This window comes from Moschus berezovskii, chromosome 19, assembly GCF_049115385.1.
Source record: "Moschus berezovskii isolate FMDL1 chromosome 19, NW_MosBer_1.0, whole genome shotgun sequence".
NCBI classification, from domain to species: Eukaryota; Metazoa; Chordata; class Mammalia; order Artiodactyla; family Moschidae; genus Moschus; species Moschus berezovskii.
This window is the reverse complement of record NC_142478.1, coordinates 35,176,700-35,248,788: the sequence shown is the minus strand read 5'-3', so window position 1 is coordinate 35,248,788 and position 72,089 is coordinate 35,176,700.

Here is a 72,089-nt window from a genome sequence, read left to right as displayed (position 1 = left end):
TTTCACAGTTTACTTCTCCCAAATATTCTGTCAAATAATAAAGTTTCCAAATTATTACAAATAGAGTAATATTTCATATACATCACTTTAGAAATTAATATGTGTTCAAACTTTTTATATGAAATTTAGAAATATTATCATTTGATTTCATTAAAAATGTCCATAAAGCTTCATTTATTCTATGATTTATAGTAAAGACAACTTGATATAACTTGCAATATAGGAGCAAGTGGAGACTTTGATTTAAAATAAGTGATCTTTTCTGTACCATCAACTTTAAATCCTTCAGTGAAATAAGGTAGAAAAAAGTATTTAAAATTAACGTATTTTCAAGCTACATACATCTATGCTGCCGCTAAGCTGCTAAGTCACTTCAGTCGTGTCCAACTCTGTGCGACCCCATAGACGTCAGCCCACCAGGCTCCCCCGTCCCTGGGATTCTCCAGGCAAGAACACTGGAGTGGGTTGCCATCTATAATGACAATTATATTTATGTAGTGAAGTGAAAGTCTCTCAGTCGTATCTGATTCTCCAGGGCAGAATACTGGATCCCTTCTCCAGGGGATTTTCCCAACCCAGGAACTTACCGACAGATTCTTTACCAGCTGAGCCACGAGGGGAGCCCAAGAATACTGGAGTTGGTAGCCTATCCCATCTCCAGCGAATCTTCTTGTCCCAGGAATCGAACTGGGGTCTCCTGCACTGCAGGTGGTTTTTTTACCAACTGAACTATCAGGGAAGCCCCATACATATATATAAATGTAAATTTACATATAGACTATATACATATATGTTATTGAAGAATGAATGAATAAAAGTCGCTCAGTTGTGTCTGAATCTTTGTGACCCATGGGCCCTGGAGAGTCCATGGAACTCTCCAGGCCAGAATACTGGACTGGGTAGACTTTCCCTTCTCTAGGGGATCTTCCCAACCCAGGGACAGAACCCAGGTCTTCTGCATTGCAGGCAGATTCTTTACCAGCTGAGTCACAAGGGAAGCCCATTATTGAAGAGGGTTCACAGTAATTCTGACTTTCTGAAGTTGCATAGTGTTGAGATAAATGAAGTATTTGAGGAAGATAATTTTATAATAAAGATGTATACAGCTTTGCAATAGGAAAAAAGCTTAGTGATAAGCTTTATTCTAAGAGAGAGTATTTCAGTAATCCTGTTTTTAGTAGGGCTGTTGATAACAGTGACAATGGCATTCTGAAACCTAAGACACTATAATGCAAAGGGGATGCACAAACCTCCTCACACCTATTGAATATTTCAATTCATTTTACTAAATTCTGAGTCTTTCAGATTTTGAAAAAAATACATTATTATTATTATTTCTGATATATTTCTTTCTGTTCCCAAGTATTAAAATTTTCCCATTCCTTTTTTCTCTGATTCATACTTTGCCTTTTATTTCATAAGATTCTTATTGTCTATCTCCATAATACTAGATTCTGTGTAATTGTAACACACACGCACATGCTGTCTTGAACTCCAGCCCTTCTTCCTGTTGAAAAGATTTCTTTATTGGATTGAGGAACAACTACCTTCCACAAACATTTTAATCTCCTTGTAACCCCTTATATCAGAATTATCTCACATCTCGTATTGCACAACAATCGTCACATTACATGAATCTCAGATTATCTAATAAACACTTGTGCCTTTACTTTCTGGGCAGTGTGGTTAGAAGTGAATGGAGTTTGGAATGAAACAGGCTTTAGGGAAATTTATCTGAATTTCTCCTGACCTCAAATGGTGAGTACATGAAAGTGAGTTGCTCAGTCATGTCCGTCTCTTTACGACCCCACAGACTATAGCCTGCCAGGCTCCTCTGTCCATGGAATTCTCCAGGTAAGAATACTGGGGTGGGTAACCATTCCCTTCTCCAGGGGATCTTCCTAACCCAAGGATGAAACCCAGGTCCCCTGCATTGCAGACTGATTCTTTACCATTTGAGCCACTGGGAAGCATAGATAATTCAAATTTCACTGGCTGATTCCTTCATCTTTAAATCCTATAATCTCTAAGAATCCCCTGGAGTATGTACAATGTGTTTATAACACTTCCACCCACTAGCCTGTCCCGACAGCCCAAGGTATGTATTTACTGATGTCTCACACTTATTTGCAAGATACAGAGGCCTCTGTTTCGCCAGATCTCTGCTTGATCCCACATGTTACCAGGGCTGGTGACCCAAAGAGCAGATTCACTTCCTTTACTTTGTTCTTTGTTAGAAGAGTTTCAAAAAATTCTTGTGATGATTCACCAAAAGTTATTTGTAATCCTGATTACTGTTGCTCTCTGCATAGTTATAAAGAGTTATCTCTTTTTGTGCTCAAAAATAGCGCAGTTGCAGACTCACAGATACAGAGAACAAACTGGCGGTTACCAGTGGAAGGTGGTGGGGGAAGACAAAGGGGTAGAGAAGTGGGAAATCTGAATTATTGGGTAGAAAATATGCTACAAGGGAATATTGGACAGCATGGGGAATATAGCTACTATTTTGTAATAACTGTAAATGGAGTTAACCTCTCAAAATTTTATTTTAAAAAGTAGCATAGTTGGGATGAGAAATTATATAGTCACTTAGTTAATCAAGTCTTTCTGCCTCATCATCTCCCTCTTTCTTTCAAACCACAAGCCCCTTCTGCCCTCACCAAAAAACAAAAAATAGAAACAAAAAAACACCTCTCTGAACTCAGATATTAAAGACCAAAGAGAAAGAGGCTGGGAAACAAGTTCAGGTATAGCAACACTAGCCCACCTTTGGAAAAAAACTATACCTTTCTCCCTGGGTTTTTCATATATTATTTCACTTAGATTTATTCCTTCTAAGACGGTTCTTCAATGTCATATGGAAAGGGACTTCTGGCAAGTCTAGGTTCTCAGCAGTTCTCTTGGTGTGGGTAAATTATATTTGAGCTGAAACACTGTCCCCTATTTCTAAACACCAAACAGCCACCCCTCTATAAATCCAATTTTGTCGTCTAAACTCTTACCAGCACTCCAGCCCATGCAGTCTCATTCTCACACTGTGCTATTTTAACTATTTGTTTCTTTAAACTTCCACATGGAACCTCTTCCTAAGCCAAATTAATTTGCTTAATACCCTACAATCTTTATTTTATTTTTCCAATTACAGTACCCATTGCATAATACTATTCCCTTTGGGGTAAAAAATATTTCCCTCTAAATTGTGTCCGTATATGTCTATCAATTCAACTGACATCTATGGAGTGCCCAGAATGTCCCAGGTACAGGGCTGGATGGAATTTCTTATCTCCTTAACAGCTGTACCTCACATATTTTCAGAGCAATGTAATTTAGTGCTTTTCTTACACTTGACAGTGGCTCCAGCTCTAGCTTCCTGACTTACGTATCAATTTCATATAAGTTGACATAAATATTGACTAGCAGTTTTTTCAATTTTCTCATCTTCTCTCATATCATTTTAAATTAAAATGACAAATATAATATATACAAATAATTTATATTAAATCACAGTGCCTAGTTGCTTCCAGATGGGACTAGTGGTAAAAATATGCTTACTAGTGCAAGGAGATACAGGAGACAAGGGTTTGATCTGGGGGTCAGGAAGAAATGACCCCCTAGAGAAAGAAATGGCAACCCACTCCAGTCTTCTTACCTGGAAAATCTCATGAACAGAGGAGCCTGAAGGGCTACAGTCCATGGGGTCGCAAAAGAGTGTGACACAACTGAGCAACTGAGCGCACACACACACACACACACACACACAGAGTACCTCATACAGTGTTCCCCTGAAATCCTGTACACAGCTATTAAGGGCAATATTTCAAATTACATCTATTTCAGGTTAGTTTGATTATGTTCTTTGCAGTCAAAGATGGAGAAGCTCTATACAGTCAGCAAAAAAAGACTGGAGCTGACTGTGGCTAAGATCATGAACTCCTTATTGACAAATTCAGACTTAAAGAAGGTAGGAAAACCACTAGACCATTCAGGTATGACATAAATCAAATCCCTTATGATTATACAGTGAAAGTAGCAAGTAGATTCAAGATATTAGATTTGATAGAGTGCCTGATGGAGGTTCATGACATTGAATAGGAGGTAGGGATCAAGACCATCCCCAAGAAAAAGAAATGCAAAAAAGCAAAATGGTTGTCTGATGAGGCCTTAAAAATAGCTGTGAAAAAAGAGAAGCTAAAGGCAAAGGAGAAAAGGACAGATATACCCATTTGAATGAAGAGTTTCAAAGAATAACAAGGAGAGATAAGAAAGCCTTCCTCAGTGATCAGTGCAAAGAAATAGAGGAAAATAATAGAATGGGACAGACTAAAGATCCCTTCATGAAAATGAGAGATACCAAGGGAATAGTTCATGCAGAGTTGGGCACAATAAAGGACAGAAATGGTATGAACCTAACAGAAGCAGAAGATATTAAGAAGAGGTGGCAAAAACACAGAAGAACTATATAAAAAAGATCTTCATGATCCAGATAACCTTGATGGTGTGATCACACACCTACAACCAGACATCCTGGAATGCGGAGTCAAGTGGGCCTTAGGAAACATCACTACGAACAAAGCTAGTGGAGGTGATGGAATTCCAGTTGAGCTATTTCAAATTCTAAAATGTGATGCTATGAAAGTGCTGCATTCAATATGCCAGCAAGTCTGGAAAGCTCAGCAGGGGCCACAGGACTGGAAAATGTCAGTTTTCACTCCAATCCAAAAGAAAGTCATTGCCAAAGAATCTTCAAACTAGCCCAAAATTGCACTCATCTAACACACTGGGACGACAGAGAATGAGATGGCTGGATGGCATCACCGACTCGATGGACATGAGTTTGAGTGAACTCCGGGAGTTGGTGATGGACAGGGAGGCCTGGCGTGCTGTGATTCATGGGGTCGCGGAGAAATGGACACGACTGAGTGACTGAACTGAACTGAACTGAACACACTAGCAAAGTAATACTCAAAATTTTCCAAGCCTGGCTTCAACAGTACATGACCCATGAATTTCCAGATGTTCAAGCTGGATGTAGATAAGGTAGAGGAACCAGAGATCAAATTGCCAACATCCTCTGGATCATTGAAAAAGCAAAGGAGTTCCAGAAAAACAACTACTTCTGCTTTATTGACTACACCAAAGCCTTTGACTGTGTGGATCACAACAAAATGTTGAAAATTCTGAAAGAAATGTGAATACCAGACCACCTACCTGCCTCCTGAGAAATCTGTATTCAGATCAAGAAGCATCAGTTAGAACTGGACATGGAACAACAGACTGGTTCCAAATAGGAAAAGGAGTACATCAAAGCTGTGTATTTTCACCCTGTTTATTTAACTTATATGCAGAATACATCATGTGAAATGCAAGGCTGGATGAAGCACAAGCTGAAATCAAGATTGCCGGGAGAAATATCAATAACGTCAGATATGCAGATGACACCAACCTTAGGGCAGAAAGTGAAGAAGAACTAAAGAGCCTCTTGATGAAGGTGAAAAATGAGAGTGACAATGGTGGCTTAAAACTCAACATTCATAAGACTAAGATCATGGCATCTGGTCCCATCACTTCACGGCAAATAAATGGGGAAACAGTGGAAAAAGAGTCAGACTTTATTTTTGGGAGCTCCAAAATCACTGCAGATGGTGACTGAAGCCATGGAATTAAAAGATGCTTGATCCTTGGAAGAAAAGCTGTGACCAACCTAGATAGCATATTAAAAAGCAGAGACATTACTTTGCCAACGAAGGTCCATCTAGCAAAAGCTATGTTTTTTCCAGTGGTCATGTATGGATGTGAGAGTTGGACTATAACGAAAGCTGAGCACCGAAGAATTGATGGTTTTGAACTGTGGTGTTGGAGAAGACTCTTGAGAGTCCCTTGACTGCAAGGAGATCCCAACCAGTCCATCCGCAAGGAGATCAGTCCTGAATATTTATTGGAAGGACTGATGCTGAAGCTGAAACTCTAATACTTTGGCCACCTGATGTGTAGCACTGACTCATTGGAAAAGACCCTGATGCTGGGAAAGATTGAAAGCCGGAGATTAAGTGGATGACAGAGCATGAGATGGTTGGAAGGCATCAGTGATGTGATGGTCATGTGTTTGAGTAGGCTCCAGGTGTTGTTTATGGACAGCGAAGCCTGGTGTGCTGTAGTCCATGGGTTCCCAAAGAGTCAGACACAACTGAGTGACTGAACTGAATAGGATCAGTTCAGTTCAGTTCAGTCGCTCAGTCGTGTCCGACTCTCCACGACCCCATGAATCACAGCACGCCAGGTCTCCCTATCCATCACCAACTCCCGGAGTACACTCAAACTCATGTCCACAGCGTCGGTGATGCCATCTAGCCATCTCATTCTCCGTCGTCCCCTTCTCCTCCTGCCCCCAACCTTTCCCAGCATCAGAGTCTTTTCCAGTGAGTCAACTCGTCGCATGAGGTGGCCAAAGTATTGAAGTTTCAGCTTTAGCATCAGTCCTTCCAATGAACACCCAGGATTGATCTCCTCCAGAATGGACTGGTTGGATCTCCTTGCAGTCCAAGGGACTCTCAAGAGTCTTCTCTGGCACCACAGTTCAAAAGCATCGATTCTTCGGCGATCAGCTTTCTTCACAGTCCAACTCTCACATCCATACATGACCACGGGAAAAACCATTGCCTTGACTAGACGGACCTTGGTTGGCAAAGTAATGTCTCTGCTTTTTAATATACTATCAAGGTTGGTCATAACTTTCCTTTCAAGGAGCAAGCGTCTTTTAATTTCATGGCTGCAATCAGCATCTACAGTGATTTTGGAGCCCAAAAAAATAAAGTCTGACACTGTTTCCACTGTTTTTCCATCTATTTCCCATGAAGTGATGGGACCAGATGCCATGATCTTTGTTTTCTGAATGTTGAGCTTCAAGCCAACCTTTTCACTCTCCTCTTTCACTTTCATCAAGAGGCTTTTGAGTTCCTCTTCACTTTCTGCCATAAGGGTAGTGTCATCTGCATATCTGAGGTTATTGATATTTCTCCCGGCAATCTTGATTCCAGCTTGTGCTTCTTCCAGCCCAGTGTTCCTCATGATGTACTCTGAATATAAGTTAAATAAGCAAGGTGACAATATACAACCTTGATGTACACCTTTTCCTATTTGGAACCAGTCTGTTGTTCCATGTACAGTTCTGACTTGCTTCCTGACCTGCATACATGTTTCTCAAGAGGCAGGACAGGTGGTCTGGGATTCCCATCTCTTTCAGAATGTTCCACAGTTTATTGTGATCCACACAGTGAAAGGCTTTGGCATAGTCAATGAAGCAGAAATAGATGTTTTTCTGGAACTCTCTTGCTTTCTCCATGATCCAGTGGATGTTGGCAATTTGATCTCTGGTGCCTCTGCCTTTTCTAAAACCTGCTTGAACATCTGGGAGTTCACGGTTCACATATTGCTCAAGCCTGGCTTGGAGAATTTTGAGCATGACTTTACTAGCGTGTGAGATGAATGCAATTGTGCGGTAGTTTGAGCATTCTTTGGCATTGCCTTTGTTTGGGATTGGAATGAAGACTGACCTTTTCCAGTCCTGTGGCCACTGTTGAGTTTTCCAAATTTGCTGGCATATTGAGTGCAGCACTTTCACAGCATCATCTTTCAAGACTTGAAATAGCTCAACTGGAATTCCATCACCTCCACTAGCTTTGTTCGTCGTGATGCTCTCTAAGGCCCACTTGACTTCACATTCCAAGATGTCTGGCTCTAGATCAGTGATCACGTTATTGTGACTATCTTGGTCGTGAAGATCTTTTTTGTACAGTTCTTCTGTGTATTCTTGCCACCTCTTCTTAATATCTTCTGCTTCTGTTAGGTCCATACCATTTCTGTCCTTTATCGAACCCATCTTTGCATGAAATGTTCCCTTGATATCTCTAATTTTCTTGCAGAGGTCTCTTGTTTTTCCTATTCTGTTGTTTTCCTCTATTTCTTTGCATTGATCACTGAGGATGTCTTTCTTATCTCTCCTTGCTATTTTTTGGAACTCTGCATTCAGATGCTTATATCTTTCCTTTTCTCCTTTGCTTTTCACCTCTCTTCTTTTCACAGCTATTTGTAAGGCCTCCTCAGATAGCCATTTCGCTCTTCTGAATTTCTTTTTCATGGGGATGGTCTTGGTCCCTGTCTCCTGTACAATGTCACGAACCTCCGTCCAGAGTTCATTAGGCAGTCTATCAATCAGATCTAGTCCCTTAAATCTATTTCTCACTTCCACTGTATAATCATAAGGGATTTGATTGAGGTCATATCTGAATGGTCTAGTGGTTTTCCCTACTTTCTTCAATTTAAGTCTGAATTTGGCAATAAGGAGTTCATGATCTGAGCCACAGTCAGCTCCTGTTCTTGTTTTCGCTAACTGTATACAGCTTCTCCATCTAGTTAATAGATATATATGCCCCTTCCATCCAACATCAATCTAGTCAGTGTATTTTGCTAAAAGAGCACAAGGCTGAGTTTCTTGTTTTCTTCTTTCTAGTTTTTGTAGTGCTAGAAAGTAAGAAAATACTCAAATAAACAAAATGCAACACACACAGAATACATATGTGATGAGTGTATGTTAAAAGAGTCAAATAAAATAGCTCCCAGTAGCATAAGCCAAAATAGTTTGAACAACAAAGTAGTGTTAGACGAAATCCCAAGTCTTCCTGGTGGCTCAAGGGTAAAGAATCCATCTGCAATGCAGGAAACACAGGTTTAACCTCTGGGTAAAAAAATCCCCTGGAGAAGAAAATGGCAACCCACTCCAGTGTTCTTGCCTGGGAAATTCCATGGACAGAGGAGCCTGGTGGGCGAGAGTATATGGAGTTACCGAGTTGGACACGACTGAGCAACTAAGCAACAACATGAATCCAAATTGATATGAATGAATACATAAATAAATATGAATAAATAAAATGTCTGAAGAAGAATAATTTCAAATAATTTGGGTAGTGTGAAAGGAAAATCAAAATGGAATTAGTGTTGCTAAGATATTTCTCTAAAATGAACCTAGGAGGTCTTTGAGGAAACATGACTTATGCATGTCTCATCCCAGATGGACTCTGACCTTTCGACCACTTATTGTCCTAAAAAAAAAGACATTCAGAACATTTGCCAGAAAATCAAGATTTTTATCAGACCCTTACCCTAAACTAACTTATGAATCCTTAAGGACAAAATGCCCTGACTTCTGTCAGAATTAATCACAATTTTCACCTAGCAACTTCATCAGTCTTGTAGCTTTTTGTCTTTATAAGCCCCTGACTCTTTCACTTCTCTGGAACACTCTAAGTTTTACCCTCTTTGCAGCCTTGATACTAATTATTATTTGACAATATATAGTACTCCCTTTGTGTTAAGGTTCTCCACAGAAATAGTGCACTGAATTGTGTGTAAATGCATACAGATTGAGAGATTTGTTTTAAGGTATTGCCTTATGCGATTGTACAGGCTTGGTAATTCAGAAATCTGCAGGGTAGGCTAGCAGACTGGACACTAGGGGAGGAGTTACAGTTTCAGTCCAAAGACTGCTGACAGGATTCCTTTTATCTCAGGAGAGGGTTGTCTTTTCTATTAAGACCTGGTAATCTGCTTTACTCAGTCCACCAGTTTAAATGCAAACCTCATCCAAAAACTCTCTTCACCAAAACGTCCAGAACAAGGTTTGACCAAATATCTGGGTACCATGGCCCAGCAAAGTTGACACATTAAATGAACCGTGATACTCCTCTAGAGATTGAGGATAACTCCCCTCCCCTTAAATGTGGTGTGTCTATGCTGAGTTCCTCAGTGAATACAGTTTAGAGGGGCAGAAGAATAACTTTGCAGTGGAAAAACCTGAATAGCTATGTGTTAGGTGATCAAGCGGAGAAGGCAATGGCAAGCTACTCCAGTACTCTTGCCTAGAAAATCCCATGGATGGAGGAGCCTGGTAGGCTGCAGTCCACGGGGTCACTCACTTTCACTTTTCACTTTCACGCATTGGAGAAGGAAATGGCAACCCACTCCAGTGTTTTTGCCTGGAGAATCCCAGGGACAGCGGAGCCTGGTGGGCTGCCGTCTATGGGGCTGCACAGAGTCGGACATGACTGAAGCGACTTAGCAGCAGCAGCAGGTGATCAAGATCAACATCAGCAAAGATAAACCATACTGATGTGTGTACCCTCAGAATGATGGGATTTTAGCAGTTACCTCTGTGATCTTCTCCAGTACTCAAAATTCCAGTCTAATTATGAGAGACACAGCAGACAGACTCCAATTGATGAGCAATAAACAAAATACTTGATCAGTACTCTTCGAAACTACCCAGGTCATCAAAAACGGGAAAGATCTTAGAAACTATCACATTCTACAGAAACCTACAGACATGATGATTAAATGTATCATGGTATCCTGTGGGGGATTTTGGTGCAGAATAATGACCTTAGGTAAAGACTAAGAAATCTGCATAAAGTATGAATTTTTTTAGTAATAACATTACTCTATTGATTCATTAGTTGTGGCAAAGGTACCAACATATTGTAAGACACTAATAGGGGAAACTAGGTGTGGGTTTTAGAGAAACTCTAGAGCTAAAGGAATTCTCTGTACTATTTTTATAAAGTTTCTATAAATCTAAAACTCTCCTAAAATAAAATGCTTTTAATAAAGAAAATTAAACAAAACAGAAATGTATATGGATTTTTACATCAGACAGGTCTTTAAGCAAGAAGGCTTCAGTTCAGTCGCTCAGTCATGTCGGACTCTTTGCAACCCCATGGACTGCAGCACACCAGGCTTCGCTGTCCATCACCAACTCCTGGAGCTTGCTCGAACTCATGTCCATCGCATTGGTGATGTCATCCAACCATCTGATCTGTTGTCCCCTTCTCCTGCTGCCCTCAGTCTTTCCCAGCATCAGGGTCTTTTCCAGTGAGTCAGTTCTACTCATCAGGTGGCCAAAGTATTGCAGTTTCAGTCTCAGCATCAGTCCTTCCAATGAATATTCAGGACTGATTTCCTTTAGAATTGACTGGTTTGGTCTCCTTGTAGTCCAAGGGACTCTTAAGAGTCTTCTCCAACACCACAGTTCAAAAGCATCAATTCTTCAGTGCTCAGCTTTCTTTATAGTCCAACTCTCACATCCATGCATGACTACTGGAAAAACCATAGAGCTTTGACTAGACAGATCTTTGTTGGCAAAATAATATCTCTGCTTTTTAATATGCTGTCTATGTTGGTCATAGCTTTTCTTCCAAGGAGCAAGCATCTTTTAATTTCATGGCTGCAGTCACCATCTGCAGTGATTTTGGAGCCTCCAAATATAAAGTCTGTCACTGTTTCCATTGTTTCCCCATCTATTTGCCATAAAGTGATGGAATTGGATGCCATGACCCTATTTTTTTGAATGTTGAGTTATAAGCCAGTAAGAAGCCCTATACTCACACAATTTTATTATTAATACATATCACAAGATTGGAGAGAAAGTAAATTAGAAAATGAATATGTAAATTTACTAACAAATTGTGTGGCACAAAATATGAGCTCTATGACGTTAATTTCCTTACTCCGCTCATACCTCTTCATCAAAAGTTGTTAGGCTTATTATTATTATTTTAAGTTAAAATGCTAGCAAAACAATTGCTAAACTATTGTGAATGATTCATTGAGAAAATTAATTTTAAGTTCAAAACTATAACTCTACCATGCATACTTATTAAAAAAATCTCCATTAAACGTATATAATCACTCATGGGAGGGAAGCAATAAAATTCATGAAGAGAACAAACTTTCAGTGCAGGTAATCAATAGTCTTGGAATATCTCAAAAGAAAGGACTAAAAGGAAAAGAAATCAAATAACCTACCACTGGCAGCATATGATGCTATATACTTAAACTGATGTATGTTGAATCTGGCAGTCTCCATGGCATTTAGCAGATAAATCTCTTTACCAGAACCCTCAGGTCAACTAAAATGCACAGTAGACACATTTATGTCAGATTGCTTCAGTGGAGGAAACTCTGTTGGTGGTCACAGACACCAAAGATTCAGGTAAAGGAAATTCTGAATTAGGCAGTCTCCAATTTAATTATCCCCTGCACAGCCTCTCTCCCCAGCACCCCCAAAGACACACACACACACACACAATCACACTCTCTTTCTCTCTCAGAGAGTCCATGTCTAACATTTTGGATTTCAGGTTGTTCAACTGTACCTGTACATTCATAAATTTTAAAACAAACACTGATTAAACATGTGTGTCTAAGCTAGAAGTGCTCTTATTTTCAGACAGATGGCTAGAATTCAAATAATTTGCTTTAAGGAAATCTAAACATACTTTATCTCCCTGCACCCTAGACAATGTGAAGTACTACGTTCAGCTGGGGTCAGTGCCTATGCTGCAAGCCATTAAATACCCCATGGTTCTTGTTAAAGGAAATTATTTTCAACTGTGTGCCATGTGGCTCATCCCCACAGTCCATCAGATGGTTGAAATGATGTGTGAGGAGAGGAGTTTGTATATACAACCATACATGCAAACAGAAAATCTTAAATGTGTGCAAGTAATTAAAAAAAAATCCTAAAAACCTTTAAGAAAGGATTTAAAAAGAAAAATATTAAGCGAAACATGTCTAAATTTTAGTATCCTCATTCCTAATTTTCATCAGAAAAGTTTAATAGCAATGTATTTGAAAAATTTATTTTCAAAAACAAGTAAAATAATTTGCATATTACTAGCTTGACTTATTTCAAGGCAGACAGTTTTAAAGTTTACAAAATAAGTTGCTCTTTTAAAAGAGCAATATTGAGCATTCTCAGTTTAGTACTTATATGCTACTTGTACCTAAATGCATATCTAATCAAATAAATATCATTCACCATTGGCATATAAATGTGACACATATAAATGTATCTTAATAAAACACTTTCTGTTACATGAGGCACATTTGCAACCACTAATTCGCTCATTTATTTCTTTCCACAATCCTGTGAGCTAAATGAATACAGGCATTACTGTTTGTATTTTACATATAGTAACAGCTTACATGTCTAGAGTTCTTAACATATTAAAAATTTGTTTTAAAAATATTAAATATTTCACCCTTATACAATCCTATAATGTAGTGTGTTATTATTATCCTCATTTTAGAAGTGAGGAAACTGAGGAATAGATAGTTTAAATATTTCAAGCAAGGTCATTCAGACAGTAACAAGACCCCAAATTTAGATACAGGTGAAGAAAGCTGATCGCCGAAGAATTGATGCTTTTGAACTGTGGTGCTGGAGAAGACTCTTGAGAGTCCCTTGGACTGCAAGAGATCCAACCAGTCCATTCTAAAGGAGATCAGTCCTGGGTGTTCATTGGAAGGACTGATGCTAAAGCTGAAACTGCAATACTTTGGCCACCTCATGCGACGAGTTGACTCACTGGAAAAGACTCTGATGCTGGGAAAGGTTGGGGGCGGGAGGAGAAGGGGACGACGGAGAATGAGATGGCTGGATGGCATCACCGACTCTGTGGACATGAGTTTGAGTGAACTCCGGGAGTTGGTGATGGACAGGGAGGCCTGGCGTGTTGTGATTCATGGGGTCGCAGAGAGTCAGACACGACTGAGCGACTGAACTGAACTGAACTGAACTGAATGTGACTCCAGAATCTGATTGAGCCTGATCAATTATGTTATATTGTTTTTATAGGATAGGTAAACAAACCAACCAACCAACAAAACAGACAAACATAAACCAATGACTTTGAATAAATTGTTTAAATTCACAGAGCCAACAGAGTGATGTCTTTAAAATTTTGTGCAATTCAAAGATTAGGGATACATTTTACCTTCATGCAAGTTTGGTTCAAATCAAGGCTCTACCATTTGACAGCTGTGTAAATTTGCAAAGTCGCTTAGTGTCTCTGAACCTTATTCCTTATCTTTAAAATAAGGTTGCTGGTATTTATTTTATAGATTCAGTTCAATAATTAACTAAATAATTAAGTGTGTTTATGTTACCAAGCAGGGACTCACTGGCTGACATGCATTGAAGGCAATAATATAGCACCACCTTTTGATAAAAAAAAAAGGCTTTATTGTGTGTAGACTGGCAGGGAAACAGGAGGCAAGGCTCTCAAATCTGTCTCCTGATCTGCGGTTCAGTCAAACTTTTATGAGCTAGGGAGGAGAGCTGGAATGCAGAAGCATTAGTAAGGCAGGTTTTTATTGGAGGGCTTTGGAACATGGCCATTTATGCTAATATATGGTAAAGGGGGCACAAGATCTTCCCAAACAATGGACCCTTCACTTCTGAAAGAATTTTCTCCTCTGCACATGCTTTAGCCGTGTGACTTGCAGTTTTGTTCTGTTCTCTGTGAAAACCAACTTAGTATCTTGTTATCTACAGAATAGGACCAGGTTGAGCTGGTCCTGCCTGCAGTTACATCAACATATGTGAAACACTTGGATCTTAATAATAAATTTTCAATAAATAGTAACTAAGTATACTCTTCAATATAGCCAAGTATACTCTTCAATAAATAGTATACTCTTCAGTAAACAGTAGTTAAGCAGATTGGGGGAGATGGTGAAGGACCGGGGAAGCCTGGCATGCTGCAGTCCATGAAGTTGCAAAAAATCAGACACGACTTAGTGACTAAACAAGAAAATACTCTTCTAAATTAAAAAAGTAGGCTTTTGCTTCAAATTTAAGAACTGAATTATTTCATGGCAAGTGTAGTTATTTTGTTAGATGTAATCATTGTTTAGTCTTTTAAAGATGGAAATTCAATAGATAATTTTTTTAATTTAGAAGCATTAAAATTAACAAAGACATTTCCATAAAATATTAAGGTTATGATTGCATTTATAATGCTTCAGAGCAATTAGCTCACATTCTACATTTTTTAATATGAACTGGAAATGGAACATTTAAAGATACACAGAAAATAGGGGTGCAATTAACTTGACCCTAATTTTCTGGCCTTATATTGAGTTTACGTTCTCAATGTTTCCATCTTCATGTTCTAACTTCTTGGAAAATATGTGATGGGAAAAATTAATCAGAAGGTATTAAAATTATTTTGCATATATTTTAAACAGGAATATGTCTTTCCCTCCAAATTGCCTATAGAAAAATCTTATATGTGTGTTTTACTAAGTTTTAGTTAATCTTGTTGTAACAAATTTTATTATTTTTGATTACTTCCTTTAGTTATTCTCTTTAACAGTATCCTTTGCTAATGATTCCCTGTCCACATTTTCAAGCCCAACTTTATGTAGCCTGTTTAGTATTTATTCAAAACTTATAGATTTAGCTATAATGGAAATAGAGACATAAACTGTGGACTGTGTAACCAAGGACCTGTAACATACTTGAGAATTTACAAACAATGAACATCAAACACTCATCAGAAAATCAAGGCAATGTGTGTGTGCATACTTTTCATAAAGAGTTCAGAGAAGAATAACAATAAAGTTAGTGATAGCAAGGAACTTTAATTATTTACTCTATGCCACACACTTCTTATGTCTTCTTTCACCTAATCAACATCTTTAAGAATTAAGTATTATTACCATCTTCATTTTATCATTAAAACAACTAAAACATAGTTTGCCTTTAATTATGCAGATATTAAATGGTACATTTGGGACTGGAAGTCAGGCAGCTAGACTCCAGAGTCAACACACAGAACTCCGTTGCTAATGCTTTACCTGCCTTATGACCAGAGGACAATAATAAGAAGATAGAGACAGATAGAGTTTATGATGGAGGAAGGGACGAAAGGAAAAAGTATGACAGAAGACAGGACAAAAGAGGTAGAGTTTGGAAGTCACTGAAATATGAAATTCTTGAGATAGTCTAATGGGACATAAACCACCAGACCAGATAGAGGTACTTCTGTTTCATGCAACTTTTGGAGATTTTGTGGAAATAAATTATTTCATGAAATAGGCACTAATAAAAGTCATCTTCAAGCTAATTAAAGATGTACCAAGAAGGAAAGAAATCAGACTCAGAAAAGACATATGGAAGACCATTTCTGCAATATATGTGGTATGTAATTTAGATGTGAATTTTCATGATCACAGTAGAACAAAGAAATGTTGAAAGGAAGCAAGAGCTCTTTGGAATAAAGTAATTTTTATATAAATGTCTGTTTATGCCATAGGCAACCACCTTCACCTCAATTAAATATATAATGATCTGTTCCCCACGCCTCATTAATTTTTCTCCTAACCATCATTTATTTCAGTCAGTGGAGTCACTCATGAAGCTTCTCATTTGGCCCCATATGTAATCATGAAAACCCTGTCTTCCTAAAATAACGTTTCCATGTCCACAGTTTTCTCTTGTTGAGCCCTTCAAAAGATTGCAAGAGTAATTTCGCTAATGATTAATAATTTCACTAATAATCTTGTGCTAGATTTTACTTTCCTTTATTTATAGTCTGCTTTTGAACTATTCCTAGATGTTTCTGCATGAATATCAATTTTATGATTTCACTATTATGTTTAAATATTCCTAAGAGATAGCATTGCATCCGTAGAATTTAATCAATTATATTTACCAAGTATACCTAAAACTGCAGTATTGTCGAAGAGGTAATGATTTAGCATATCAAATGAACTGAATCAGAAGCCAAGTTCCTTTTTTTTTTTTAATTTATTTTATTGGAGGCAAATGACCTTACATTAATATATTGGTTGGTTTTGCCATACATTGACATGAATCCGCCCCGGGTGTACATGTGTTCTCTTTCTTGAACCCCCCTCCCACCTCCCTCTTCCCCATATCCTCCCTCCATGTCATCCCCGTGCGCCAGCCCCAAGCATCCTGTATCATGCGTCGAACCTGGACTGGTCACTTATGATAATATACATGCTACAATGCCATTCTCCCCAATCATCCCACCTTCACCCCCTCCCACAGAGTCCCAAAGACTGTTCTAAATGCCTATGTCTCTTTTGCAGTCTCGTATACAGGGTTCAGGTTACCATCTTTCTAAATTCCATATATATGCGTTAGTATACTGTATTGATGTTTTTCTTTCTGGCTTACTTCACTCTGTGTAATTGGCTCCAATTTCATCCACCTCATTAAAACTGATTCAAATGCATTCTTTTTGATGGTTGAAAAATACTCCATTGTGTATATGTACCAAAGCTTTCTTATCCATTCATCTGAGGATGGACATCTAGGTTGCTTCCATGTCCTGGCTATTATAAACAGTGCTGCGATGAACTTTGGAGTACATGTGTCTCTTTCAATTCTGGTTTCCTCGGTGTGTACGCCCAGGAGTGCGATTGCTGGATCATATGGCAGTTCTATTTCCAGTTTTTTGAGGAATCTCCACACTGTTCTCCATAGTGGCTGTACTAGTTTGCATTCCCACCAACAGTGTAAGAGGGTTCCCTTTTCTCCACACCCTCTCCAGCATTTATTGCATGTAGACTTTTGGTTAGCAGCCATTCTGACTGGTGTGAAATGGTATCTCATTGTGGTTTTGATTTGCATCTCTCTGATTATGAGGGATGTTGAGCATTTTTTCATGTGTTTGTTAGCCATCTTTATGTCTTCTTTGGAGAAATGTCTGTTTAGTTCTTTGGCCCATTTTTTTGATTGGATCACTTAGTTTTCTGGAATTGAGCTTCAGGAGCTGCTTGTATATATTGGAGATTAACCCTTTATCAGTTGCTTCATTTGCTATGATTTTCTCCCATTCTGAAGGCTGTTTTTTCACCTTGCTTAGAGTTTCCTTTGCTGTGCAGAAGCTTTTGATTTTAATTAGGTCCCATTTGTTTATTTTTGCTTTTATTCCAATATTCTGGGAGGTGGGTCTTGGAGGATCCTGCTGTGATTTATGTTAGAGAGTGTTTTGCCTACGTTCTCCTCTAGGAGTTTTATAGTATCTGGTCTTACATTTAGCTCTCTAATCCATTTTGAGTTTATTTTGGTGTATGGTGTTAGGAAGTGTTCTAGTTTCATTCTTTTACAACTGGCTGACCAGTTTTCCCAGCACCACTTGTTAAAGAGACTGTCTTTTGTCCATTTTATATTCTTGCCTCCTTTGTCAAAGATAAGGTGTCCATAGGTGCGTGGATTTATCTCTGGGCTTTCTATTTTGTTCCATTGATCTATATTTCTGTCTTTATGCCAGTACCATACTGTCTTAATGACTGTGGCTTTGTAGTAGAGCCTGAAGTATGGCAGGTTAATTCCTCCAGTTCCATTTTTCTTCTTCAAAATTGCTTTGGCTATTCGAGGTTTTTTGTATTTCCATACAAATTGAGAGATTATTTGTTCTAGTTCTGTGAAAAATATCATTGGTAGCTTGATAGGGATTGCATTGAATGTATAAATTACTTTGGGTAGTATACTCATTTTCACAATATTTATTCTTCCAATCCACGAACACGGTATATTTCTCCATCTATTAGTGTCCTCTCTGATTACTTTCACTAGTGTTTTATAGTTTTCTATGTACAAGTCTTTTGTTTCCTTAGGTAGATATATTCCTAAGTATTTAATTCTTTTCGTTGCAACAGACAATGGAATAGTTTCCTTAATTTCTCTTTCTATTTTCTCATTATTAGTGTATAGGAATGCAAGGTATTTCTGTGTTGATTTTATATCCTGCAACTTTACTGTATTCATTGATTAGCTCTAGTAGTTTTCTGGTAGAGTCTTTAGGGTTTTCTGTGTAGAGGATCATGTCATCAGCGAACAGTGAAAGCTTTACTTCTTCTTTTCCAATTTGTATTCCTTTTATGTCTTTTTCTGCTCTGATTGCTGTAGCCAAAACTTCCAGAACTATGTTGAATAGTAGTGGTGAGAGTGGGCACCCTTGTCTTGTTCCTGACTTTAGGGGAAATGCTTTCAGTTTTTCACCATTGAGGATAATGTTCGCTGTGGATTTGTCATATATAGCTTTTATTATGTTGAGATATATCCCTTCTATTCCCACTTTCTGGAGAGTTTTTATCATAAATGAATGTTGTATTTTGTCAAAGGCTTTCTCTACGTCTATTGAGATAATCATATGATTTTTATTTTTCAGTTTGTTAATGTGGTGTATTACATTGATTGATTTGTGGATATTGAAGAATCCTTTCCTTCCTGGGATAAAGCCCACTTGGTCATGATGTATGATCTTCTTAATGTGTTGTTGGATTCTGATTGCTAGAATTTTGTTAAGGATTTTTGCATCTATATTCATCAGTGATATTGGCCTGTAGTTTTCTTTTTTTGTGGGATCTTTACCAGGTTTGGGGATTAAGGTGATAGTGGCCTCGTAGAATGAGTTTGGAAGTTTTCCTTCCTCAGCAATTTTCTGGAAGAGTTTGAGTAGAGTAGGTGTTAGCTCTTCACTAAATTTTTGGTAGAATTCAGCTGTGAAGCCTTCTGGACCTGGGCTTTTGTTTTCTGGAAGCTTTCTGATTACTTCCTCTATTTCCGTGCTTGTGATGGGTCTATTCAGATTTTCTATTTCTTCCTGGTACAGTTTTGGCAAGGTGTACTTTTCTAGGAATTTGTCCATTTCTTCCAAGTTATTTATTTTATTGCCATATAATTGCTGATAGTATTCTCTAATAATCCTTTGTATTTCTGTGTTGTCAGTTGTGATCTCTCCATTTTCATTTCTAATTTTATTGATTTGGTTCTTCTCCCTTTGTTTCTTGATGAGTCTGGTTAGTGGTTTGTCAATTTTATTCACCTTCTCAAAGAACCAGCTTTTGGCTTTGTTGATTTTTGCTATGGTTTCTTTTGTTTCTTTTGCATTTATCTCTGCCCTAATTTTTACGATTTCTTTCCTTCTGCTAACCCTGGGGTTCTTCATTTCTTCCTTTTCTAGTTTCTTTAGATGTAGAGTTAGGTTATTTAGTTGACTTTTTTATTTTTATTTTTTTTTTGAGTTGTGCTAGAGCTAGTTAGAAGAGATAATAGCTATACAATTTCCACTAAAGTCCAGATATTGAGTTTTTTACTATAAGAGATATACAAACAATAAGAAAATTTATCAGAAGTTTTAAAATCTATAAGATGTATATAGTTGACCCTTGAACAACACAGCTTTGGACTGCATGGGTCCACTTATACATGGGTCTTTTTTTAGTAATTATAGAAAATATAAATGTACAACCTTGTTTGCAAGACTTGAAGTGAATAGCCTATCCTTACATGGACATAATGTGAATCATATTTAATATAAAATTAATAATGTGTAGGTTTTTTTTTTAGTTTTATGACTCTGCTTTCAAATAACTACATCACTGTATAGAATACCTCTTCTTGTAATTGGAAAAATTGCCTATTAGCCTATTATCACATATATCTTTTAAATGTAACAGTGTTTCCAAACTGTATTATGAATATGACTTAAATGCCATATACTATAAAATTTTTGTAATGATTCATTTATTAGTGTATAGGCTAGGCTACCATGAATCATTCATACTGCTGCTTCTTCATTATCAATATGGCACTATACCTGTTAATAAATATTAATTAATTTTTCACATTATCTTTTTATTTTTGATGTCTAGTGTTAGTAGTATGTATAGCACATATACATACTGTGATCATATATCACACGATCAGATGATGTATCTTGTAAACAGAGGATGTAAACTTATGATATCAGTAAATAAATGTTTTCTCTTCTTTATGATTTTTAAAATAATGTTATTTTTCTATAGTTTATTATAAGATATAGTCTGTAACATATAGCATGCAAAATGTGTGTTAATGGACTGAAGGAAATGGCAACCCACTCCAGTGTTCTTGCCTGGAGAATCCCAGGGACAGGGGAGCCTGGTAGGCTGCCATCTATGCGGTCGCACAGAGTCGGACACGACTGAAGTGACTTAGCAGCAGCAGCAGCATGCTATCAGTAAGACTTCCTGTCAATAGTAGGTTATTAGTAATTAAGTTTGGGGGGAGTCAAAAGTTATGTGTGGATTTTTCAACTACACTGGGATCAATGTCCCTCACCTCTGCATTGTTCAAGGGTTTACTGTGTGTATATATGTATACATATATACATACATCTCCAAATAAGCATAATACATAGAAAAGAAGGGGTGTAAAGTAGTAGTGATACTTCAAGCCTAAAGAAGGAAAAAAACCCATAATCTGTTGACATGGAAATTTTTTATGGAGAAAGAATATTTGGTTAGACCTTAAATGATAGGTAAGATTTAGACAAGAATTCAGGACTGAGTTGAAGAAAGCAGTACAGTGGAATCTTAGGTGCACATTCAGGAGGTTTTGTCACCAAGTAGGAAATGTGAGGAGGAGAGACACAATAGATAATAACAGCACTTATTAAATACATTCTATATCTAAAACACCTTGTAAAACACTCTGTGTGAAAAATCTCAACCCCTTGTTCAGCGCCCTAATAATGTAGTGACTATTATTATTAATTTGTAAGAAAGGAAATTGGATTAGACTAGTATAAAAAAGTACTAAATCACTGAAGCAGATTCTGCCACTGCCCCGCCTATATTGTCTTGGCCTATTTGGAGGTAGCCTACAGACAATTACCATAATCACAGAAATTGTCCTGCATCTCTACAGAAATGCAGGTTGCTCTTTAGGAAAAATGTTTTTGACTTACTCTGGAGCAATGCTCAGTCAGCTAGGGAGGAGTGCTGGCACAATTCTGAAACATCTCCCAGAAAACGTCGAATGAAACTGAGCTCCAGTTACCTTAAAGTATAACCCATCCATTAACACACTTTCTCCCATTTGCCTTCTCCTACAGTTTTTCCTGTGTTTACCTTCCAAACGAGCTATCTTGGATTCTGACTTCAGATTCTTCTTTTGAAGTAAATCAACATAAGTCACTGGGTATCTAAAATGTAGCTAGAGATCATATTCTCAGAATAGAATTCTGAAATTGGACTACTTGTCAGTCAGATGGCTGTGAGGATCATCATGTAGACAGTGAGTGGCATAGTGGTACTTCTGTTATCTCGCAATATCACAGTACTGTTTAGATGGTTACCTATGGTGGATTGGAACAATACACAAATAGAGAAGCACGTGCACAAGCTCTTGAAAGCTATTGAGGGGATGTAATTATAGGGATTGTGGAATTGGATGGTTTTTGTTAAGTGTTGTAGAAACCATTAAGAAAGAAAGAAACACTCAGATCAGCTAACTTGAACTCAGATACTCTGTGAAGGCTAGAAAGTCCCCATGGAAACATTTTAAGAGACTGTCATCTCTTATATTCAAAAGGGCAGACTATGCAGAAACTCAGACTTATCCTAAGGGTGGAGGATTTTCAATGCGAAATTAATTCATAGCCCCAGCAAGCTCTTAAGATCAGTGACTGTGTAGGGATAGAGAGACCCTGGGAGTTACAAGAATGTCATTTGAATGAATGTACTTAAAAACTAGATTTCCCAGATTCCCTTAAAACTTAATATTGGAGTGTAGCTCCCCATATTCTGGAGTTTATACAAAAGACTCAGCTGAAACAGGTCTACCACAAGATGATGTATGTTGTCTTCAAGAACTTCCCCTTCACTACCCACTTCCCGTTACTTCTAGAATAATAACTAGAGTCAGATCTCAGCATGAGCAGAGAAATAAAGTTCTATTCCTGTTGGGGGGAATAAAAGATTATTTATTGAAAGGGTTGCAGAACTCATCTAAGATATACTGAAACAGGAGCTGGGTGTAAACACGTGAAAGTGGGAATCTTAGTGTGTTAAATCAGGTCTTAGATACTGGCAACTCAGATAGGGGAAATGTTTATTGACATGGTGGCATTCTCCCATAAATCAGAATTTAACATCCTGGCAAGGGTGCCTGGATTTAGTCCTGATATACTCCAGAAGTGACATCTTGAACTTTGTAGATGACGTATTATTAACTAGATAGCGATGTTGCAAAGCTTTGGCAAAATATCGAGGAAAAAATGCAAATATTCAGAAAGATGAGCATGCTAGAATGGACTAATTATGTTAGGCCAGATAACCAGCAGCTGTTTACATTTCCCAAGAGAACACAGAAGACTCTCCCTTCCCTAAAATGTAGGGAAAGGGGACACTGACATCATCTAGAAACTGGTAGTGTCCATTCTAGGCCAAAATTAATGGGAGAAGAAAAACACTGTAATTGATCTGGGTTTCCTGTGGTGAATAGGTATAATATAATTGTGAAAAATTAGAAGCCACATGGCAACATTTAACCATCAGAGGCAAGGTTTCTTAATTACCATGATGGAGAATGAGGCAAGAATGGAGTTTTGGGAGCCTTGGTCTTCCAGGATCTCTGGTAATGGCTAACAGATCATGACATTCATAAAGCTAGATGTACTAGCCAGTTATGTTATTGCTTAACTCACATAGCAAAATATGATTGAGATATAAAGAGCAGAAGAGTAACATCAGCCACAGTAATGAAAAATTGCTCTCTCTCACACACTTTCCAGACTTGAACCAATTCTGAGATCTAGAAGCTGTTGATTGAAAGAGAGATCAGGAGCATTTGAGGATGACTCTGCAGTGCTGCAGTAGGAATATGAAAAACATATTTTCCAAATTCTTTCCCCAAAGGGCTTTTGACATTAACTGAGCGACTGGGTGCTGGGATAAAAGGCATATACACATTCTAAGGGGTCTTGGGCATATCATCTGAACTGACATTAATGCCAGGGGAATCAAAGAACCATCCTGTCCTTGTTAGAACAGGGTATGCAGTGGTCAGACAGGTGTAGCCTGAGCTGTGTCTGTATTGAAGTTCAATCAGTGAGTCTACCAGACCTACAATCCACAGTGTGGTTAAATTCCACATTTCCTGAGGTTATTTTTGAGATGGACATACATTGCTATAGACAGAACTCTCAGATTATTTCCATGATATGTGAGTAACAGCCATATGAGGGTAAAGGAAAATGACTGCAGTTTGAAACCTGGACAAGGACTCTCATCAGAACCCAAACATACTGATGCCCTTATTTCAGATTTCTAAGCTTCCAGTGGGCTTCCCTGGTGGCTCAGAGGTTAACGCATCTGCCTCCGATGTGGGAGACCCGGGTTCGATCCCTGGGTCCGGAAGATCCCCTGGAGAAGGAAATGGTAACCCACTCCAGTATTCTTGCCTGGAGAATCCCATGGATGGAGAAGCCTGGTAGGCTACAGTCCCCGGGGTCGCAAAGAGTCGGACACGACTGAGTGACTGAACAGAACAAGCTTCCAGTAGGGTGGAAAATATATTTCTGTTTGTAAGCTACCAAATCTAGGTACTTGGTTATAGCAGTAGCCCAAAATGATGAAGACATCAGCCTATTCAGAAAAATGTGCAGATGGGAATCACGTGTCTTATCTTTCAGTCCTCATTTAGGAGACAGTGCATCAGTTCTGCTGCACATCACTAGATCCTTGTTACAGAGTACAATACATAGACCTGCAGCACTGATATCATCTGGTAGTTTGTTAAAAATGCAGAATCTCAGCTCCCTTCCTCACCCCAGCCTTTGCCCACTGTCCTAGACCAACTGGTCCAGAACCCACGTTTTATTCAGATCCCAGTTTATGTTTGTGCAGTACTATTTGGGAAGCATTGACTTAATTTTCAACTGAATATTGAGCAGTCTGTCAGTAATCAGCAGAAGCAGATACTTGCTCCGAATGAATTCAGCGGATACACAGGAGAATGCTTTCATTAAGTGTGTGAACCTGGGGGCATGCTACAATAAGGCCTATGCTTACCAACTTGTGGTAGCAATTTTCTATTCAGTTGCTGCTAGGAGATTTTTTTCCTTGTCATAGTTAACTAAAAGGTGACCAATTCTAAGGTTTTTATTGCTCAGTACTATAATAAGATGAAAAGGCTATCTCCTTAAGATTATGTTAATGGTTTTGACCTCCTTTGAATTTCATCAAGAATGTGTCATTTCCTCCAGTGTCCATTTCAGAAGTCTTCACTGTGCCAATTACCCTAGAATTGAGACATACACATGCCTCTTGCCAACATACTTCGTAAAATTTCTGATTAATCTTATTTACTTAACATATATGCTCATGTGCAATCTCTTTAGAGAGCTCTTCACTCCTGGTTCTATATAAAATAGAATGTATCTTCTGTTTTATTAGTTTTTAAATAACTTCCTTATAGCAGATAATACTTCTGGACATTATTTACATATATTTAAAAAATATTTTATGTCTCTGCAATTAGTTTTTAAGATACATGAGGACAAGAAATTGATGTGATTCACCACCATACCCTAGTACTTAAAGTAACATGTGGCACATCATTAGCACCTAATACATGCATGCTAAGTTGCTTCAGTCCTGTCCAGCTCTTTCAGACCTTAGACCATAATCTGCCAAGCTCCTCTGTCTATGGGATTTCCCAAGAAAGAATACTGAAGTGGGTTGCCATTTTCTCTTCCAGAGGATCTTCCCGACCCAGGAATCAAAGCACTGGTCTCTTATGTCTCCTGCTAAGAATCAATGCCATTCACTAGTCTCCATAATTTAGATGTAAGGTACCAAAAGATTAGTAGCCTCCTCATGCATGATTATTCTCCAGCCTGAATGCCAGTTTGCTGTGCTGTGCTGTGCTTAGTCATTCAGTTGTGTCCCACTCTTTGCTACCCCCTGAACTGTAGACTGCCAGCTCCTCTGCCCATGGGGATTCTCCAGGCAAGAATACTGGAGTGGGTTACCATGCCCTCCTCCAGGGGATCTTCCCAACCCAGGCTCTGAACCTAGATCTGCCCCATTGCAGGCGGATTATTTACTCTCTGAGCCACAAGGGAAACCCAAGAATACTGGAGTGGGTAGCCTATCCCTCCTCAGGGTATCTTCCCGACACAGGAATCGAACTGGAGTCTCCTGCATTGCAGGCAGATTGTTTACCAAATGAGCACCAGGGAGGCCTGGATGCCAGTTTCAGTTCAGTTCAGTTCAGTTCAGTCGCTCAGTCGTGTCCGACTCTTTGTGACCCCATGAATCACAGCACACCAGGCCTCCCTATCACCAACTCCCGGAGTTCACTCAAACTCATGTCCTTCGAGTCACTGATGCCATCCAGCCATCTCATTCTCTGTTGTCCCCTTCTCCTCCCGCCCCCAATCCTAGTCTTTTCCAGTGAGTCAACTCGTTGCATGAGGTGGCCAAAGTATTGGAGTTTCAGCTTTAGCATCAGTCCTTCCAGTGAACACCCAGGATTAATCTCCTTTAGAATGGACTGGTTGGATCTCCTTGCAGTACAAGGGACTCTCAAGAGTCTTCTCCAACACCACAGTTCAAAAGCATCAATTCTTTGGCGATCAGCTTTCTTCACAGTCCAACTCTCACATCCATACATGACCACGGGAAAAGCCATAGCCTTGACTAGACGGACCTTTGTTGGCAAAGTAATGTCTCTGCTTTTTAATATGCTATCTAGGTTGGTCATAACTTTCCTTCCAAAGAGTAAACATCTTTTAATTTCATGGCCAGTTTAGATTAAGATAATTCATAATCCCAGAATTGTAAACATTAATCTAAGACTAAACTGCAATACTTTGGCCACCTCATGCGACGAGTTGACTCACTGGAAAAGACTCTGATGCTGGGAAAGGTTGGGGGCGGGAGGAGAAGGGGACGACCGAAAATGAGATGGCTGGATGGCATCACCGACTCTGTGGACATGAGTTTGAGTGTACTCCGGGAGTTGGTGATGGACAGGGAGGCCTGGCGTGCTGTGATTCATGGGGTCGCGGAGAGTCGGACATGACTGAGCGACTGAACTGAACTGAAGGGGATCTTTAATCACAGAAAATCATAATCATAGAAAACTAGCCAATCTGATCACACGGACCATAGCCTTGTGTAACTCAATGAAACTAAACCATGCCGTGTGGGGCCACCCAGGACAGACGGGTCATGGTGTAGAAGTCTGATGGAATGTGGTCCACCAGAGAAGGGAATAGCAAACCACTTCAGTGTTCTTACCTTGAGAACCCCATGAACAGTATGAAAAGGCAAAATGATAGGATACAGAAAGAGGAACTCCCCAGGTCAGTAGGTGCCCAATATGCTACAGGAGATCAGTGGAGAAATAACTGCAGAAAGAATGAAGGGATGGAGCCAAAGCAAAAAAACAATACCCAGTTGTGGATGTGAATGGTGACAGAAGCAAGGTCTGATGCTATAAAGAGCAATATTGCATAGGAACCTGGAATGTTAGGTCCATGAGTCAAGGCAAATTGGAAGTGGTCAAACAGGAGATGGCAAGAGTGAACGTAGACTTTCTAGGAATCAGTGAACTAAAATGGACTGGAATGGGTGAATTTAACTCAATGACCATTATATCTACTAGAATCCCAGGGAAGGGGGAGCCTGGTGGGCTTCCGTCTATGGTGTCACACAGAGTCGGACACGACTGAAGTGACTTAGCAGTAGCAGCAGCAATAGGCAGGAATCCCTTAGAAGAAATGGAGTAGCCATCATGGTCAATAAAAACATCCGAAATGCAGTACTTGGACACAATCTCAGAAAAGACAGAATTATCTCTGTTCATTTCCAAGGCAAACCATTCAATATCACGATACTCCTAGCCTATGCCCCAACCAGTAACACTGAAGAAGCTGAAGTTTGAATGGTTCTATGAAGACCTACAAGACCTTTTAGAACTAACACCCAAAAAAGATGTCCTTTCCATTATAGGGGACTGGAATGCAAAAGTATGAAGTCAAGAAACACCTAGAGTAACAGGTAAATTTGGCCTTGTAGAGTTTTGCCAACAGAACGCAATGGTCATAGCAAACACCTTCTTCAAACAACACAAAGGAAGACTCTACGCATGGACATCACCAGATGGTCAACACTGAAATCAGATTGATTTATTCTTTGCAGCCAAAGATGGAGAAGCTCTATACAGTTAGCAAAAACAAGACCAGGAGCTGACTGTGGCTCAGATCATGAACTCCTTATTGCCAAATTAAGATTTAAATTGAAGAAAGTAGGGAAAACCACTAGACCATTCAGATATGACCTAAATCAAATCCATAATGATTATACAGTGGAAGTGTGAAATAGACTTAAAGGAATAGATCTGATAAAGTGCCTGATGAACTATGGATAGAGGTTCGTGACATTGTACAAGAGACAGGGATCAAGACCATCCCCATGGAAAAGAAATGCAAAAAAGTAAAATGGCTGTCTGAAGAGGCCTTACAAATAGCTGTGAAAAAAAGAGAAACCAAAAGCAAAGGAGAAAAGGAAAGATATAAGCATCTGAATGCAGAGTTCCGAAGAATAGCAAGGCTAGATAAAAAAGCTTTTTCACTGATCAATGCAAAGAAATAGAGGAAAACAACAGAATGGGAAAGACTAGAGGTCTCTCCAAGAAAATTAGAGATACCAAGGGAACATTTCATGCAAAGATAGGCTCAATAAAGCACAGAAATGGTATGGACCTAACAGAAGCAGAAGATATTAAGAAGAGGTGGCAAGAATACACAGAAGAACTGTACAAAAAAAGATCTTCATGACTGAGATAATCACCATGGTGTGATAACTCACATAGAGTCAGATGTCCTGGAAAGTGAAGTCAAGTTGGCCTTAGAAGCATCACTACGAACAAAGCAAGTGGAGGTGATGGAATTCCAGTGGAGCTATTTCAAATCCTGAAAGATGATGCTGTGAAAGTGCTACACTCAATATGCCTGCAAATTTGGAAAACTCAGCAGTGGCCACAGGACTAGAAAACGTCAGTTTCCATTCCAATCCCAAAGAAAGGCAATGCCAAAGAATGCTCAAACTACCGCACAATTGCACTCATTTCACATGCTCGTATCAGTTCAGTTCAGTTCAGTCGCTCAGTCGTGTCTGACTCTTTGCGACCCATGAATCACAGCTCGCCAGGCCTCCCTGTCCATCACCAACTTCCGGAATTCACTCAGTCTCATCTCCATTGAATCGGTGATGCCATCCAGCTATCTCGTTCTCCGTTGTCCCCTTCTCCTCCCACCCCCAATCCTTCCCAGCATCAGAGTCTTTTCCAGTGAGTCAACTCATGCTAGTATAGTAATGCTCAAAATTCTCCAAGCCAGGCTTCAGCAATACATGAACGGTGAACTTCCAGATGTCCAAGCTGGTTTTAGGAAAGGCAGAGGAACCAGAGATCAAATTGCCAACATCCGCTGGATCATCGAAAAAGCGAGAGAGTTCCATAAAAACATCTATTTCTACTTTATTGACTATGCCAAAGCCTTTGACTGTGTGGTTCACAATAAACTGTGGAAAATTCTGAAAGGGATGTGAATACCAGACCACCTGCCCTGCCTCTTGAGAAACCTATATTCAGGTCAGGAAGCAACAGTTAGAACTGGACATGGAACAACAAACTTGTTTCAAATAGGAAAAGGAGTCTGTCAAGGCTGTATATTGTCACCCTGCTTATTTAACTTATATCCAGAGTACATCATGAGAAACGCTGGGCTGGGAGAAGCACAAGCCGGAATCAAGATTGCTGGGAGAAACATCAATAACTTCAGATATGCAGATGACACCACCCTTATGGCAGAAATTGAAGAACTAAAGAGCCTCTTGATGAAATTGAAAGATGAGAGTGAAAAATTTGGCTTAAAACTCAACATTTAGGAAACTAAGATCATGGCATCTGGTCCCATCACTTCATGGGAAATAGGTGGGGAAAGAGTGGAAAGCAGTGTCAGACTTTATTTTTTTGAGCTCCAAAGTTACTGCTGATGGTGATTGCAGCCATGAAATTAAAAGATGCTTACTCCTTGGAAGGAAAGTTATGACCAACCTAGACAGCATGTTAAAAAGCAGAGACATTACTTTGCCAACAAAGGACCGTCTAGTCAAAGCTATGGTTTTTCCAGTGGTCATGTATGGATGTGAGTTGGACTGTGAAGAAAGCTGAGCACCAAAGAATTGATGCCTTTGAACTGTTGTGTTGGAGAACACTCTTGAGAGTCTCTTGGACTGCAAAGAGATCTAACCAGTCCATCCTAAAGGAGATCAATCCTGGGTGTTCATTGGAAGGATTGATGCTGAAGCTGAAACATCAATACTTTGGCCACCTCATGCAAAGATTTGACTCATTGGAGAAGACCCTGATGCTGGAAGCGATTGCGGGCAGAAGGAGAAGGGGACGACAGAGAATGAAATGGCTGGATGGCATCACGGGCTCGATGGACATGAGTTTGCATAAACTCTGGGAGTTGCTGATGGTCAGGGAGTCCCTGTGTGCTGCGATTCATGGGGTCGCAAAGATTCGGACACGACTGAGCGACAGAACTGAACTGAACTGAAGGGAATCTTTTGATGTAGTCTCAAGTAGGTGCAATTATTAGAATGATAAACCTGTGTTATGGTACCTTTCTTATGGTTTCCTTCATCTGCAGTCACTGAATTTCTTTACTCATATTTTAATAGCCTTCATTATCCCATATGCTTAGAAGGATATGCCAGTAAGAAACAAGAAATGGCAATGAAAATATTTGACTATTAATTGTTACATGTACTACTCAAATAAGTGAAAGAGAAAAAATGTTGATGTATATCTCTAAAGTATTTATATCCCACCCAGACTCAAAAAATAAAAAAAAAGTTGTCAAGACAGAGAGAAATGAGTTGGCAAGAGAAAGGCAACAATAGGTAACATGTTAGTTGATGTGGATGGTTGTTCACTTGAACCCTAAGGTGGAAGACAACTAGGTGCTGATTTAGATTCCATGTGACTCCAAGGCAATGATATTATTTAAAGAATGTTGGCATATGTTTCTTTTTGTCAGTTTTCCCAAAGCACAACTGCATATTCATGAATATGCTTTCTGTTACTTTACAATTTTAAGTTCTGGAACTGTTTGTGCCTTCTTTTCTCAAGATTATCATCATTGAGCTGAGTTTGCAAATGGTCTATTATCTTTTTGTGTGGATTCTTGCTTGTATGTTCTCAGAACTAATTTATCAGGACCTGAATAACTGTCTTCATATTTGTTCCAGATTGTGAAGTTAAAAAGTTCCCAGAGGATCAGATTAATCATAACCAACATCTGTTTACAAGCTACCTTTCTCGAAACTCAAATGCAGATGTATAAAACCAACTGATCAGAACTCAGCCTAACACATATTTGTTTATTTTGCCAAGAAAAATGGTTTTGACATATTAAATGATATTATCAATGAATGGATTTAATTTTTTAATTCTTAAGACAGTGAATCCTAACAGTCGATTTTAGAGATCAGATTTACTCATTTAAAACAAAAAAAAACTTTAAAAAGCAAATTTATCAAAGTTCACAAAGTTAACTTATGTCATTAAAATTCATCATCAATCAGTAAGTCAGTTCAGTCGCTCAGTAGTGTCCAACTCTTTGCCACCCCATGAATCACAGCACTCCAGGCCTCCCTGTCTATCACGAGCTCCCGGAGTTCACTCAAACTCATGTGCATCAAGTTGGTGATGCCATCCAGCCATCTCATTCTCTGTCGTCCCCTTCTCCTCCTGCCCCCAATCCCTCCCAGCATCAGAGTCTTTTCCAGTGAGTCAACCCTTCACATGAGGTGACCAAAATATTGGAGTTTCAGCTTTGGCATCAGTCCTTCCAGTGAACACCCAGGACTGATCTCCTCCAGAATGGACTGGTTGGATCTCCTTGAAGTCCAAGGGACTCTCAAGAGTCTTCTCCGGCACCACAGTTCAAAAGCATCAATTCTTCGGCAATCAGCTTTCTTCACAGTCCAACTCTCACATCCATACATGACCACGGGAAAAATCATAGCCTTGACTATGGACCTTGGTTGGCAAAGTAATGTCTCTGCTTTTTAATATGCTATCTAGGCTGGTCATAACTTTCCTTCCAAGGAGTAAGCATCTTTTAATTTCATGGCGGCAATCAGCATCTGCAGTGATTTTGGAGCCCCAAAAAATAAAATCTGACACTGTTTCCACTGTTTCCCCATCTATTTCCCATGAAGTGATGGGACCAGATGCCATGATCTTCGTTTTCTGAATGTTGAGCTTCAAGCCAACCTTTTCACTCTCCTCTTTTACTTTCATCAAGAGGCCTTTGAGTTCCTCTTCACTTTCTGCCATAAGGGTGGTGTCATCTGCATATCTGAGGTTATTGATATTTCTCCCAGCAATTTTGCTTCCAGCTTGTGCTTCTTCCAGCCCAGCGTTCCTCATGATGTACTCTGCATAGAAGTTAAATAAGCAGGGTGACAACATTCAGCCTTGACGTACTCCTTTTCCTATTTGGAACCAGTCTGTTGTTCCATATCCAGTTCTAACTGTAGCTTCCTGACCTGCATACATGTTTCTCAAGAGGCAGGACAGGTGGTCTGGTATTCCCATCTCTTTCAGAATTTTCCACAGTTTATTGTGATCCACACAGTCAAAGGCCTTGGCATAGTCAATGAAGCAGAAATAGATGTTTTTCTGGAACTCTCTTGCTTTCTCCATAATCCAGTGGATGTTGGCAATTTGATCTCTGGTGCCTCTGCCTTTTCTAAAACCTGCTTGAACATCTGGAAGTTCACGATTCACATATTGCTGAAGACTAGCTTGGAGAATTTTGAGCATGACTTTACTAGTGTGTGAGATTAGAGCTCCTTAAGGAGAGCCCCTTGCACTGCAAGGAGATCCAGCCAGTCCATTCTAAAGGAGATCAGTCCTGGGTGTTCATTGGAAGGACTGATGCTAAAGCTGAAACTCCAATACTTTGGCCACCTCATGCGAAGGGTTGACTCACTGGAAAAAGACTCTGATGCTGGGAAGGGTTGGGGGCGGGAGGAGAAGGGGATGACAGAGAATGAGATGGCTGGATGGCATCACTGACTCTGTGGACATGAGTTTGAGTGAACTCCAGGAGTTGGTGATGGACAGGGAGGCCTGGCGTGCTGTGATTCATGTGGTTGCAAAGAGTCGGACATGACTGAGCGACTGAACTGAAGTGAATTTATTGTTTTTGGCTTGTTGTTTTTGGTTTGTAATTTACTCACTCAAAATCCATTGCTATTATCTTTTTTAAACTTGTAATAAAATGTAAACATCACCTGTTGCTGCTGCTGCTGCTGCTAAGTCACTTCAGTCATGTCCGACTCTGTGTGACCCCATAGATGGAAGCCCACCAGGCTCCCCCTTCCCTGGGATTCTCCAGGCAAGAACACTGGAGTGGGTTGCCATTTCCTTCTCCAAAACATCACCTATTATTTGCAATATTTGGAAAAGATTTAGACCTTTTTTCATTAAATGTACTACTGAAATACGCTTTACTCTGTGAAGAGTTCTTTCAAACCATAATGTAACCAAAGAATTTAACTGTACTTTTTTATATATTATGCAGACTTCCAAAATTACATAATGACATGGAACGAGATTCAGTGTATGTTTAGTTAAAATCATTAGCAAATGTGATAATAAAAGAGGCATTTGAATCTAGTGCAGTGTCTGTAACTTGAATATTCTAACAAGTTTTCAATAAAAAGTTTAAAACTGATTTTTTCCAAATTTTCTGAAATTATCTTTAAAGAGAAGCATCTGCATACACATACACAGCTCTAAAAATAATACAATCTCCAGATTTTAATGCAAAAACCAGTGGATTAATGTTGCCAAACCCATAGAAAATTACATGTTTATTTAACCCATGTTTAAAAGATTTTAACTGAAATACACAAAAGCTTCATTTTTAGTTATCCAGGAGATGATCACTCATTTCTGATATTGGGTCTTAAGTAAAATGAGTGCAAATGTGTAATGCACTGCTTAACCTCTAGGAATTATATGTCAAGCATGTAAAACAAAACAATGTTGTAGTAAATATCATAATAAGTCCACCCAAATCTCCTCCCAAAAGAGCAATTTGCCAAAGGACCTTTTGCTGTAAATATCCAGAGTGCCAGGCAATCAAAAGGAAAAAGCAGATGATTTTCCTCCTGAAGAAATAGTTGCCTTCATCATAAAGTCTGTACAATTTCCTTGTTCATATTCTTTTTCAAATGCATTTTACTTTTCCTCTTGGCCAGTATTACTTATATCTTGCTAATAACTCTAATGATTTCACACTGAAATTTTGAAACTAGAGGAAATGATGTGAAAAAAAAGTAGTGCATAGTCTCCCCTTCTATTAACATCCTCACCAGAGTGGTACATTTGTTACAGTTGATGAACCTGCATTGACACATTGTTATGCAAAGCCATAGTTTGTATGAGGATTTGATTTGTTGCTGAACGTTCTATGAGTTGGGACAGATTTCTAACAACATAAATTCGCAATTGCAGCTTACACAGATTGATTCATCTGCCCTTCAATTATTTTGTATCCACCTATTGTCTCTGCTCCCCATTCCTGGCAACTGCTGATTCTTTTGTTGTCTCCATAGTCTTGCCTTTTCCAAAATGTCATGTACTTGGGATCATATATAATTGTATGCTGTGTGTGCTAAGTTGCTTCAGTCCTGTCTGACTCTGTGTGACTCTGTGGACAGTAGCCTCCAGGCTCCTCTGTCCATGGGATTCTCCAGTCAAGAATACTGGAGTGGTTTGCTGTGCCCTCCTCCGGGGATCTTCCCAACCCAGGGATTGAACCCGTGTTTAGTCATAATAGTACTTGACCTTTTCAGATTGGCTTCTTTAACTTAGTAATATTTTTTTTTTGCTTTCTCCATGGCTTTTCATGCAGAAAGCTGATTTTTTTTTAAGTGCTGAATATTTGCCTGCATTTACCATAGTTTCCACTGTTTTTCCATCTATTTCCCATGAAGTGATGGGACCAGATGCCATGATCTTTGTTTTCTGAATGTTGAGCTTCAAGCCAACCTTTTCACTCTCCTCTTTCACTTTCATCAAGAGGCTTTTGAGTTCCTCTTCACGTTCTGCCATAAGGGTAGTGTCATCTGCATATCTGAGGTTATTGATATTTCTCCCAGGAATCTTGATTCCAGCTTGTGCTTCTTCCAGCCCAGCATTCCTCAACAGTGTCAGACTTTATTTTGGGGGGCTCCAAAATCACTGCAGATGCTGATTGCAGCCATGAAATTAAAAGACGCTTACTCCTTGGAAGGAAAGTTATGACCAACCTTGATAGTATATTAAAAAGCAGAGACATTACTTTGCCAACAAAGGTCCGTCTAGTCAAGGCTATGGTTTTTCCTGTGGTCATGTATGGATGTGAGAGTTGGACTGTGAAGAAAGCTGATCGCCGAAGAATTGATGCTTTTGAACTGTGGTGTTGGAGAAGACTCTTGAGAGTCCCTTGGACTGCAAAGAGATCCAACCAGTCCATTCTAGAGAAGATCAATTCTCGGTGTTCATTGGAAGGACTGATGCTAAAGCTGAAACTGCAATACTTTGGCCACCTCATGCAATGAGTTGACTCACTGGAAAAGACTCTGATGCTGGGAAAGGTTGGGGGCGGGAGGAGAAGGGGACGAGAGAGAATGAGATGGCTGGATGGCATCACCGACTCTGTGGACATGAGTTTGAGTGAACTCCGGGAGTTGGTGATGGATAGGGAGGCCTGGCGTGCTGTGATTCATGGGGTCACAGAGAGTTGGACACGACTGAGTGACTGAACTGAACTGAACTGAACCATAGTTTATCCCTTCACCTACTGAAGAGCATTGTGGTTGCTTCCAAGTTTTGACAAGTGTGACTAAAGCTGATGTAAACATCTATGTGCAGGTTTTTGTGTGGACATAGTTTTCAGTTCCTTGGGGTAAATACCAAGAGGCCCAGTTGCTAGATCATGTGGTAAGAGTATGCCTAGTTTTGTAAGAAACCATCAGAACTCCTTCCAAAGCGACTGTATCATTTTGCATTCCTACCACCAATAAATGACAATTCTTGTTCTCCAGTATTTGCTGTTTTCAGTGTTCTGGATTTTAACCATTCTAATAGGTATGTAAATGATATCTTGTTCTTAATTTAGTTTGCATTTCTTTAATGATATATGATGTGTAACATCTTTTCATATGCTTATTTGCCATCTGAGTATCTTCTTTGGTTAAGCATCTCTTTGGTCTTTGGTCCATTTTGTTAATCTGGTTGTTTACTTATTCTTAAGAGTTTTTTTGTCTTCAGTTGTTTTTCATGAGTAAATGTTTCCAGCCCGTTTGCAAATCTGTCTACTGTGTCATACTCAGCCCAGTTTGTTAGGGTGATGATCAAACATTAACATGTTTTCTGTTGACAGTCTGACAAGGGGATCGTTTGAAACATATTTTCATTTATGTAACCACTATGGATTTATTAGAAAGCAATACAGGAAAAAACTGTTCTTGGGAAGCCTCCACTGAAGTATCACGATAAGTTTTTCCTTTTGAGCCCATTATACTATTGAATTTTTCTCTGTTACCTTGTAGTCAAGTGAAAACCTTTTAAAAGTAAATTTATGTTATTCTAGTTCAGCTATAATCTGTTTAAACCTAAAAATAAAAATGTATAATCTTTACCATTAAATATCATCTTAATTTTCAGCATGCCTTGGAATCTTTTTAGTATATCTATTGTAGTTATTATTGGTGATCTCAGGTTTTTTTAAATCTCCATATATGTGCTAAATAGAATTTCTACCTTTCAATTGTTGAAGAAGATCCATTTCAGTATTCTTGTATGGAAAATTCCATGGATGGATGAGCCTTGCAGGCTATAGTACATGGGATTGCAAAGAGTTGGACACCACTGAGCAACTAACACTTTTCAAGATATAGCAACTGAAAAGGTATCAAAAATGAACTTTAAAAAGATATTTTCACATGGATTTTCATATAAATATTCTTACACAAATGATAGATAGGTCTACAATTCAGTTCCAGTTTAGTCACTCAGTTGTGTCTGACTCTTTGCGACCCCATGAACCACAGCATGCCAGGCATCCCTGTCCATCACCAACAACCAATTATAAAATGATAACAGTGAAAATTTCTGAGTAATAAAACAAATTGTGACTTTCATCATTATTGTTATATCATATATTTTTTAAAATCTTTTTCTCCAGCAATATCGGCTTGTTTGTAGCTATTTCTGAAGACATTTCAAGTAAATATTTTTATTTAAATTTCCCAGATGTCCTTTTTTTCTTATTTATTAATATCATTGATACAGAATTTTGGAAAATAGAGTGATCACACAGTAGTTTATCTGCAAAGGATATGCCCATAGGTTAAAATCAAATGGAAGAGGTTGAAAATTCGTATCTTGGTCATTCAATACTACAGTAAAAATTATCAATGCAGATCAGTTTTCACAAGTAATAATTACTTTCAGTCTTCGTATTACTAGTTTAGACTTAATCTTGTATTTTTATCCCTAAGAAAGAAAATCTGTTTCATTTTTCCCCAAATAGGTAGGAATACAAGTTAACCTTTTACCAACCTTTTACACTGATTTACCTTGAATTTGCTATAATCAGAATGACTAGTAGCTATGTCCACTAATCAGTTCCAAATGTTTTGCAAAATTGCATTTCACAATTTTCAAGCTATATTAATCTCTAATAACATAATGGAGAGGAAAAAAAAAAAAGACATCATTCCTAGGAGTTATAATGCACCAATTTTCTTGGTTAAATTGCTGAATATATACATCACAACAAACTTCTAATTTTCATAAATAAAAATAAAACTCCAATAATATTAATATACACATAACACATAAATTCTAATAAAATCTGCTGTTAAAACATTTTCTCAGGCAATGATGTACTGTGTTTGATATGAAAAATATCTATATTTTGAATCATGAACCAACTTCATGCTATTAGAAGTAAAAATGTCCTCCAAACCAGTGGAAACTGGCATTCTTGTCTCAGCAGAAATAGTCTGGGAAAAAAAATTCCTATTTTATAATCATTTCAGTATATGCAAGATGACATTTGAAAACATCTGGTTTTAATGATGTCCAGAGAACATTCCAGAATGGTGGGGTCTAGATGGACAGATATGTAAAAAAGCACTTCTTGTTAATTTTAATAAATGGCATGCATAAAATAAATAAATTTAGGTTAAAGAAAAATGAGAATCATTTGAGGGGAGGATTCTCTGAAAAGAGAATCACAAAATTAAATACCAGGATTATGTACAGTCTGATGAGCAAATGCTTGACTTGCTGATCTGAAATCACAATTGATTTTTATCCAAGTTTTTTGACAGGCTGAAATAAATGGCATAAATTCAAACCATTCTGGCTCAGCATAATTTAGAATCAGTCTCCAGAACAATAGCCTGTTAATTCACTATCACATGTGAGAAAAATTAAGCTTGACCTTGTCTCCAGTGACTTTAGGATTTTTTATTTTTTGTCTTAATTTAGTAAGCTCACCTTCTTTGTACTTTACATAAATAACATTGGTAATTGGTATAATAATTACCATATAGGAACAATGAAATTAATTTATAATTACTTTTTGTTGTTCAGTCGCTAAGTTGTGTCTGACTCTTTGCAACCTCATGAACTGCAGCAGGCAGGATTCCCTCTCCTTCACCAGCTCCCGGAGTCTGCCCCAACTCATGTCCATTGAGTCAGTGAAGCCATCCAACCGTCTCATTTTCTGCCACCCCCATCTCCACTTGCCCTCAATCTTTCCTGGCAACAGGGTCTTTTCCAATGAGTTGGCTCTACAAGGAGGACGAAATATTGGAGGTTCAGCATCAGTCATTCCAATGAATAGTCAGGGTTGATTTCCTTTAAAACTGACTGATTTGATCTCCTTGCTCTCCAAGGGACTCTCAAGAGTCTTCTCCAGCACCACAGTTGAAAAGCATCAATTCTTTGATGCTAAGCCTTTTTTATGGTCAACTCTCACGTCCGTACATGACTACTGGGAAAAACCATAGCTTTGATTATGCGGATCTTTTATTAGCAAAGTGATGTCTCTGCTTTTTATTATGCTGTCTAGGTTTATCGTATCTTTTCTTCAATGGGGCAGGCAGCTTTTATTTTCGTGGCTGCAGTCACCATTCACACTGATTTTGGAGACCAAGAAAATAATGTCTGTCACTGTTTCCACTTTTTCCCCATGTATTTGCCATGAAGTGATGGGAACAGATGCCATGATCTTACCTTTTTGAATGTTGAGCTTTAAGATAGCTTTTTCATTCTCCTCTTTCACTTTGTCAAGAGGCTCTTTATTTTTTCCTCTTTGCTTTCTGCCACTATGGTGGTGTTATCTGAAGTTGACAGATGTGAAGTTATTGATATTTCTATGTTGTCCTATATGAAGTTATTGATATTTCTCCCAGAAGTATTGATACAAGCCTGTGAGTCAATCAGCCTGTCATTTCGCATGATGTACTCTGCATAGAAGTTAAATAAGTAGGGTGACGATATAGAGGCTTGGTGTACTCCTTTCCCGATTTGGAACCAATCTGTTGTTCCATGTCCAATTCTTGCTGTTGCTTCTTGACCTGCATACAGATTTCTCAGGAGGCAGGTCAGGTGGTCTGGTATTCACATATCTTTAAGAATTTTCCACAATTTGTTGTGATCCACACAGTCAAGGCTTTGGCATAGTCAATAAAGCAAAAGTATATGTTTTTCTGGAACTCTCCTGCTTTTTTGATGACCCAGCGGATGTTGGCAATTTGGTCTCTGGTTCCTCTGCTTTTTATAAATCCATCTTGACTATCTGGAAATTCACAATTCATGTACTGTTGAAGCCTGACTTGGAGAATTTTGAGCATTACTTTGCTAGCATGTGAGATGAATGCAATTGTGTGGTAGTTTGAGCCTTCTTTGGCATTGTCTTTCTTTGGGATTGGAATGAAATCTGACCTTTTCCTGTTCTGTGGCCACTGCTGAGTTTTCCAAATTTGTTGGCATATTGAATGCAACACTTTCACAGCATCATCTTTTAAGATTTGAAATAGCTCAACTGGAATTCCATCACCTGCACTAAGCTTTGCTCATAGTGATGCTTCCTAAGGCCCCCTTGACTTCGCATTCCAGGATGTCTGGCTCTAGGTGAGTGATCACAGCATCATGGTTATCTGGGTCATGAAGATCTTTTTTGTATGGTTCTTCTGTATATTCTTGCCACCTCTTCTTAATATCTTCTGCTTCTGTTAGGTCCATTTCTGTCCTTTATTGTGCCCATCTTTGCATGAAATGTTCCCTTGTTATCTCTAATTTTCTTGAAGAGATCTCTAGTCTTTTCCATTCTATTGTTTTCCACTATTTCTTGCCTTGGTCGCTGAGGAAGGCTTTCTTATATCTCCTTGCTATTCTTTGGAACTTTGCATTCATGGGTATATCTTTCCTTTTCTCCTTTGCCTTTAGCTTCTCTTCTTTTCACAGCTATTTTAAGGCCTCATCAGACAACCATTTTACCTTTTTGTATTTCTTTTTCTTGGGGATGGTCTTGATCACTGCCTCCTGTACAATGTCATGAACCTCTGTCCATAGTTCTTCAGGCACTCTATCAGATCTAATCTGTTGAATCTATTTGTCACTTCCACTGTATAATTGTAAGGCATTTGATTTAGGTCATATCTGGATGGACTAGTGGTTTTCCCTACTTTCTTCAATTTAAGTCTGAATTTTGCAATAACAAGTTCATGATCTGAGCCACAGTCAACTTAAGGTCTTGTTTTTGTTGACTGTATAGAATTTCTCCATCCTTGGGTGCAAACAATGTAATCAATCTGATTTCGGTATTGACCATCTGGTGATGTCCATGTGTATAGTCTTCTCTTGTGTTGTTGGAAGAGGGTGTTTGATATGTTTTCTCTTGGCAAAACTCTGTTAGCCTTTGACCTGCTTCATCTTGTACTCCAAGGCCAAATTTACCTGTTACTCCAGGTACCTCTTGATTCCTACTTTTGCATTCCAGTCCCCTATAATGAAAAGGACATCGTTTTTGGGTGATAGTTCTAGAAGAACTTGTAGGTCTTCATAGAAGGATTCAACTTCAGCTTCTTCAGCATTACTGGTCTGGGCCTAGCCTTGGGTTACTGTGATATTAAATGGTTAACCTTGGAAACGAAGAGAGGTGATTCTGTCATTTTTGAGATTGTGTTTAAGTACTGCATTTTGGACTCTTTTGTTGACAATATGGCTACTCCATTTCACCAGTCTTGTGGAATTTCTGTAATTAAATCCCACTATCACAAGCTGGAATCAAGACTGCTAGGAGAAATATCAATAACCTCAGATATGCAGATGACACCACCCTTATGGTAGAAAGTGAAGAAGAACTAAAGAGCCTATTGATGAAAATGAAAGAGGAGAGTTAAAAAGTTGCCTTAAAGCTTATCATTCAGAAAACTAAGATCATGGCATCTGGTCCCATCACTTCATGGGAAAATGATGGAGAAACGGTAGAAACAATGGCTGACTTTATTTTTATGGACTCCAAAATCACTGCAGATGGCGATTGCAGCCATGAAATTAAAAGACACTTATTCCTTGGAAGGAAAGTTATGACTAACCTAGACAGCATATTAAAAAGCAGAGACATTACTTTGCCAACAAAGGTCCGTCTAGTCAAGGCTATGGTTTTTCCAGTAGTCATGTATGGATGTGAGAGTTGGACTATAAAGAAAGCTGAGCGCTGAAGAATTGATACTTTTGAACTGTGGTGCTGGAAAAGACTCTTGAGAGTCCCTTGGACTGCAACGAGATCAAACCAGTCCATCCTAAAGGAGACCATTCCTGGGTGTTCATTGGAAGGACTGATGTTGAAGCTGAAACTCCAATCGTTGGCCACCTGATGCAAAGAACTGACTCATTTGAAAAGACCCTGGTGCTGGGAAAGATTGAGGGCAGGAGGAGAAGGGGACGACAGAGGCTGAGATGGTTGGATGGCATCACCGATTCGATGGACATGGGTTTGAGTAGACTCCGGGAGTTGGTGATGAACAGGAAGGCCTGGTGTGCCTCAGTTCATGGGGAGGCAAAGAGTCAGACATGACTGAGCAACTGAACCTAACTGATCCTTATAATTACTTCATATTATATACTATAAGTAATTATATCCAATTTGGTTATGAATATCTACATGTGTAGGTAAGCTAAATTTTAAAGAGTTATTTCAGAATGTACAACTGGTAAAAAGATTTTTCCCCAAAGCATATGTAATTCACTCAAGTTTTCACCTTCCCAAGAAGGAAAAGAAATCCAAGGTTTTATTTTATGGGTATGAGGCAAAATCAGTGAAGTCAAAATTGTTTTGCTTTTTAGGATTTTTACCTGAGAGTCAGCATAGCACCCTAAGAACAGGATGAATGGAGTCATCTCATTTTATTGTTTTACTCTGGGATAATATTTTCTTACTGATATATAAAATTTCTTTTTGGATAAATGAACAAAGCTTAGGGGCTCCTTTCCCAAAGTAAGAAAAATAGTACCCAAAACTATGTACAACTTTTTGCCTGTATTAGGATAATGAATATCATATTGTCACTTGAAAAGATTCCGTTCCGTTCCGTTCCATTGCTCAGTCATGTCTGACTCTTTGCAACCCCGTGGACTGTAGCCTACCAGGCTTCTCCGTCCATGGGATTCTCCAGGCAAGAATACTGGAGTGGGTTACCGTTTCCTTACAAATGTATTTTTCGATCTGATACTTTGTGTTTTGAAAGTGGGGGTTGGTGACCTGATAGAAAGTTGGAGATTTGAAGAATCAACTGCCTATGATGTTGAATAAAAGCTTCTTCAATAGAAATTATAATAAAAAAAAAGTATTTTGGGGGGAACTTCCCAAAGGTTAGCTATTTACTTGAGACATATATACCACTTGTTTTGTGCCAACTACTTCTTTTTGTGCTTTATAAATATTAACTTTCTGGTTTTCATAACAACTCAGAGGTACTTATTATTTTTTTCTACTTCACAGTGAAGAAACTGAAGCTAGATCAGTTTGATAACTTGTTGAAGTTTATAGAGCAAATAAACTGTACAGCCACTGTATTGATATTCATTTGGTATTGACCAAGACTGGAATTGAAATCTGTTCAATTTTTAGAGAGACATTGAGAAATTCTAGGGAATTTATGACACTACCTGCTTTGGTCAGCATCAGGTTCTTAGAGTTAGTGTAATGACTCACTCTAGGATTTAGTCTGGAATTTTAAGAGCAGTCTGATTACACTAGATACAGAAATAAAACTTGTGCTTGAGTTATTATAGTGCATCTGTATGTGAGATACAGTAGAGAAAGGAGAGACGGTCTCCACAGTCACTTCAAAGCACCCATTATTGAATATGGAAATTCTCAGATGTTTCTGACTTGAAAAAATTCAGATATATCCTTCAATACCTGGTTCTACTATAGTTTTGTCAACCATGAAAACACAATAACATCTTATAATAGGTTCTAAGAGAGCATTTGTAAACTTTTGCAGAATCTCTCAGTTGAGTTCAGTCACTCTGTCACGTCCAACTCTTTCCAACCTCATGGACTTCAGCACGCCAGGCCTCCCGGTCCATCACCAACTCCCGAGGTTTACTCAAACTCATCTCCATTGAGTCAGTGATGCCATCCAACCCACTCATTCTTTGTCATTCCCTTTTCCTCCGGTCTTCAATCTTTCCTAGCATCAGGGTCTTTTCCAATGAGTCAGTTCTTTGCATCAGGTGGCCAAAGTATTGGAGTTTCAGCTTCAACATCAGACCTTCCAATGAATATTCAGGACTGATTTCCTTTAGGATGGACTGGTTTGATCTCATTGCAGTCCAAGGGACTCTCAAGAACCACAGTTCAAAAGAATCTATTCTACAAAGCTCAGCTCTCTTTAGAGTCTAACTCTCACATCCATAAATGACTCCTGGAAAAACCATAGCCTTAACTAGATGGACCTTTGTTGGAAAAGTAATATCTCTGATTTTCAATATGCTATCTAGGTGGGTCATATCTTTTCTTCCAAAGAGTAAGTGTCTTTTAATTTCACGGCTGCAGTCACCATCTGCAGTGATTTTGGAGCCCAAAAAATAAAGTCTGTAACTGTTTCCACTGTTTCCGCATCTATTTGCCATATTTCACTATTTGCTATTTTTCACTCTCCTTTTTTACTTTCCTCAAGAGGCTCTTTAGTTCTTCACTTTCTGCTATAAGGGTGGTGTCATCTGCATATCTGAGGTTATTGATATTTCTCCCAGCAATCTTGATTCCAGCTTATGCTTCATCCAGCCCAGCATTTCTCATGATGTACTCTGCATATAAGTTAAATAAGCAGGGTGACAATATACAACCTTGATGTACTCCTTTCCCAATTTCAAACCATTCTGTTGTTTCATGTCCAGATCTAACTGTTGCTTACTGACCTGCATACAAATTTCTCAAGAGGCAGGTCAGGTGGTCTGGTATTCCTATCTCTTTAAGAGTTTTCCATAGTTTGTTGTGATCCACACAGTCAAAGGCTTTGGCATAGTCAATAAAGCAGAGATAGATGTTTTTCTGGAACTCTCTTGCTTTTTCGATGACCCAGCAGATGTTGGCAATTTGATCTCTGGATCCTCTGCCTTTTCTAAAACCAGCTTGAACATCTGGAAGTTCACGGTTCACGTACTGTTGAATCCTGGCTTGGAGAATTTTGATCATTATTTCGCTAGCGTGTGAGATGAGTACAATTGTGCGGTAGTTTGAGCATTCTTTGGTATTGCCTTTCTTTGAGATTGGAATGAAAACTGACCTTTTCCAATCCTTACAGAATCTCTGGGTGAAAACAAAGTTTGAAACAGATCCTTCTAAGATACACATGCATACACATATACTCACATCATATACATGGTGTGGTCCCTTCATTAAGGAATACTGGAGTGAATTGGCATTTCCTTCTCCAGGGGATCTTCCCAATTCATGGGCTGCATCTGCTTCTCCTGCATTGGCAGGCAGATTCTTTACCCCTGAGCCACCTGGAAAACCCAGCATAATGCAGGATCTTTGTAAATTCTCAATAATAGCTCCTTCTGTCACAAGTATTAATAGTAAGATAAATGCAGTATAAGTTAGATATGTAGTACTTACTATTTCTCTTTTAAAAAATACTATAACTTTTTCATAAAAAATACAGTAGTTTTAATTTCATTTCTTTCTAGCATTATGCTTTTACTTTTTCACATGCCATCACTCTAAGATGTACTGTGGAAATAAATGAGTAACATCCTTGTTGTAAACAAAGTTGTTTTACTATTAGAAGGAGTATGCCAAATTGCAAAGAGTAAGTTTTCTTACTCCATTTTAATTATATTAAATGATTTTAATTCATGATAGTAATTTGAATTATTTCCACCAGCTTTCTTTCAATTTAAACCATGTCATATTATTAAATATGTGTACATGTAGTGCTTTCATTTTAAAGATGGAAAATACCTGTAGTTTTACTCCTTATATATTTTAACTTTTTCCTTCAAGAGAAATGCACATAATTAATTTTCAAAATAAGCACACCAAGAAAATACTTTTAGTTTAAAGCTATTACTTTTTAAGTACCTTGACTAATTTACTAAGTTTTCTTGAACACAGCAGAATGAATGAATTTGTGAAATGTACATATTAAAACTATTCTCCAAATGGGCCTCTTTATTTATTTTAGGTACCTGTCTACAGGTGATTGCATCAGCACACTTAGACCACTGACACTGTAGCATTGATATTAAATAAGCGGATAAGTCAGCAGAAGAGAGTGGTCAACATAAAGTGGTAGAGAAAGATGGTTGTTAGGACAGAACCTGTTGGTGTTTATTCAGCACATTCTAGAAAAGAGAGTCATTTAACCAGAAAACTCACATACTCGGCAAGTATATTCCTGATACAGAGATTTGTGCATTAAGTAAACCTAGACTGAAACAGACAAATTTTTAAATTATATAACTCTTTGACCTGTATGAAATTACCTAACAACTTAGTTTCTACCTAACAACTCTATTCCTTAGAGGGTCTGCACTAGTCAATTTGATAAGATTGTCTAATCCAGCACTGTCCAATAGAAATATTATAAGACAGTCTTACCTACTGGCCCACTGGGGAAGTCCCACATATGTGGGACATTTTTAAATGTTATAGATGCCATGTTGAAAACAGGAAAAGGAAACAAGTACAATTAGTTGTAATTATATATTTTATCCCCGTATGTAAACAATTTTATTGTTTGAACAATAGAAAATGATTAATGGGATTTTTAATTTATTTTCACTAAGTCTCTGAAATTCAGTGTGTATTTTTTACTTATAGGATATCTCAATTTGGACTAGCCATGTTTCAGGTGTTCAATAGGCAAGCGTGGCTACCATATTGGCTAAGGTAAGTCAAGTCTGTTTAAACCCTCTCTTTCTCTATCCTGTCTATAAATCTTGAATCTGTGTACCTGAGAAATATTTCACATTTAGCCTCTGAGTTTAATGTAAAATGGATCACAGATAATATGGAAATTCTTGGTCTGTGAAGTTAAAAACCAGATCTTATTACCTAATAACTCCCTCTCTAGATCTGTATCTGAACTACCAGCTGATATTTAATTAACTATTTCTTTCTCAAAAGCCATAACTATGTCTCATCACCTGTAATATGGGGATTATCATTGTAAAGTTTCTTTGAATATTCTTTGAAGTTATATTTGACCATTAGTTTGTATATTTGAAGTGTTAATCAAACAGAAAACTGCTATTTTCCCCAGATCCTATGAAAATTACTCTGAGATCTTCTTTCTTTTTTCTTTGCCAGAATATACCCTTAAAAATGTTATGGAGTTGTTCCAGCTGTTTTTGACCATCACTGTTCTAAAAGCACAAGGAAAATTTTGAGTCTCTCCTGCCATTGGTCAAAAGCATTGCTCACAGTATTGTTTCACTGCTTTCCTTTTTCAACATTACCATGAAAGGGAAAAGGGTGCCTCTTTCTCCACCAGCCTTCTGCTCCCTGTCTTGAAATACTTTGCATGTCACTGATCCTCAACAAAATCCAGCCTGTTTAAATTAAAGTACTACATGGCATTATCTACATTCTTCTGGTGAATAGCCTGCATTTTATAGGCTGAAATGTCATTCATCTTGCATTATTTACCACTTGTGTAAATGGACTAGTTTTCAAGATGCTGTTGAAACAAAAACAATAGCAGAAAAGTTCTATTAGAAAAGGGGCCCTCCAGCAATTCTTGCTTCACAGTCCATTGCTTCCCACAATCAGTAAACTGTGGAGTTTACTAAAAGTAATTTAAACTAATGGTTTGGTAAAAGGCAATCCAAATAAGGTGCTATTATGGAGTAATGCAAGCTGCATTTTTTTGCTGGTCAGTCACTGGAAGAAACTGTGCAGAGCTCTCGGAAGGAAATCTGTGAACACTTTTCACAGATCATTTTCAAACAAGCAGCCTGCTATGCAGAGTGAGGGAACCAGCTTTCTAGGAAGTACCTTTGCACATTGTGAAGTCTGCCATGTAATAGGGATCACCAAATCTGGAGATCCAAAAGGTTTCTTAGATCCCACTTCAAGGACTCAGGAAATTATTAATGATAATGGAGGTCAACAAATACAAAAGTATTTAAAAATCTGGGTCAGATCCAGTGAGATATAGCATTAGAATAAATATGAACCCAGACTACATGAAATTACAAAGGTTAATGGGGAGAAAAACATAAATATCATGATCTGAATAAAAAGGTATTCTAGAAAGCTCTTGAATTTCAGGAGAGAAAGACCATAAACAATAGATTGTATAAATTGGATTTTTACAGAACTTTAAGAAATATATTCATATGACTAAATCCAATTTTGTGAACACTTGCTTTAACATTAATATGAAGTGGACAGTTTTTATCCTCATGATTTAAGCATGATGAGCTACTTATGCAAACAAGGATAAAGCACTTTTATATCATCTACGCCATCTAATAATAAAAGTTCCTCTAAATGGTCCTGTCCATGTAATACAAAATAAAATTGAATCAAATCAAGTAACAGGAATAATGTACTCTTAGAGGAAATTCAATCATTCCTTTGATGAAAATGTAGACAATATTATATTATTATGCTGACTTTTTTTTTAATCATTTAGCCTGACTCTTTAGCAAGTCTATGACCTTTGGCCAGATAATAAATAGCTTCCACTTATCAACTGCACTACCTTTTTTGTCTCTCTAGGAGTTACATTGTCCAGCAATGATCTCTCACTTTATTGGAACTACTATTTGCAGATGTGGTTGGCTACAGGGCACACCTTAGTCTTTTCTCTCTCTCATATGTACACTCTTTCTTTTAATTTTCAAAGTTAAAAAGAGGTCCATGCAAGTCCTGTGTTGGTGAAGGAAGCACTAAACGACATTTCAAGCTTGAGGGGGATTATGCACCATCAGATATAGCTGTCTAGAGCCACTCACAGTCTCAGCAACTTATTTCTATTGCTCTCTTTCTAGAGAAGAAAGAAAATTTTTCCTTTTCTACCATCTTTTCCAAAGGAGCATCTACATAAAAAGGACTGGAATCTCCAGAGACAAAGTTTCATCCATTTATCATGTATCCATCTTTCCTAGGTTTGCATAGGAATTCTCATGGCTGGAAAAGAGGTGGGTGTAGATCAGGATCAGGCCGGGAGAAATTTCCATCTTATACTGAATTTGAAATAATTTTTTTTTGTTTTGTTTTCTAGGCTCCTCACTTTGGCCTCAAGTCTGCTTCACAGTGCCAAACATTTTTTTTTTTTCTATTAAACATTTATAATAGTGTTTTTAAATGATTTTTTTTTCTTCAGTCAGGTTGTTTTTTTTTTTTTTCTTTCCATTTTTTCCCTGAAATAGAAGTTACGGATGGAGATATAGTTCTTCCTCATGGTGGCTAATGAGGTTTGGTTGGACATCTTTTAAATGTTTACTAGACTTAGATGTGATGTTTACTTGCTCAATCCACATACTTCCTCAAAATGAACACGAGATCTGACTCTGCCAAAACATTTAATGACATAAAATTTGTAGAAATGGAATATAGACACAAATGTCTATTTTGATGGCATATCTTTAGTAAAGTATGTTCATGAAGACAAGTTTGTATATTTTCAGCATAATTTAAAATGCTTAGCTTTTTTGTGCATGAAAAGGCACTATTTTGGCTTAATAAAGAGAAATTATAGTTAGTAATACATTTTTATGCCTCTTCTCAGCAGTGATTAAATTTACAAGATGGTTAGATTCGTAGGGCTGAAAGTGGGTAAGTCACTGAGACAATACTTAACGTTGGTGGGGAGCAGGATAGTCCTGACTGCAATTGTTAGGTAAAAGGCTGACTCCTTTCATAACTGTACTGAAAAATACTCTCATCAAGAATTTTATATTAACCAGGATCTCAGGTGGAAGTTATTTTTCTCTCTTGCTGTCCTGACAGCTGTAATGTCCTTGCTGTCAATGTCCTGATCTGTCCTTTTCTTGTTCCTTGAAACCTGGTTACTTTTCTACATTCTTGTTCCCAGAACTTCTCTTTATTACAGACAACTTTTATTACCTGGTACACAATTTTTCCTCGTCCTTCTAACTCATCCTCGTACTGAATGATTTCAGTATTTTCTGTATGCAAATCACTTACTACAGTTGACAGATGCTACTGATCTTAACTAGTTAACAAAATTATCTGGGAGGCTTAATGAAAAACAGGTTTGGGTCCAACTCAAGTACATATGGTAAAAAGATAAATAAAATTTCATCTTTCTCACATGCTCCAAATCCATTCCTAAAGTCATGTTTTATATGTCCTTCCTGAAATATTTTATGAATATTCTAGAAAGTACTTGCATTCAGTTTCCTAAAATTGGGGTTATGCTTTATTCATTGGATTGTTCTAATCGGTACTTTTTTTCCCCTTTATACTACTTTCTATGGATATCACTACACTGAACCTGATTCATTATTTTCCAACCGCATATTATTTAAGTATAATATATTTAACCTGTCTTCCACTGGTGGAAAATTAAATTGTTCTAACTAGACTATTATAAACTGCTATAACAAATGTCTTTTCCTATCTTCACACAATTGTGTTAATATTTTTCTAGTGTAAACTCCGGGAAGTGGAATTCCTGAGTCTAAGAGTTTATACACATTTACCTTGAACAGATCCTGCCAAATTTCCTGCCAAAGTCGATACAACTGTTTGCACTCACTCAGCAGTATGGCAGTGCTGGTTGCTCCCTGCCTTGGCCAGAAATAGGCATGATCACACTTGTGAACCCATGGATTACAGCCTGTCAGCCTCTGTCCACGGACTTCTACAGGCAAAAATACTGGAGTGAGTTTTCATTCCCTTCTCCAGGGTTTTAATCTAGGATTTCCCAGGTGGTGCTAGTGGTAGAAACCCATCTGCTAATGCAGGACTCATAAGAAGAGGGCATGGCAGCTCACTCCAGTATTCATGCCTGGAGAATCCCATAAAGGAGCCTGGTGGACTATGGTCCACAGGGTCTCAAAGAGTCAGACAAGACAGGTGACTTAGCATGCACACTTGCACAAACTTATACCCTCTAACTGGACTTTCATTTGTAATTCTTTACTTTTGAGTGAGATTGAGTATTTTTTTCTGCTTATAAGCATTTTTATGTACTTTGTTATAAACTCTCACTTCTTATCTTTTGATGATTTGACTATTGAGTTTGTGGTCTTTCTCCATATTGATTTGTAAAACATTACATAACCACATTAGTGATTTGTCATTTTTCAAAAACTAAATGTATCTTTTATTTCTAGATACATATTTTTCTTTCAATTAAAGTGGTATTTTTCAATGATAATTAACTTTTTATTGAGATAGAACTCATATGCTTTTTGAAAAAGTACAAATCAATGATTTTTAGTATTTCACAAAATTGTACATCATCACTACTCTCAAATTCCAGAACATTTCAGCAGTCTGAAAGGAAACCCTGTATCTATTAAGCAGTCACTTGCCAATCCCCCTTCCCCCTTCCCCCAGCAAACACAGATCTACTCTAATAGAGACACTAATCTGTCTCTGTGAAGTAGTGATTTTTTAAACCTTTCATATGGCTTCTACATTCTGTACCATGTATGAAAATGTCTTAATTTTTCAATAATTTCTTATGCTTTTTGTTGGACCTCTAATTTTTCCCTAGTACTTCATTCAACTAGGTTTTATTTTGATTTAACAGATTAATTTTTTTAATATTTTACTATAAAATTTTCAAACAAATAGAAAAGACTTAAGAATTTTAAAGTATTATACCCATCACGAAGGTTCTACAAATCTATTTTAACTATTTTAAGTCCATCTCACATCTTTCTATCTATCATTTTGAGACAGATATTTAATATGACCTTGTAAAAATTATATATTACAGATACTATTGTTTCTAATTTTCCATCTTATTGTAAGTTGCATCTGGCATTTTATTGTTGTTTATTTCTACCTTTTGCTAGAAACTCTGCTGCTGCTGCTAAGTCGCATCAGTCATGTCCAACTCTGTGCGACCCCATGGACTGCAGCCCACCAGGCTCCTCCGTCCATGGGATTCTCCAGGCAAGAGTACTGGAATGGGTTGCCATTGCCTTCTCCAGAAAGTATATATATTATAGTATTTATTCTTCAAAACGATCAACAATGTACTTAAATTTTATGTATCTCAGTGTATCCATTTTAGCTAATGAAAGATAACCTCACTATGAAAATGATGAAAATTTGAACACATATAGGTCAACCTACCTCTATTTTGTCATTTTTATTCCAAATTTGCCTTGTTCAGTTTTGTAACATTTCCAGTTTTTAAAATAATTATCTTAATTGTTTCACCTTTAATTAGTGGTAGTCATTTCTCACTACCTTAAAAAAAAAAAACTTATTCATTCATGAGTTTTTATTTTGACATTTTTTTTTCAGTTGACAGAATATTTTTGCTGATACTTTGTCTAGTTGTTTTAATAGTTCTTTCAAGATTAACGTGTTGGGTCTTTGATTTCCTCCATGTTTGAGGACATAAACACATATAAAATTTCTTTTTCTCAAAATTTTACAGACATAATTACACTTTCTCCTGTCAGTGATTAGTGCTATGGGAATTCTGAAGTCCTTATTTCCTTCTCTTTCAGATGCATTTACATCTTGGTTGAAGATTTTGTTGTTGCTGTCTTCAAGTTCATAATATTTATCAAGATACAATAGGTAAGAGTTACTTAAAGATGTTTCCTAGAACAAATTGTACATTTTGATCTACAAATTATATTAGTTATTTAAAAAAGCAATTCTTTCTCTAACTTAGATTTTTCCTTTAACTCTGTTGTCTTATCTAGAAATGCAATTATACAGACTAGATCTTTTTAAACTTTTATATTTATCATCTTTGTGCTTTTATTTCACTGCCCTTTATAGCTTCATGTAACGTAGCTTCTCCTATGCATGCACCAACTCAGTTTTGAATAGAATATATTTTTACCTCAAATGCTAAAATTACTTTTTCAAATGATTTAATTTTACAAAAGATTCTCTCCAAGTTTTGTTTACTCATTTTTATTCACTTTTGGTGAGGGTAATTGTGTCTTTTTTTTTAATATGTCTAATTTTTTATCTCCTTGAAAATAATTTTTATACTTCTTACTTCAAGATTATGGAGAGGTATTTTGTCTCTGAACATTTCCATGGGCAGTTCTTTAAATTGAAATACTTCATTACCTTTTGTTATAATTTATCCTCTATTTTTAATTTTTTCATTTCAGTGTTGTCTGGACACCATTATTTTCCATTTCTTGTTTCTTCTTTTCTCCAAATAGAGATTTTAACAAATCCAACTGATGCTGAAGAGCTGAGTGGGAGTAATTTGGGCAGATGGGGATTTGGGCAGCAGTTTGTACTTTTATCATTCCTGTGTCCACCTGCCATACTTTGTCATCCTTAAAGTTCATCTTACTTTTACATAGAGTATGATTTGAAGGCAGAGGTCATTCACATTTATCTTACTGTATTCCTCAGTTTTAAAACAGTCTCATTAATTGTACTTTAAACAAGTTCGTCACATTGATAACCTAGCTCCAAACCCACTAAACCTTTGATTCCTAGCTGGTAATTTCAATTTTGGCACATTCCTGGCTTTTCTTCAAACCTGGCTCCTTATAAATCCATCTGGGCTCTTTCTTATCCTTATCTCATTGTGAAGTCAATTAGAAACTCATGATAATTATAAATGTCCCTAAAGGAACTTTATTGTGACCATTTTGCATGAAATTTTCTCTTGGTATCTCTAATTTTCTTGGAGATCTCTAGTTTTCTCATTCTGTTGTTTTCCTCTGTTTCTTTGCATTGATCACTGAGGAAAGCTTTTTTATCTCTTCTTGCTATTCTTTGGAACTCTGCATTCAAATGGGTATATCTTTCCTTTTCTCCATTGCCTTTAGATTCTCTTCTTTTCTCAGCTATTTGTAAGGCCTCATCAGACAACCATTTTGCCTTTTTGCATTTCTTTTTTAGGGGGATGGTCTTGATCACTGCCTCCTGTACAATGTCATAAACTTTCATCCATAGTTTTTTAGGCACTCTATCAGACCTAATCCCTTGAATCTCTACTTGTCACTTCCACTGTATAATCCTAAGAGATTGATTTAGGTCATACCTGAATGGGCTAGTGGTTTTCCCTACTTTCTTCAATTTATGTCTGAATTTGGCAATAAGGAGTTCATGATCTGAGCTACATTCAACTCCTGGTCTTGTTTTTGCTGACTGTATAGAGTTTCTCCATCTTTGGGTGCAAATAATATAATCAATCTGATTTCAGTACTGACCATCTGGTGATGTCCATGTGTAGAGTCTTCTCTTGTGTTATTGGAATGGGCACAATAAAGGACAGAAATGGTATGGACCTAATAAAAGCAGAAGATATAAAGAAGAGGTGGCAAAAATACACAGAAGAATTACACAAAAACAGATCTTTATGACCCAGATAACCATGATGGTATGATCACTCACCTAGAGCCAGATGTTCTGGAATGAGAAGTCAAGTGGGCTTTAGGAAGCACCATTATGAACAAAGCTAGTGGAGGTGATAGTATTCCAGTTGAGCTATTTCAAATCCTGAAAGATGATGCTGTGAAAGTACTATACTCAATATGCCAGCAAATTTGGAAAATTCAGCAGTGGCCATAGGACTGGAAAAGGTCTGTTTTCATTCCAACCCCAAAGAAATAAAAGCAAAAATAAACAAATGGGACCTAATTAAAATCAAAAGCTTCTGCACAGCAAAGGAAACTCTAAGCAAGGTGAAAAGACAGCCTTCAGAATGGGAGAAAATAATAGCAAATGAAGCAACTGATAAAGGATTAATCTCCAAAATATACAAGCAGCTCCTGCAGCTCAATTCCAGAAAAATAAATGACCCAATCAAAAAATGGGCCAAAGAACTAAACAGACATTTCTCCAAAGAAGACATAAAGATGGCTAACAAACACATGAAAAAATGTTCAACATCCCTCATAATCAGAGAGATGCAAATCAAAACCACAATGAGATACCATTTCACACCTGTCAGAATGGCTGCTATCCCAAAGTCTACATGTAATAAATGCTGGAGAGGGTGTGGAGAGAAGGGAACCCTCTTACACTGTTGGTGGGAATGCAAACTAGTACAGCCACTATGGAGAACAGTGTGGAGATTCCTCAAAAAACTGGAAATAGAACTGCCATATGATCCAACAATCCCACTCCTGGGCATACACACCGAGGAAACCAGAATTGAAAGAGACACATGTACTCCAATGTTCATTGCAACACTGTTTATAATAGTCAGGACATGGAAGCAACCTAGATGTCCATCTGCAGATGAATGGATAAGAAAGCTTTGGTACATATACACAATGGAGTATTTTTCAGCCATCAAAAAGAATGCATTTGAATCAGTTTTAATGAGGTGGATGAAATTGGAGCCAAATATACAGAGTGAAGTAAGCCAGAAAGAAAAACATCAATACAGTATACTAACGCATATATATGGAATTTAGAAAGATGGTAACCTGAATCCTGTATCAGTTCAGTTCAGTCGCTCAGTCGTGTCCAACTCTCTGCGACCCCATGAATCACAGCACGCCAGGCCTCCCTGTCCATCACCAACTCCCGGAGTTCACTCAAACTCATGTCCACAGAGTCGGTGATGCCATCCAGCCATCTCATTCTCCGTCGTCCCCTTCTTCTCCCGCCCCCAACCTTTCCCAGCATCAGACTCTTTTCCAGTGAGTCAGCTCGCTGCATGAGGTGGCCAAAGTATTGCAGTTTCAGCTTTAGCATCAGTCCCTCCAATGAACACCCAGGATTGATCTCCTTTAGAATGGACTGGTTGGATTTCCTTGCAGTATAAGGGACTCTCAAGAGTCTTCTCCAACACCACAGTTCAAAAGCATTGATTCACGAGACTGCAAAAGAGACATAGGCATATAGAACAGTCTTTGGGACTCTGTGGGAGAGGGTGAAGGTGGGATGATTGGGGAGAACGGCACTGTAGCATGTATATTATCATAAGTGACCAGTCCAGGTTCGACGCATCATACAGGATGCTTGGGGCTGGTGAACGGTGATGACATGAAGGGAGGATATGGGGAAGAGGGAGGTGGGAGGGGGGTTCAAGAAAGAGAACACATGTACACCCGGGGCGGATTCGTGTCAATGTATGGCAAAACCAACCAATATATTAATGTAAGGTAATTTGCCTCCAATAAAATAAATTTAAAAAAAAAAGAAAGGCAATGTCAAAAAGAATGTTAAAAGTACTGCACAATTGCACTCATCTCACATGCTAGCAAAGTAATGCTCAAAATTCTCCAAGCCAGGCTTCAACAGTCCATGAACCGTGAACTTCCAGATATTTAAGCTGGGTTTATAAAATGCAGAGGAACCAGAGATCAAATTTCCAACATCCGCTGGATCATCAAAAAAGCAAAAGAGTTCCAGAAAAACATCTATTTTTTGCTTTATTGACTGCACCAAAGCCTTTAACTGTAGGGATATCAACAAACTGTGGAAAATTCTTCAAGAGATGGGAATACCAAACTACCTGACCTGCCTCCTGAGACCTCTATATGTAGGTCAAGAAGAAACAGTTAGAACTGGAAATGGAAAAACAGACTGGTTCCAAATTGGTAAAGGAGTACATCAACGCTGTATATTGTCACCCTGCTTATTTAACTCATATGAAGAGTTCAGTTCAGTTCAGTCACTCACTCGTGTCCGACTCTCCGCAACCCCATGAATCATAGCACGCCAGGCCTCCCTGTCCATCACCAACTCCCGGAGTTCACTCAAACTCATGTCCACAGAGTTGGTGATGCCATCCAGACATCTCATTTTCTGTCGTCCCCTTCTCCTCCCACTCCCAATCCCTCTGCCTTTTCTAATGCTAAATGCCAGGCTGGATGAAGCATAAGCTGAAATCAAGATTGCCAGGAGAAATATCAGTAACCTCAGATATGCAGATGATACCACCCTTACGGCAGAAAGTGAAGAGGAACTGAAAAGCCTCTTGATGAAAGTGAAAGAGGAGAGTGAAAAAGTTGGCTTAAAGCTCAACATTCAGAAAACTAAGATCATGGCATCTGGTCCCATCACTTCATGGTAAATAGATGGGGAAACAAGGGAAAACATGTTTTTATATTGGGGGTTCTAAAATCACAGCAGATTTGGAAAACTCAGCAGTGGCCACAGGACTGGAAGAGGTCAGTCTTCATTCCAATCCCAAAGAAAGGCAATGCCAAAGAATGCTAAAACTACCGCACGATTGCACTCATCTCACACGCTAGTAAAGTGATGCTCAAAATTCTCCAAGCCAGGCTTCAGCAGTATGTAAACCGTGAACTCCCAGATGTTCAAGCAGGTTTTAGAAAAGGCAGAGGCACCAGAGATCAAATTGCCAAGATCCGCTGGATCATAGAGAAAGCAAGAGAGTTTCAGAAAAACATCTATTTCTGCTTCATTGACTATGCCAAAGCCTTTGACTGTGTCGATCACAATAAACTGTGGAGCATACTGAAAGAGATGGAAATCCCAGACCCTCTGACCTGCCTCTTGAGAAACCTGTATGCAGGTCAGGAAGCAACAGTTAGAACTGGACATGGAACAACAGACTGGTTCCAAATAGGAAAAGGTGTACATCAAGGTTGTATATTGTCACCTTGCTTATTTAACTTATATGCAGAGTACATCATGAGGAACGCTGGGCTGGAAGAAGCACAAGCTGGAATCAAGATTGCTGGGAGAAATATCAATAACCTCAGATATGCAGATGACACTACCCTTATGGCAGAGAGTGAAGAGGAACTCAAAAGCCTCTTGATGAAAGTGAAAGAGGAGAGTGAAAAGGTTGGCTTGAAGCTCAACATTCAGAAAACAAAGATCATGGCATCTGGTCCCATCACTTCATGGGAAATAGATGGAAAAACAGTGGAAACAGTGTCAGACTTTATTTTTCTGGGCTCCAAAATCACTACAGATGCTGATTGCAGCCATGAAATTAAAAGACGCTTGCTCCTTGGAAGGAAAGTTATGACCAATCTTGATAGTATATTAAAAAGCAGAGACATTACTTTGCCAACCAAGGTCCATCTAGTCAAGGCAATGGTTTTTCCCGTGGTCATGTATGGACGTGAGAGTTGGACTGTGAAGAAAGCTGATCGCCGAAGAATCGATGCTTTTGAACTGTGGTGTTGGAGAAGACTCTTGAGAGTCCCTTATACTGCAAGGAGATCCAACCAGTCCATTCTAAAGGAGATCAATCCTGGATGTTCATTGGAGGGACTGATGCTAAAGCTGAAACTGCAATACTTTGGTCACCTGATGTGAACTGACTCACTGAAAAAGATTCATATGCTGCGAATGATTGAGGGCAGGAAGTTAAGGGGATGACAGAGGATGAGATAGTTGGATGGCATCACCAACGCAATGGACATGAGTTTGAGTAGGTTTCAGGCTTCAGTGATGGATAGGCGTCACAAAGAGTCGGACACAACTGAGCAACTGAACTGAACTAAGGTAACTTGGATACTACAAATTTGGATGTAGTATAATCGATATTAGACAAAGGCTGGCAATAAATATACCAATATGGTGCTAATAATCATCTCTAAATTGAGACATTAAAGATGATTTTAATTCTCTTCACATTCATTTAAAAAATATCTTCCTGGAAGATGAGTTTCCCTCCTCCTTTTTTAAATTTTCTGAAAATTATTTCATGTGAATTTCTATTGTTAGTGACATGGGAATTAGTATACAAGAACTGCTATTTTTCATATGTTACTGGTACAAACTTAATATTTTCTCAGTCCCGGTGGTTCCTTGCTCAGTTTTGATGCTTTTTCTAAAAATTTCCAGGTTTTTTTTTTTTCTTTAATCTTTCTAGGTAAAGCTACTAATACTACATGCATTGCCCAGTTGGTAATAAATGCAACTCTCTCTTTTTGTGTTACATTAAAATATACTTTAGGTGAGATTTATTGTTGGTTTTCTGAAACTGTTTTGAAAATACCATACTGAAGATTATGATTTGTTTAAACTATCCAAATTAAATCTTAAAACAAGTGAAATATCTTATTTTGCTAAAAGACATGGTTAATTTCTAGATTTATGTAACTAATGTCTAGCAAGTCTCAGTTAATACTTTGGAAACATGAAACATGGAGTCCCTGGCCAATTTTCTCAGTGGATTGTATGATATCTTTCTCTGACACTTTATGTGGTGGGTATGATCATAAAGTTTTTGCACATGCACCATATTAAGTATTTCAGAGGGAGAGGTTTGCCTACTTAGTCTCTAATTAGAATTTTTCACTAAACCTTAGCAGAAAATAAAAGTTCATAAATTTAGGGTCTTTGACATTTTGTAATATTTGCACATGGAAATGATCATGTGAAGAACTACACCACCCAAGCAGCAGCTGTAAAAAATAATGTTTTCAAAGAAAGTTTGGAATTAAAATGAAAATGTGAGGCAAAATGAAAAAGTAAAACTTAACATAACACCAGAATAAAAGATATATAGCTTTTTCATGTATTTTAGAGTAAACATTGAAGTTAAAGATATGAAAAAAGTTTTGTGTAATCAAGTTTCCTGAAGTGTTTACTACAGTGTTTCTAGATTTGTGTGTAAACACATCAAGTCCAAAAGGACTGTGTGTAAAGTTGGGGATTACTTGCAACATGGATTCTGGCTCTTCCCCAAAGCATTTATATCTTGTAGGATTCAAACCTTTCATTTTTTTCCATCATTTTCACGACTCTATCTTTAGGCAATGATTTAAATAAAAATGATCTATGGCATTCCATCTTATCCATTTTCTTGGGTTATTTGTCTCTTGACTTTTTTCTTTCAAATTCCTTTATTATACTTAAATTATCCTTTCTAAAGGTGATTTCACCCTTTCACATTAGTGAAATTACCCTATCATACACCAGTAATCTACAAGTATACTATAAAAGGATAATAATTTAAACAATTTCAATCTCCTGACAACTAAGAGTATACAGTCGTGACTCTCATAAGCAATATATTGATAATATATTAATATCACTTTAGAAGTAATTTTGAAAAACACGGTTAATAAATATACTTCAGTGGTTGGGTGTGTGCCGTATTGCCTACATAACACTTATTTGACCATAAAAATTTCATCCATTTCAATGTTCAGCTCCTCCTTGGAGCTTTTGTAGGCTTTAAGATAGAAATAAAGAAATAATGCACACTTACGTGTATACTGATCCCTCTTCTCACTATTGTCACAGTGGATGTATTTCTGCATCTTCAAAATTCATACTTTCAATTTAGTTGTCCAGAAAAGGGATGGACATGGTGCTAAATAAATAGTGTTGATACAAAGGACATGCTATGCATTCTAAGCAAATTAGCAAAAATTTATTGTTCTTTAACTTTTGTATGAAAATTCTTTTGAATAAAGGAAAAATTGATAATAATATTTGAGAAACACAGTTTTGACCCAGCTACTATTTTTGATTGCCAATACCGATTTTTATATATTAGTGTATGAATGATGTTTTAAAACATGTTAAAATGAAATATTTATACCTGTCATCTTACATGAAGATAAAGATGATTATTTCTGAAATAAGTGGTCAGTTGCATCATCTTTCACGCATACAAACTTAAAGAAAACGTGTTCATAAATATGAATTGGTAACCAATGATTTGTTATTCATGGGTTTTTATGCATATTTGCTAAAGAGGTAATTATGCAGATGGTCATTTAGAAATTACCCAGTAACACTTTTTACTTGCTTCTGTTTTCATCTGGATTACTGACATTAATCTGTTGATGTTCTTCTTGAGAGTTTTAATTGTGTATTTCATTTTTGAGATAATCATCAGCATGTAAAGGAATGGATGATTACAATAATTCTCTCTTAGAAATCATCAAGTCCCTAAGATACATAAACATTCCAGATAAGGAAAATGTTTCAAAAGAGAGCAAGAAAAAATATATGAATATATTTGTACTCTGTAAAAATACAGGTGTTATTTGTTGCCAAAACTTACATCACTAGATGTGGTTATAAGGTACCCAGAATCATGTTATGATTCCTGAATTCTCAGACAGTTAGATATGCTTTAAACAACTTTGAAATTTTTCGAACTAGTACAAGCAAGGCTAACTATTGTTTCATGTTTATGTTTTATATTCCAGAGGAAAATACTTTCAAATAAATATTCTTTATCACTTTTTAGTAAATTTTAAAGTCATCATGTATATTCACAATCATGAAGTGATTCACAAGTTGTAGTCTGTTCTCACCTTTTTTTTCACCTTAAAGACCTTTTTTCTTTTTTTTTTTTACCTTATAGACAGCTTTTAGACCAACCATCCTTTAAAAAAGATTTCAATATTTAGAGGATCATGTGTATATGACAAAAAAGGTAACGTCTCTAAAAAGATATTAACTTTATCTAAGGGGATTCCTAACAAGTTACAGAAAAACAGGCACTTTGTTTCATCACATCTAAATTTTATTTTATTAGGATTTAGGAAGGAAGAGTTGGCTGTTGAATAAGAAGAACATAGTGACTGGCTACTCGATAATCACAAAATGATTCTGGTTTTATATGTAGTTGGAAATTTTTTAAAAAACTTAAATTCCTTTAAAAATTCACAGAAGCAGAATTTTATAGTATACTCTCAAGTTAGTTGTTTTAATGCCAGTTGATTTTTCTCTAGGAATAAATTACATGAAGTGATTCATCAGTGTATCAATAAATTAATTGAACTAATGTGTGTGTGTGTGTGTGTGTGCATGCACACTTGTACATGAATACACATGTGTAGCCATAACAGTTTTCCATGGAAGAGAAAATAAATTATAAAATATACTTCCACTGAACTTGTAATTAGGTCATTCTTTTGGAAATTTCCAAATAGATATTTACTATATTAAAGTTTTTTGAGATATTTTAATTGCAGTTGATAAACATTCAGTTGTAACATAGCAAGCTAAATTCAGTGTCATAATACATAGATTTAAGTCTTAACTGTCACATAATCTATTACTGGTTCTATTCCTTGACCTTAGTTGATCCTTCAATCTAAAATAATAATTTTTTAGCAAACTATTATTATATTCAGCACAGTGTTTTAAAATATTTCTTTTAAGAATTCTTGACCATTCTTGGTGAAACTTTGTCCTTCTGTTTTACTTTCTTCAGATTGGTTGATCAGTACAGAGAGAATTTTAAGAGAAATTATCTATTTACAGACAAAAGAAAAAGTGTTGCCTGTCATTTCAGTAAATAAAGAATGTTGTGGGCTTTCAAACGGTTAGCCCCTGTAGCCACTCATTATGGTATGCCCTAAGAGAATTCAGGATGGAAAAAAACCAGAAGCATTTTGTACTTTTGATACTAGCCCTAGATGGTTAAGATGCATATCCAAGGAATAATTTCAATGAACCCATATTCTTGCACCTTCCCATACACAGAAATGTACTAAAATCATTAGCTTGAGATGTCTGCTTTTGTGATTAGCAGTAATCTTTTGATGTGTGACTACAGTTGATTTGTTTGTTTTTTCTCAGCAAAAGCTCATATATCTTGGCTCCTCCCTTACTTCTTTGGCTTAGTTCTTCAGAGTGATCCGAGAGGCTATTTCCTGGACTATAGCATCTGCAGATAAAATATAACTTGCAACTTTTAGGTTGTGTATTTTTCTTCAGTTCACATATTATAGAAAATAGCTATTTTCTCTATATTCTCCTAGTTGACTCAGTAGTAATTTCTTTCCTATAAAAATGTTTTTGACCTTTATTAAATATGTCATCACATAGATCAATTTTGGCAAGATTTAGTGAGATACAATTGTGAGTGCCTGAATTATTATTAAATATCCTATAAAGGGACACAATAAAGGGAATGCACATATTAACTACAGTTTTTTATTTACTGGGGAACAGTTTCCTTTGATTTCTTTCTCTTCAGTCTCCTAACTTTTCTTCATCCTTCTTTGACCACTTCATGCTGTTTATTCAGTATGTATAAAGGACACATAAAAGATTAGGTAGACAGAGATAAACAGGAACTTTTAAGTTATTCTCCTTGTTTCCCCTTAATAAGGATTATTTCAGTATTCGAGTGCAATTGACTTCTTCCAGCTTTCATGTTCCTAGTTTGCTTGAGGTATAGCTTATGGTTGTCACATCTCCTACTGTGGCTTTAAAAGTGATTTGAAAAGTCTGTTGTTTAAAACTCTGAGGCAGATGTTACTTTTACCACCACAGTCAAGCATGGCTCCTGTGTGTTTGACTTTCAAAATCCCTGCTAAGTTCCTTGCTGAGATCAGAAATGGTTTGTTTATTAAATCTATATCTTTACATAGTGTGGGGGGTCTAGAAAGAAATACCAGTTCTGTGACAGAATCCTAGGGGAATATATACCTACTTAATCTTTCATCCAACACCATTTTCCAGTAACAAAGACATATGTCTAAATTTATGAAATGAGCAAATAGTGTTTTGGCTTTCATCAGTTTCAAGTTAGTTTATTCACTATCAGGAATTTCCAGAGTAGACGCTAGAGTTGTTTTGGATATAAGGCTGGAATATACTTATAGCTGATTCACGTAGTTGTATAGCAGAAACCAATGCTATGTTGTAAAGCAATTATCTTCCAGTTAAAAATATTTTTAGAAAGCATATTTTTATTGAATATGTTTAATGTAGTCTATTTGTAATTGAATGATATGGGGGGACGATGTAAACATTTGGTGGCTCTTGATATGGTATACAGGGGGGCTCTTTGTATTCTTATTACAACTTTTCTGTAAGTTGGAGAATATATTTAAATTAAAATTGACAAGCAAAAATTATACTAATTGGTGCTTTCTAATTTCTGAGAATTTGGAAATAGCAAAAATATGTTGTATATGTTGGTGTGGATAAATTTACTGCATGGAAAAATAAAAGATATTAAGACAATGAAGAACTTTAAACATCTTTCTAGAAACAAAATAGATCTATTTCCAAATTTACCGCTTAATCTATATCCCTAAAGGATCACATTGCTGTGGAAAGAAAAAGGGTTTTCAGGGGAAAGAGTAACAGAGAGAATGTGAGGGATATTCTCTGTATTATCACATTTAATCCTCAGAAAAATCCTTATATTATGTCTTATTACCTAATTTTCAGATTAAAAAATGAATTCATAAAGATTAAGTAGATTATGTAGAGCCACAAAGCTTATAACTTAGTTTGTATCTAGCAACTGAATCCAAGTGTTTCTGACTCCAATATCCATGTATACCCTCAGTCCCCAAAACAAGTAATTTTTAAATGGATTGATAGCTATATTTATTAAAATATATTTTAAAATATATATGTATTCAAATATATTGATGCTCATGTTTGTGCTCATGTTTGTTACAAAGTCAAAAGTTATAAAAGTGTCTATAATGAAAAGTACATCCTTTCTCCACACTGTTCCACTTTCTTACTAATTTATATTCCCGGTGATAGTCTAACTATGTATAAACATACAAGTAATTATCACTTTCACTTGTTTATATAAAAATCTTACTTTTAATTTACTTAATATATCTAAACATGTACATACAAGTATTTATCACTTTTACTTGTTTACATAAAAATCTTTTAATTTACTTAACAATGTATCTAAACATGTATTTCAGTAAGGTGTTCTGTAGCTCTTAATACATAAGAGTTGCTGTTCAGTCGCTCAGTCATGTCCGACTCTTTGCTACCCCATGGACTGCAGCATGCCAGGCTTCCTTATCCTTCACCACCTCCCAGAGTTTGCGCGAACTCATGTGCATTGAGTCAATGATGCCATTGAAACATCTCATCCCCTGTCGCCCCCTTCTCTTCCTGCCTTCAGTCTTTCCCAGCATCTGATTCTTTTTCAGAGTCAGCTCTTCGCATCAGGTGGACAAAGTAGCGGAGTTTCAACTCCAATGAATATTCTGTGTTGATTTCCATTAGGATTGACTGGTTTGATCTCCTTGCTGTCCAAGGGACTCTCAAGAGTCTTATCCAGCACCACAGTTTGAAAGCATCAACCCATATTTTAGAATAAGGTCTCCAGTTGATACTCAGTTTGTTTGCTCCCACACTTTCAGAATCAAACATTGATACAATGAATATACTTTACTCACACAGGCTTCCCAGGTAGCTCAGTGCTAAAGAACCCACCTGACAATGCAGGAGACCAAATGTAGGAGATGCAGGTTCAATCCCTGGGTCTGGAAGAGCCTCTGAAGGAGGAATGGCAACCCACTCCTGTGTTCTTGCTTGAGAAATTCCATGGACCGAGGATCCTGGTGGGCTACAGTCCATGGAGTCTCAAAGATTCAGACACAACTGAGCACACACACATGAAAGTACTTCTATAAAAGTACACTACAATTCAAATTTTTTTATGCCAAAAAATTATGCCATTGTAGTTTGATAAATGCTTGCTAAAGATAATGTACTGTTTTACTTGCCCCAAATATACATTTCAGAATGTCTGTTTCCCCACTGCTGAAAGTAAAATGTTACAAATTGATATCGAATTTTTTTCTCATTGTGTTTTAATTTGCTATTCTCTTAAATTTCATAAGGAGACTCAGTTTTTGTATCATGAATTTAAAAGGCTATCTATTTCCTTTTTGGGAAGTCTTTATTCATGACTTTTGACTATTTTATTCTTGTCAAAATATGTTTTTGGTTTTTTCCAAGTTCTTCGTATCTTTTTACTGACATTAATCCTCCTCAAACTCATATCATTAATATTTTAAGTTTGTCTTTTGATTTTTCAGTGTCTACATATTATCTTTTATGGAGAATTTTAAAATATTTATTAAACAACACTTACCAGTCTTTTCTGTTATGAATGAATAGGTACCATCCCTAGAAAGTATTTCTTTGCTTTCATATAAAATGTAAGTTTTTGGTACTTTCTTTATTCTTTCTTTACTTACATTAAACTTTTTATTTTTTTAGTTCTTTGTCAGCTAGACTAGTTTATTTATTTCCTATTATTGTCTATTTATTTCCTATTATAGTATAATAGGAAATTTATTAAGCTACAATAAATGATGCAGTTATCTGTACACCATTTCTATGCTTTTTTGAGATATGCCAATTTTTTTTTTTTTTACCCATAAATTTGGGTCTATTTCTGGTCTTTGTTTTATTAAATGAATTCTTCCTTCAGAAACTACTCATGGAAGCAGGCATGTGTGACTAACCAGGAGATGAAGCCGCTGGTGTGAGCTGACATGATGTGTCTCCTCATGCCCAGCACATCAGCTCTGCGCTACAAGGGGAGATGCTGCCACCAATTCCCAGGGCAGGAAAAGACAAAGAGCTTAGTGGAGTCAGCATGTTCCTGTGGGCGGTTCTCTGTGGCTCTAAAACCATCGCTTCTTTACACTTTACTGGCTCGCCAGGCCTTGCTTGGCCAAATTCTCAGACTGAAAAAGACAGAACTGGTTCTGTGCTCTTCCTGCCCTCAGAGAATCTACAGCATCTACAAATACAAACAAACTTTGTCTTTCTATCTCTGCACCAGGAGCAAAAAGTAATTGCTTTGCTTCGTAATAAATTTCAGGAGGTCCATGAATCAAGGTGAATTGGAAGTGGTCAAACAGGAGATGGATGGCAAGAGTGAATATTGACATTTTAGGAATCAGTGAACTAAAATGGACTGGAGTGGGTGAATTTAACTCAGATGACCATTATATCTACTACTGTGGGCAAAAATCACTTAGAAGAAGTGGAGTAGACATCATAGTCAAAAAAAGAGTCCAAAATGCAGTACTTGGATGCAATCTCTAAAACAACAGAATGATCTCTGTTCATTGCCAAGGCAAACCATTCAGTATCACAGTAGTCCAAGTCTATGCCCCAACCAGTAATGCTGAAGAAGCTGAAGTTGAATATTTCTATGAAGACCTACAAGACCTTCTAGAATTAATAACCATAAAAGATGTCCTCGTCACTACAGGGGACTGGAATGCAAAAGTAGGAATCAACAGATACCTGGAGCAACAGGCAAATTTGGCCTTGGAAAGGAAAATGAAGCAAGGAAAGGCTAACAGAGTTTTGCCAAGAGAATACACTGGTCATAGCAAACACCTTGTTCCAACAACACAAGAGAAGACTCTACACATGGACATCACCAGATGGTCAATACCGAAATCAGATTGATTACATTCTTTAGACCCAAAGATGGAAAAGCTCTATACAGTCAGCAAAAACAAGACCAGGAGCTGACTGTAGTTCAGATCATGAACTCCTTATTGTCAAATTCAGACTTAAATTGAAGAAAGTAGGGAAAACCACTAGACCATTCATGTGTGACCTAAATCAAATCTCTTATGATTATACAGTGGTAGTGACAAATAAAGATTCAAGGGATTAGATCTGATAGACAGAGTGGCTGAAGAACAATGGACGGAAGTCCATGACATTGTACACGAGGCAGTGATCAACACCATCTCCAAGAAAAAGAAATTCAAAAAGGCAAAATGGTTGCCCGATTAGGCCTTACAAATGGCTGAGAAAAGAAGAGAAGCTAAAGGCAAAGGAGAAAAGGAAAGATATACCCATTTGAATGCAGAGTTCCAAAGAATAGCAAGGAGAGTAAAAAAAAGCCTTCCTCAGTGATCAATGCAAAGAAATAGAGGAAAACAATAGAATGTGAAAGACTGGAGATTTCTTCAAGAAAATTAGAGATACCAAAGGAAGTTTTCATGCAAAGATGGGCACAATTAAGGATGGAAATGGCATGAGCCAGACAGAAGCAGAAGATATTAAGAAGTGGTGGCAAGAACACACAGAAGAGCTATACAAAAAAGATCTTCATGACTCAGATAACCACGATGGTTTGATCACTCACCTAGAGCCAGACATCCTGGATTGCGAAGTCAAGTGGGCCTTCGGAAGTGTCACTACAAACAAAGCTTAGTGGAGGTGATGGAATTCCAGTTGAGCTATTTCAAATCCTAAAATGTGATGGATGCTGTGAAAGTGCTGCACTCAATATGCCAGCAGATTTGGAATACTCAGCAGTGGCCACAGGATTGGAAAAGATCAGTTTTCACTCCAATCTCAAAGAAAGGCAATGCCAAAGAATCTTCAAACTACTGCACAATTGCACTCACTTCACACCTTAGCAAAGTAATGCTCAAAATCCTCCAAGCCAGGCTTCAACAGTATGTGAACTGTGAACTTCCAGATGTTCAAGCTGGATTTAGAAAAGGCAGAGGAACTAGAGATTAAATTGTCAACATCCACTGGATCACCGAAAAAGCACTAGAGTTCCAGAGAAACATCTGCTTTATTGATTATGCCAAAGCCTTTGACTCTGTGTATCAAAACAAACTGTGAAAAATTCTTAAAGGGATGGGAATACCAGACCACCTGACCTGCTTTCTGAGAAATCTGTATGCAGATCAAGAAGTAACAGTTAGAACCGGACATACAACCACAGACTGGTTTCAAATCAGGAAAGGAGTATGTCAAGGCTGTATATTGTCACCCTGCTTATTTAACTTATGTGCAGAGTACATCACACGAAATGCCAGGCTGGATGAAGTGCAAGTTGGAATCAGGATTGCCAGGGAAATGTCAATAATCTCAGATATGTGGATGATACCACTCTTATGTCAGAAAGCGAAGAAGAACTAAAGAACCTCTTGATGAAAGTGAAAGAGAAGAGTGAAAAAGCTAGTTTAAAACTCAATATTCAGAAAACTAAGATCATTCATCTGGTCCCATCACTTCATGGCTAAAGATGGGGAAATAATGGAAACAGTGACACTTTCTTTACTTGGGTTCCAAGATCACTGCAGTTGGTGACTACAGTCATGAAATTAAAAGAGGCTCATTGGAAGAAAAGCTTTGACCAACCTAGACAGCATATTAAAAAGCAGAGACATTACTTTGCTAACCACGGTCCATCTAGTCAAAGCTATGGTTTTTTGCAGTAGTCATGTAAGGATGTGAGAGTTCGACTATAAAGAAAGCTGAATGCTGAAGAATTGAACCTTTTGAACTGTGGTGTTGGAGAAGACTCCTGAGAGTCCCTTGGACTTCAAGGAGAGCCAACCAGTCCATCCTAAAGGAAATCAGTCCTGAATATTCATTAGAAGGACTGATGCTGAAACTGAAGCTCCAATACTTTGGCCACCTTATGCAAAGAACTGACTCATTGGAAAAGACCCTGATGCTGGGAAAGATTGAAGGTAGGAGGAGAAGGTGATGAAAGAGGATGAGATGGTTGGATGGTATCGCAGACTCGATGATCATGAGTTTGAGTAAGCTCCTGGAGTTGGTGATGGACAGGGAAGCCTGGCGTGCTGCAGTCCATGGGGTCACAAAGAGTCGGACATGACTGAGTGACTAAACTGTACTGATGATAGATATATAATATAGTATATGTTATCTCATCTCTTGTTTACCTTTTATTCTTCCCTTCATAACTACTTTCCAGTATTTTTCTGATTATTCTTACACATTCACCAAATTAATACTAGAAATATCTATTATTCCTAAAAATGTATATGAATGTTTAATGATATCTCATTAAGCTGGAAAATAATCTCAGAAGTATTATCTATAAAATTTGAAGTCCATAATTTTAAGAAAAGTGTTCAATATCTTTCAGTTAATCAGAGTTCTTGTCCCATTGTTAGCATTTTATAATTTTCTTATTAAGTTTACACCTGAGGCTCTTTGCCTTTCTACCATGTTTAATATTGACAGGCTTTGCTGTTCTAAATGGTTATAGGCTTAGCATTTACCCCTTGGGTTAACTTCAGTAACTTCTTTAAGCTTCAGTTTATGCTACTGTCCTTGGCTGTTGCTTTTGGAAAGGTTCTAAATCCCTGAGTAGCCATACAAGGTCAAATAAGAATTGGGAAATATAGGTTCATGTTGAAGATATCATGACAATGTATACAAAATATTCACACTAAGAAATTGCCTTCTTTTGCTGTAATTGTTTTTAATGAAGCTTATGCCCATGCCTAAGAAATAATTAGCAGTGTGTTAGGGACTCAAAGAAAAAGGCTGGGCTTGAGATGAGGGATTTAGTTCTGGAATCTGGACATATTATTTAGTTATGGATAAGAATTAAAAAGGGTAGTACTTAAGAAGACATCACATAGGCTGATTTCATACCTTATTATGAAGACTTATAATAAGGAATCCTATGTCTTGACATTTATGCAGAAACCTGTTTATTAGACACAGGCTGTGAGTCTGGTTGGATTGTCTAGGAAGGGACAGAAACCTAAAAATCTTCACAACATCCCCCAACACACACAAAAAGTAATTGATATAAAAACAAACCAAGAAAAATTAGTTTAACTTCCACAACTATCTTACTACTATCTTAAACTCACCCAGATGAGGAAATTAGAGCTAAAAGTTAGTGAAAACTACTAATGTAATTGTTTTCCCTGTCATATGTTATGTTGGCTTGGAAACTGAAACACCCATTGGTCACTGCATCAAGCTCTGAGATAATAAATTGGAGCTAGGGGAAATAAGCACATAGAACTGTAGCTCTGTCTCTGCACCTTATTCCTTGTAGCTTCCCCAGTGGACTTTCTTTCCTGGAAACTATAGATATCTGTTCTGCAAATATATTCAACTTTGCTCCAAGAGTCACCACTGTAATGACTTTCATTACAGATCCAAAAGACAAGCCAGAATGTGTTTTTCCTGTATTACAATGGAGAGTCCTATTTAGTGTTAGATCTCCATTCAGATCAAAAGAACAATTTGAAAAATAAATACCCCATGTAACCTAAGTCCAAATATGAGCCTATTTGAAAATGTATTTGTTTAATTTACAAACATATTTAGAGATATAACAAGTATCTCTACATGGAACCGAATTACTTAGTATGTAATACCTTTAAGTTTTCCATGGTATTTAAGGCATTTACTGTGAATCAGCTTTATAAATGAAGCCATCTGTACATTGCCACTTTCTGATGGGACTCCAAAAGTAATGAGGGAAAATAGAGTCAACAATATAAACAAGCAACATAGTTCATTCACTTAATAAATATTTATAGTTGGTATTTTTCTAGACTATAGAAATACAGTATTTTAAAACCGAATGTTTGTCACTATGGAAGAAACACTCTGGCTGAAATAGATATGTAATAATATTTTTTGAAAAGATTAAGTTAAATATATTCAGTGTATTTTACTATGGATATAAGAGTGGCCAAGGTAGGACTCATTGGGAAGTTGGAATTTTAATCTTTTAGGGAGGAGAGGTGGAGAAGGCAATGGCAAGCCACTCCAGTACTCTTGCCTAGAAAATCCCATGGATGGAGGAGCCTGGTAGGCTGCAGTCCATGGGGTCGCTACAAGTCAGACATGACTGAGCGACTTCAATTTCACTTTTCACTTTTCACTTTCACACATTGGAGAAGGAAATGGCAACCCACTCCAGTGTTCTTGCCTGGAGAATCCCAGGGACGGGGGAGCCTGGTGGGCTGCCGTTTATGGGGTCACACAGAGTTGGACATGACTGAAGTGACAGCAGCAGCAGCAGTAGCAGCAGGGAGGAGAGGGAGCCAGCCTGTATTTAATATGTCTGTCCAATAGTGAGCTTCCAATACTTGCTCCAGAAGTTCTAGTTTGCTTCTATTCTGATTGACTGAAGGGCATGAAGTAACAACCATTAAACATTTTGGAAATCATTTCTAAGTGGACATGAATTTTTTTTCATAGAAACCACATCTCCTTTTTTCCCCTAAGATCAGCAAAATAGGTCTCTGAATCCTAAATCCATCTTTCTAGGTCCAAAAATGATGGACCCAGCATTAAGATTCAACCAAAACCTCACCAATCATAGACCTTCCTAGGTTTCAAACCGTAGATCTACAGAAAGGTTTCCAGTGTCCTTCTTTGAGCAAACTGGTGAAATATAGAGCACAAAAACTTCTGCCAGCTGTGTATATATGTCTATATCTATCTGTCTGTCTGTCTGTCTGTCTACACACATATGTCTTCCTTTTTAGTGTGCCCGTTGAAGTTAAATTTATTTAACTTGTAAAAAATAATTTTAAATAGCACAATCATATACTAGTCCCTGTGGTAATATCTATAATGTAAACACTGTTAGGATGTCTCAAAATTACTCCAAAGAAACCTGATTTAATTATAAATCTAAATCAGAGCACACTCATTGTCATATTAACCAACTCATTTAATCTTTGCAAAACTCACACGGGGCTTATTTTAACTGGTGACTTCTCAAGTTCATACAGATAACTAAGTTGCAAAATCATGATTCAAACTGAGATTCCAAAGCTAAATTATCAAAGCTGTAATGTTAATAATTTCAAGATTGCAAAAACTTGGAAGAAAATTTATCTGTCACTAATTTTTTTAATTCTAAATATTTAATTTATTTATGGAGGAGTCAAAGATGAGAAAGGAAAAATAATTAAAATGCTGTGATATTTCAGAGAAAGCAGAAGTTGGCACTTGGACTAATCATAAATACTGCAAAGGGAAAGGAACTGAGAGCTATACAGTAATTCCCCTTCATAGGAATGAGTTCCATTCCAAGATTGCATTCACAAGTCCAATTTATTCATGAGTCCACAAAGCTAGCCTGGGTACCTGATCGGTACTAGGTACTAATGCAATCAGCTCTGCAGTACTGTACTGTAACAGGTTTATAATACTTTCCACACAAAT